This window comes from Haemaphysalis longicornis, unplaced genomic scaffold (assembly GCF_048455015.1).
Source record: "Haemaphysalis longicornis isolate Haplotype H1 unplaced genomic scaffold, Haemaphysalis longicornis Haplotype H1 scaffold_6, whole genome shotgun sequence".
Classification (NCBI taxonomy): Eukaryota; Metazoa; Arthropoda; class Arachnida; order Ixodida; family Ixodidae; genus Haemaphysalis; species Haemaphysalis longicornis.
The window spans coordinates 71,816,643-71,877,590 of record NW_027526407.1 but is presented as its reverse complement, the minus strand read 5'-3'; the positions used below and the strand labels follow the sequence as shown (position 1 = coordinate 71,877,590).

At 47.8% G+C, this 60,948-nt stretch overlaps 4 protein-coding genes and 1 non-coding gene across 5 annotated transcripts; 4 read left to right on the top strand and 1 right to left on the bottom strand.

Moving 5' to 3' along the window:
- Positions 1-2,889: 2,889 nt before the first annotated feature.
- LOC144143255 (ATP-dependent (S)-NAD(P)H-hydrate dehydratase-like) lies at positions 2,890-4,140 on the bottom strand. Its single transcript, XM_077675036.1, has one exon. It carries the CDS (start codon positions 3,941-3,943, stop codon positions 3,005-3,007), a length of 939 nt encoding a protein of 312 aa, XP_077531162.1. The 5' UTR covers positions 3,944-4,140; the 3' UTR covers positions 2,890-3,004.
- A 297-nt stretch (positions 4,141-4,437) lies between these two features.
- Positions 4,438-17,137, top strand: LOC144143254 (rho GTPase-activating protein 20-like). The gene is made up of 4 exons (XM_077675035.1): positions 4,438-4,759; positions 10,317-10,528; positions 10,645-10,804; positions 15,317-17,137. Exons 2-4 carry the CDS (start codon positions 10,334-10,336, stop codon positions 16,066-16,068), a joined length of 1,107 nt encoding a protein of 368 aa, XP_077531161.1. The 5' UTR covers positions 4,438-4,759; positions 10,317-10,333; the 3' UTR covers positions 16,069-17,137.
- Positions 17,138-28,641: 11,504 nt separating this feature from the next.
- Trnaf-gaa (transfer RNA phenylalanine (anticodon GAA)) lies at positions 28,642-28,714 on the top strand. Its single transcript has one exon. It is a non-coding gene; the product is annotated as a tRNA-Phe (tRNA).
- Positions 28,715-34,530: 5,816 nt separating this feature from the next.
- On the top strand, positions 34,531-41,095 carry LOC144143076 (uncharacterized). Its single transcript, XM_077674892.1, has 3 exons — positions 34,531-34,815; positions 40,078-40,210; positions 40,766-41,095. The coding sequence occupies exons 1-3, from the start codon at positions 34,531-34,533 to the stop codon at positions 41,059-41,061; spliced, it is 714 nt and encodes a 237-aa protein (XP_077531018.1). The 3' UTR covers positions 41,062-41,095.
- Positions 41,096-49,891: 8,796 nt separating this feature from the next.
- LOC144143239 (uncharacterized) lies at positions 49,892-56,057 on the top strand. Its single transcript, XM_077675023.1, has 2 exons — positions 49,892-50,443; positions 54,850-56,057. Exons 1-2 carry the CDS (start codon positions 50,159-50,161, stop codon positions 55,786-55,788), a joined length of 1,224 nt encoding a protein of 407 aa, XP_077531149.1. The 5' UTR covers positions 49,892-50,158; the 3' UTR covers positions 55,789-56,057.
- Positions 56,058-60,948: the final 4,891 nt, after the last annotated feature.

Sequence of the window (60,948 nt, the reverse complement as noted above, 5' to 3'; positions counted from 1 at the left end):
AAAGTCTAACGTCCGACTGGAGAGAAAGAGAAGGGAGAGGGAGTGGAATATAACTTGTCTTTACTGAGGATAAGATATGGAGTAAGGGGAAGTAAAGAGGGTTCGTCTCATATACACATACAAAGATAGCTACTGTGCCGCAATTTGCATCTTGGCAGCGCCCCTAATATCATGTAATCAGGCTGCAACTTATGCCCACTCCCAGGGAGAAAGCTGGGGAAAAAAGGGGGAATGGAGGGAGTAGGAGGTGGAGAACGACATAGTGCTGGACAAGACAGAACGAAGATGGGGGGGGAGGGCAAGTAAGGGCTAGGCGACTACCGCAGACGCTGAGCAGCCTTCCAGCCTCCCCAATGTCGTGATTTTTTGGGGGGAATGTCCTGGTGACGTCTACTAGAAGCCGTCGCCACAGCACAACAGCGTGGGGAAGCCATCAGGAACCATATGTTTCTCCGTTAGGGTCAGAAAGGGCTGCAGGCGCTTGGTACGGTGGTTGAGGTGTGGTGCACCTAGTAGTATCTGGTGGCCGGACCACCCAGCAGGCCTCACCAGAACATTCCCCCCCTTCCCCCGAAAATCACGTCATCGGGAAATCTCAAAGGCCGTGCTCAGCGCCTGCGGTAGCCACTTCACCGTCACTCGGCCCGCCCCGTCACACCCCCTACTCGGACCTTCATTCTGTCGTGTTCACCGCCATGTCCTTCTCCACCTCCTACTCCCACCACCATTCTTTTTTTTTCTCTCGCTTTCCCCCTCCCCACTCTCCTTCCTCTTGTGTTGTAATTGCATGGGTCCCTGGTTGGATACACAAGCCTCTTTGACGTGGGCAGCTCTGCCTTTCGTGGCCATGTATGCCTGGCTGTACCCGCCCGGAGTACGAATAAAAGTATTATTATGACACGGGGATTGCATTGGGATGACGGGACCAAGCCTATCGCTCTAAACTGCTTGTGCTAGGCTGCTTGTCAAACGAAACTCAGTGAGGTGAAGAGTGCGAGTATCCGTAGAGTGAGGGTTGATACGTTATCTAATCCTTCGTCGGGGATGAAAAATTGCAATAACGGATTAATTCTGGACAGTACCAAATGTTAGCATAAAACGAGATAAATTTCACAAATGTCACCGTATGTACTCTGGGAAAGATTTAGTAATGCCAACTCTCCTGGGTTACTATAGTTGCATTAAACTGCACGTAATGGAGCACCCAAGATTAACAAGATAAAAAAATAATGGAAGCACTAAAATATGCAGTACCAAAGAATTGGGCACCTTAGTTCAAGAAAAACAGTGCAAAAATGAATTTTTAAGTGTTTAAATTCATCTTACATGTGTAAAGCCCTAAAAATTAGACCAAGAACGAAGGAGGACGACTGGGACAAGTGCTTGTCCCTGTCGCGGTCCTTCGTCTAAAGTTGACTTTGCACTTTACATATCCACAATAAAATACAAACTTGCCCCAAAGAAACTTTTATGAAAAATTGATAGGTGACCATTCCAGCAAGCAAGTGGTGCAAATCTGGTAGCAACAAATTGGTGTAAACAACCTAAATCCTCTTTACCCTGCCCTCCCCACTTCTATTTTCTAACAGCGAAGATTTTATTGAATCTTCCTCTGAACTTAGCGTTCAGTGCCACTTGCTCACTTAGTATGTTGTGTCGTGACATGATCACCCAGAACATCAGGAAAGTGAGGATAGAGAAGGGAGCATTGCATGTTGCTCTAACTGCGCTTTAAAGTTATGAAATACAGCATCTGAAAGAAGACACACAGAACACCATGGCAATTCAAATGCAGGAATTGCGCTTGTGTTGTACTTTTGAGCATTTTGCATCTTCTCTTTCGCTACCTGAATTGTACTGTGCCCTCACTGTACCTCTGTAGCTTGTATTCACTGGTGAGGCACACATGCAAGCAACCATGTGAGTTCGCCACCACTGGTTATGTCAGGCTCTGTGGGATGGCGGCACTTGTCCGTGCTTAGCACGATTTGTGTTGGGCGTCCCAAACTCTCCTCCAATGAACGCAAGTAATGCCTCGAGTCCAATGCGAGTGCGATTAATAACATCTCTGTTGACACCACCATTGAGAATCGGGTTGAAACGGAGCAGACGATGCACTTTTTTTTTTTTTTGCTTCGGCGTGCGGGCACAGTGGCCCTAGCAGTGCCATGTCCGTGGCCGTTTCCAATGTTGCCAAGCAAAGAAATTGACAGCTGAACTTTTCAATGTATACCACCTATACCTTTTAAGTGTAGTTGACCGAACACCAAAATAAACCTGCTTACACACGCAGAAGAGCAACGGGTGCCTACGTATCTACATAACCTGCTCAGTATTCATGAAACCTTCTCTGTCTTGCCTACTAGAGGCTTTCAACCACCTATAAGACCTGCGTCCAGAAAACAAAACTTAACAATATGTCAGAAAATATTTCATAGTGTTTGTGCTTCATGGGATTAAAGCGCATTCCAATTGCTGAGGTAGGGAAAACCAAGACAACAGCTGCACTAATGCATGAATAGGAGTAAACGAAAAGAGCAAAATAGCTGTGCCTATATCCGTATCAACATTTGAGCCTATGCCAGTACATTTCCCGCATTGGCGGGCTTACCCTTACCTCACACACAACCACCCAGAAACCACCTGCACCTTGATTTAATAGCACTTGTGTGTCATGGAACCAAAGTGCCAATGAGAAATAAACAACTTGGACGAGTTGTGCAATCATTTTGGTGGTTTTATGTGCTGAAGATACACCTGGAATTTAGCTAAGGGCTTTGAATTATACCTTGTGGAGATCTTTAAGTTGTGCTGAAGTACTGGCACCTAAGTTTTATACAATTCCCCCAATAGTACTCGTGAACAATCAAGACCATCCACCAAACCGACAGTTTCGTCGCACATATATATTTATTTGGAAATAAACTGTACTCTGAAACGACCTTAAAATTTCCTTAAGACCCACCCACCAGCAACAACCCCAGACGACCACTTCTCAAGTCTCTCAGTCGACAGGGAACAACGACGAGAATGCCGTGCGCACCTCCGCCAGCAAGTCTGTCGTGAGCGTGCCACGGGCCATCTTCCGGAATGCCAGCCGGCTGCAACGGCGCGTCAACATGGCGGCCCCCAGAGCGGCCAGGGGAACCGGCGGGATCTGAGAGGCGACGTCTCCAGAAGGCCTGTCGGCAGAGCAACTCCAATGCAGCAAGGTGGCCGCCGCGCCACTCAGTACATCCCCCTGTCCGCCGCATCTCCTCGGGCTACCCTGCTCGCGACACAGCTGGACCGTGCTACCGTCAGAAATAACGTCTTCAGGTCCCTTGGCCAGAACAGTGACGTTGCCGAGGGCGCGGGCCAGCTGACCCACCGTATCAGCCCGGTCCGTCGACGTCCACTTGGAGCCCAGCACGGCGACGCTCAGCCTCTGCAACTCGGCAGCGTTCGGTGTAAGAAGAGCCCTAGTGTAGCCCCGGACCAACTCCGGGTTTTGAGCGACGAAGTAAAGAGCGTCTGCGTCGAAGACTAGCGGTAGCGAGAGCATCCGTGCTTTAGCTACCACGGGCTCCAGGACTGCGCGAGCGCTGTCAGCGCGGCCCAGTCCTGGACCGACGACGAGCGCGTGTAGTCGCGGTAACAGCTCGCAGACGCGCTTCACGGCGGCGTCGGGTCCACCGGTGTCGGGGAACGGCATCACCATGAGCTCGGGGCTGTACGACTTGATGGCGGGTGCGGCGCAAGCCGGGCACAGGACGTAGGCGAGGTCGGCGCCCGTGCGGAGAGCGGCCATGCCGGCGAAGAAGGGCGCACCGGTGAAGTCGGCTGAACCGCCCAGGATTCCGATGCGGCCGGACTGACCCTTGTGGTGCTTGCCGTCGAGCGGTGGGATGACGGCGCACACCATTCGTTGCTCGGGGCTCACGCTTTCGGGAACTGCTTCCATGGCGGTTATAGATCCGGTCAACACCTCTCACGGCATTTGTGGAGCAGCGGCGTCGGGCAAATCACGTGCTTGATCAGGGCGATCGGAGCACAGCACGACGGGTGCTAGCACGGTGTTCTATTTCCAGCGGAAACGCGCCGGTCACGGCTCGAACTCGGGTTTCCCGACGCGGGTTTTCTTTGCACACCGCGGCAACCGCCAGGCGATAATGTGGCGCTCCAGTCGCTAACCCTAGAACCAGTAACCATAAAATTTTGTTTGTGCACACACGCATACACAAATTTACGTACTATCTTTGTTGCCGGTACAGCTTTAAAAATGCACACAGTTACGCAACTCTTTCTCCTAATTAAATTGGGAGCAAAGCCGGTGGAACATGAAGGATGGTAAAAGCTTCCTTGGGTGGGCTCAAGTTCGGCAACGCCTGCCAGAAAACAGTTCCTTTTGGATATTTTTTTTCCCAAGCGTAGTGAATGGATCCAGAACAAAACTCACTACCTTCTGTACAATCAATTTTCAACCGCAGTGTTCCGCAAAATCCCGCCCCCGTCTTCTGCTCATCTTCCACGCTGGGCGGATCAACTGGCAACACAAAGTGTCACGTGACACGCCAATGGCTGCTCGCTTTGCTCGCTTCATATCGTTGTCAGCGTCAAAGTCGCGATAACGGTTTTCGCATTGTGAAATTCTCACGTCCGGCGCGGTGGCCGGACGGCTGCTGTAGCACGCGACGACTGCATGAGCGCAAAACTGTATTCGCCGATGCGCGCATTAGCCAAAATGCACAGGGACTGTCAACCCGGTTGAGGAAGGCAGGTGAGTTCGCCGTTAAAAAAACCACGCATGCAAGCTTTGTGCTCCCACAACAATCGCTGCTGAATTTATAAACATTGCTTCGGGGTGCTCATGATTAGACGAACGGAACAACTTCACTGGCTCCCGTATTGTTCCACAAACACTCGACGCACTGTCTTTTGCGTACGGATACAGCTGCGTCGGCCTATTTCCGTCACTCCAGTTTGGCAAGCTTGGTGCGTTTTAGAGTCACCTCGTATCTGTACGTTTCCGGGTTAGATAGCTTTGAAATGCGATATCAAAGGCGACTTCAGCGAGCACCGCTATCGGTCGGACTGCGCTGAAGTTGGGGGAACAACACAAGCCATGTGCGGGTGCTTCCGCCGATGTGCTGACCTGCTTGGGATAAGCCCTCACGTATGTGCGGTTCGCGTTTAGTGATTTAATTAAAATTTAATTTGTGTTTCTGCCTTTATGGGGTACTTGTTAAGCTGTATAGTGGTTGAGGCTGGCGGTGTGGCGTTTTAAAGGAGCCCTTGTCAACGCTAGGTGTTCGTGACAGCCGTTCGTCACGGTCCAGTAAGTGTCAACTACGGAGGTTGTCTGATGTACAGAAATGCAGCTCACGCCAGCATAGCGATCGGTTTGAACTGTGGGGTGGCTGGAGCTAATAGTTAACAGCAGTGTAAGCGATCCAACGCCCCTTGTGTCACTTCTGACTGCGTTGACCCATTTCGGTCCGACAATTGCGTTTGTGTAGCGCGTTGCGCTAGCTACCGAAGGCCGTCTTGCGACAAAGCGTTTGAATTGGTACTGCGGTAGACAATGTATGCGACGCAAACCCAATCTAAACCGATCAAACACCCAATCATTTGTTTGCGGAACAAAGAATGTTAGTTGTACGCATTGCAGCTGCAAAAGATTGGCACATCCTTGAAAAAAAGGCAGGTGTGGGAAGAAATGAGTAAAAAACGACTGTATTGTAAAAAGCTGCCACTCAAACGCACCTTTTGATTAATTGTAACGAGCCTTTTTGTTCGTGAGCTTGGCATTTCCTGTATTAAGCTAGTGCTGAAGTTCAGAAATATTTTTTGTGCGCGGAATTTTTTGTTTAGGGAACAAAGCCTGGAAACGCTTGTCTCTGTTGACCTATTTTTACGTCTGCATGTTCCATATTGTTTTGTGCACTTTGTTAAATTGTTGAATGAAATCAGTGGTTTTAAGGAAGCCTGTCTCGTCAGGATGGCTCATACTAGAAGCATAAAAGAAGGGAATAAAGGCACTAACTAAAATGTTTTACTGAAATGAAGACGTTTAACCCTTTGCGACATGGTGTGTACCATTGTGCATGTGACTTTTGAGAGCATTTTTGTGAGTTACAATTGTCGTCGTCCCCACTTGAACCACTCGGACAGCATTCGCATTTCCCGCTTTAAGGTGGGAAATACAAATGCTGGCCGAGCGGTTCGAGTGGGGTTCAAGAAGACCTACTTGACACGCTGAATTCTCGGTGCGTCGAGTAGGTGCTCTTGGTGTTACCTTTTTTTGTCTAGTTAAAACGTTTCTTAAAGCAAGACTGAAAGGGCTACAGATCACAATAATGTGTGTATGTTTTCTATTGTATCACTGGTTAAGAAACGGTGGTCACGTTTACGATAGCGTGTTTACGATTAGGACACGACATAATTTATTGACTGCTTATGAGATCGAGTTGTTCATGGTTTTTGAGTGAAATTTTGGTTATCAAAAGCATACACAGACAGTTACAGCTTTTTCTTATGGCTGCATATCCTAATGCGTGTCGCAAAGGGCTAAGCTCTGGCATTGGAGACGTTCTGTGTGGGAGCCAAAACGTTTTTGTTTTGCCAAATATTTTTGCCTGCAGTTTATTTCTTTTTATTACTGAATTCTTAAAGTATAATATGAAGAACTTCAGTAAAACACATTGTTTGGCAAGTTGGAACATTGCATTTAAAAACATTAAGGGTGGAAAAAGAAAAAACAGTGATTAAGAGAAAGAGCACTCATCATGTCGCCCTCTTTTTTTGTTGATGAAGATTTTTCTGGTCTTATTTAAAAATTAAACACCGAGTAACCTTTCGGTGTGGATGGGAAAACTACAGACAATTGAAATAAAAAGATGGTATCTAGCATTAATGCTTGAAACTGTGAAGTTCGAAGCAAACTATATATAGAACTTTCAGAACGTGGTATGCAAAGCTGCTACTCTTTTGAAAACATCTTGCTTGTTTAGAATCAACATTTTTCAGCAGGTGTTCATTCTTACGTGTAGTCCTTCAGCAGTGTGGTTAGACAAATGCCTAACTTGCAGAGTTGTGGAAGGTTGCTTGCACTAATTTGCATTGATATTGGCATAAAAGAGTGCTCCAGAATGTTTGCTGTTGAACCGATAATGTTGGCCAGTCTTGAATTCCCGGAACTTACCGGAGATGAGGTAATGGCTTATGTTAAGTCACTTAGAGTACTCGAAAGCATAACCCTGCCACTTAAGGTACTGACTAGGCTGGAAAAAAAATAGTTTATTCAATGGGTGCAGTCTGTACTTAACATAAGCAAAACTACCTGATGTGTTTACTTTGCCCGAAAGTCAACAATGTGAATGTGTGCAAAGTGTTTGTGTCTCGGGAAAAGCATGCTTTTTTGGTTTTGCTTTGACAATACATGCAAGTCCTGCAACGGGGCTACATCTCCACACGTGAGCGAAAATTGAATAGCACTTGTATTTTAATTGAACGAAAACATAATGCTATCCACTTCTCGACTGCCTACAGAAGCACTCAGAAAAGCTTCAATGCAAATGAGGCAGCATAATATCTAAATAGTGCGCAAGGGTAATCGAATCATTGCTTGCTTTTCAGAACTTTGTGCGAACATAGGCAGGACACTTAATGCGTTATAATAAGAATGGCGAAAAAGGGCTTTTGTACTAAAGGGCAGTGAAGGGAAGTTTTCATTTTAACGCAAATATTAGGCATTGGGTGATAAAACGTTCTTTTCATGATGATTTTGGTGGTGGTGGTTCGTGCCTACATTATAAGCGTGCTTTGTCAAAATGATGATGGTGCACGTCACTGGGCACATCGTCCCGTTATGAGGATGGTGATGATGATGGTTTAGTTGCTGCTGCTTTGTAACAGGGGGACACTCCTGAGTGTATATAATCGCCTGGGCATTCTAGCCCCAAGAGTTTTGTTTGTTGTCACCTTTCCTCGCTCTAATGAGGCGTCATTCCCATTCTTCCAGTTGACGCTTTGTAATGTCCACTGCTGATGATGATGTGCGTGATCGAAGTATAGCTGATGACTCCTTCCTGCTCATGCAGTTCATACTAATATATACTATACTTAGGTACAAGTTAACAACGGCAATAGCTCATGTAGTGTATCACTCCACCGAAGTGACAGACCCGGATGTCAATGCGCGTGCACTTTAAAGGGGCCATGCAGACAAAATACAAGTTTGTTTACACAAGATTTCGTGTTTTTAGTTGCCCCAGTGTTTGTCTGGCCGCAAATGATGCCGTATTCACAGAGAAATTAATCAGTGTAGGTTAGAATTCTGATTCTCTTGCCAAATCGTGTGTTTTCGGGACGTCAGCAATGAAGTCATAAGTGCGAGTATTCAAACAAAATTCCAGTGTGTCATTCGGCTCTGCAACCTTGCTTGCCATCAGACCTCCCAGATAGCGTCACCATACGCATCCACGGACTGTTTTCTGCTGTTGCTTTGTTTTTGACCATATTTGCATCTGGCTTGTCGTTGTTACCGTAGAAAGTAATCGTGTCGTGAAACATGGGGTATCCTCGACAAACAGGGTCACATAAGACAGCGTCGCTTACACCAATCGGCCAGTGTCGTGTAAGACAACTCCAAAGCGGTGGACTGCTGTGCAGCTAAAACAAGCATAGTGCGCCCAGTACCAACAGCAGTGCGCATAGGTACTTCTATGTTTACGTGTATTTTCGTAACTTTCATTGTTTATCGCACCATTCTTACTGCTGTAAAATAAATATGCATTACATTTAAGCGCAAATAGCTCATTCGGCAAGCTTATAAGCCGTGCCTAATTTGCATTTGGTTTTGCTGGCTTCAGCCAATCGCACAGCTGGGCACATATGGCATCATAGGTTCTGTTGTGGGAAATGGGCTATTGGGTCGCATGGCCATTCCCTGTTTTCCTCCTTATATAGCTTATTTGAGCGAAGTGTGTGTTAAAAAGTGGTGACAGTATGGTTCTAACGAGGGAATCTTTTGAATGAACCAGTCTTGTGTTTTGTCTGCATGGCCCTTTTAAAATGAGATTGCGCCTAATGAAGGATATCGTCTTATTTTCACACCTAGTTTTTTGTTTGTTGCTGCAGTAGTTTACAAGCAAATTATGTGCGAGAAATCGCAGAAACGACTTGTGTCATGTCCAAAAGACCCGCAGTAGTGCTATCTTTACGACGCTCGGAGGAACACCAAACCTGCTACAGTGATAAAGCCCAGGGGCACCTCCTGTTATCGTTGTTGAGTTGTCCCAGAGTATGGAGGGGAATCTGTATTATTGCAAATGCGAGCTGTCCTGGGTGCCGTCGTAGCAGCTTGCAACATTCCTTTCTTACTTGGCTTGGCTAGTCACACGGCTTCTTCCTACTCATGAAGCCAAAAACCAACAAAACAGGGTAACTTTTGTTTCTTGTAAGTCTTGCGTGACATTTATAAAAAATTCACGGGAAATAAATCTTTGGGAGCTCAGCTTTTTGTTGATAAAACAACTTTAAGTAATCTTTTGCAACAATATTGTGCTTTTTTACTGTCGCAGACAACTTTTCAGCCTGCTTAATTAAAGGCCAACAGCACTCAAATTTCAGCTTGACCAAATTTATTTTTAATGCGAAGTAAGTACCCCCAAATCAGCTGGGACACGAGTGGTAGCCCCGTGAAACGCCTCGTTAATCAGTCAGAAGCGTTTAAAAAAGCTCCACCGCAGACCACGCTGCACCTCCCGGCGGATTGCGCAAACATCCATGACGCGCCTGTGACGTTTCAGCTGACAGGGGCTTCTTCCTCTGGCCAGCCATGCAGCTGGAGAACCGGTCGAGCTCTGCTTCGCACGCTTCACCCGTTTGCTGCCCCGTGCATGCGTAGAGCTTGCGCGCAGACTTTTCTCCCGAGCTGGTGACCGTCCGGCCGCTCGCTGGACGGCTGCAACGTCACTGCAATGGCCGCGCTCTCCTCGGTTTCGGTTTCAAAATCGCTGGTTTTTGCTAAAGGCCGCTTGCGGCGTCCACGTGCGTATTTCAGCTGTGGTATTTTGCATGTTGCTTTCTTTTTAAGCAGGCTATATGAAAATAGGGTCTTCAAGAGGTCGAAATTTTGAGTGCAGTTGGCTTTTAAGATCTAGTGCAACGATAGTGGAACGGTATCAATGGCATTCTCGCTGAGGCGTGGCTCGCTTACGCACTAGCGCCAGATTTCCCCATGGTGCACATCAGTATGAAGCGCAATGGTTCTGCTCGCATGGAGTGGTTTCTTGTCGAAATGTAATAAAGCATGTGCCCGACCACGAGCGCAGGCTAGGTAGCCACCAGGATGTCGACGTGGGCACGGCGGGTGCACCGGGGGGCCACCAGCCTTGGTCAGGCGGTGTCCTCGTGCGGGGGCGGCCAGGCGGGGCCCTCCTCCCGGCTGGAGCGGGTCAAGTTCGGGGTGCCCCTGGAGCAGCTCTGCAAGGACAGTGGCGACTTGCCCGCACCCCTGCTCGTGCTCATGCTGCGCCTCAACAAGGTACCTCTGGTCTTGCCATCATGCACGCTTCCTTTGCATGAAAGCACCCCTGCATTGGTCGTTTGAAACGTGGAGCGTACGTACGGCTACACTGACTCTGCTCCGGTGTCGCCCAGGAGGCGCCCCGCAAAAAGGACGTGTTCCGGGCGCCAGGGCACCAGGGGAATGCACGCAAGCTGGCGCACTTCCTGCACCAGGGCAGGCTGGTGAACCTGGACAACTTCTCCGTGCACACCATGGCCTCCGTCCTCAAGCGCTTCCTCCGGAAGCTGCCCGGTGCGCTGTGCTTTCTCTCTGTCCACTCTCTGGCATCTGTATCGGAGAGTTTAGTTTAGAAATTTCAAATTCTAGAATTTTGGAGGCTTAATGGGGGTGCAGCTACGCCTGCGATGGGAGTAGGGTTGTTCGTTTTCGGGTTTTATATATTTTTGAAATCATTGGGTAAAAATTGAGTGCTATTTGTCGAACTGATAATTGGGCAGGAATTGCTTTTTCTGTGAAACCATTGTGAAAGTTGGGTATTTTTGGGTTAAATCCACAGATGTACCAAGTAATACACAGTTTATTTAAGAGGGTATCACAAGCTGTTTAACTCTGGTGAGTAAAATTGGTGTTTATTTCCACCTGGTAATCGGGGGGGACATCAGGGTTTTCTGGAAAATGCTGTCCGAAATTTTGCATTTGTTAGTGGATGAATCAGTAATGATGAGAGTAAAGAGCATTGATAACGTCTAAGAAATGAAACATTTTGTTCACGAAAAGCTGGTCTTCGATTTTTTGCTCATCTTTGTTTGCATACATTATGATCTCCTTGCACAGCATGTTGGTCTTCATTGGAAACCTGTCTGATCATTTGAAACCTGTCTGATTAGCTAGGCACAACAATGTCAGCACAGCATTTGCCAGCCTGAGGTAGCAAGTGGTAGAGTCATGCCAATACTCAATGAGCTCGGAAGCTGTGTTTGTGGGGTTTTCTTACAGCAAGTACTGGTTGAGAATGGTGGACCATCAGTGCACGACTCTGCTGATTGCTACTTTGAAAAGGTCCATTCGGGGAGAAATCGGGCTTAACCCGATTCTCCTGAAACATGTTCGGGGTGTAATAATCAGGTAAATCAGGTTTTACCTGAAACCAAACAACCCTGTATATGTGGTGTGTTATAGTGGAGACTCCTTCGGATTAAATGCGACCTCCTGGGACTTGGGACTCTCACCTGTTGACGTTCCTAAGGGACTTACTACTTCATAACCCATGGGCTTAATAACCATCGTGCACCAATACAAAATGTTTTGCAAACAAACGGTCACAACGGTTTAGTTTGCTTATTTTATAAATACGTGACTCCTGTACTGAAATGAATTCATAAAACTCTTACTTGCTAGACCGCTAGCGCCATCTAGGGAAAACTAGATAAACCAAAACGTGTTTCTTGTTTATTTTTTACTTCAACAACAAAGCGATATAGTTCTGAAAGAACCAAACTAGGCCATTGGGAACACGTCTCTGTATTTGTAATCCTTTTCGTATTGGTACACAGTGTTCTTTAAACCCGTGGTTCATGAAGTCGTAAGTCCCCTAGGAATGTGATAAGTTGAGTCCTCCCCGTAATGTGTGCCGAAATCCATCTGAAAAGTGGCTACCACAGCTGGGATTGATTCCACGTCCTTGGGTTCAACACCTCAGCAGCGCAGAACCTTAGCCACTGAGCCACCACTACGGGTTTTTTTAATTTACCTGGCGTCCGGGGGACGTTCAGCCACAGCGCAAGCAATCGAGACAGAGATGAGAGATAAAAAGGTGAACAAAGCGTTGACCTGTCGCTGATTTTATTTTGCTCTTATTTATCATTTTATCAGCGCGTCCACTCTGTGAAGAATGAGCAGTGCAAGTGTGGTGTGTTCTACCTCTGTCGACGCATGTATTGTATTTTCCGGTCTATAAGTAGCACTTTTGTATAAGTCGCACCCCCCTCAAAACGGCAGTTTTTCCAGAAAAAAAAAACGCATATAAGTCGCACCGGTGTATAAGCGTGTGCAAAACACATTTGTTAATCAGGTAAACCCGTAGAGGATTAGTTTGTTAGAAAGTTCAGCGAAAGTACATGGTTGCGGCGGCCACCGCCTCTGAACGCATCCCCCGGTAAGCAGTGCTAGACACATGCATCTACCGTCCAAAGTCTAGACAGAACTGAATTCTCAAAAATGTTTTGTTGATGCACAGATGGCACGTACTTACAGACGGTGTTTAGGCAAAACCATCGAAGCCTTCTTCCTACTAGCTAACAATTAATTCATTCATTTAGACCATAGAGCTGTCTCTTAACATGCGCTGACATTACGCAGCACACAAGCACCTTTTCGGGTGCGGACCACGCGCGGCCACCACGTACCAAATTTATGCCATACATAAGTCGCACTGGTGGATAAGACGCACCTACGAAAATTTCAGAAAAAAAAAACGCGACCTATACACTGGAAAATACAGTATGCTTGAAGCACGTTTGTTATTTGCGATTAAGCATACTTCCTACTACAGTATCGAAATGAAACTTAGGAGGTTTTATTCCAGGGAACAGATATGGGGCCATCCGTTTCGCTCTTATGTATTGGCAGCAGACAGGAATTCCACAGTAAGAACAATTTTATCGTGAGCTGTGTATATATGATGAAAGTAGATGAAACTCGCCGTGCTGTTAGAGTCGTCTTAGCGGCCAATTTCAGCAATTTTTATATCTGCACTAGACTGTGAGCTACAGAGCATTCGTGAGAAACTGGCGACAAAACTTTTTTCTTGTCGACGCGATGCATAGACGGACGGACATTGACCACCGCCGCAGGGTAAATATACACAGCTTCTCTGTAAAAATCTGCAAACAAAACATGAAAAAGAAGCGATGCAAGTATCGGCTATCTGCACGTGCCTTAGTCGGGCAGTTTAGTTTTTTCTTGGTGAGTGTAATCAAAGCCACACTGACACATTGCTCTCCCATGGCGCTCAATCACGATTGCCTCGGTAATTCTTCGAGTAAGTGTGGTCCACCAAGTTGCTCATGTTTTCTTGTGTCTGCTGACTAGTACGTGGCAGCAGTGTGTGCTGGCTGATCGCTAGAGTCTTCGCTCAGCTGTGCTTGGAGTATGCGCTGGATGTTTGGTGCCTGGCTGCCAACTCTGCTGCCTTGTGTTGGCATCTGGAAACCGATTACAAGAGGCTTAGTTCAACCTTCTGCAATCCAGAGATGCATTGCCGTTGAAAATGCACTAAAGGCATACCGTATAAATCAGACTTTTGAAAGCTGGAAACGTGTTGTTTAATCAGGATGCATTTAGCATGTATGTTCAAAGCCAAGCCCAGTCAACTAGCACAGGGTCTGTAAATCCCACACACTCCTGGAACTATTCCTTCTCTTGCTTTTCGGAGCTGGATAGAGATCTACAACAGTCCCTTGCGGCTTTCAGCTAGCTCCTGAACACTGATATTTTGGTTGCAACTTGCATAATCGCGAAGTACTATGAACGGGTCAGTTTCGCACAGCACTATACGAAAACAGCGACCCTTGACCTGTGCTTTGTTGTTTTTGATTAACTTTATCTGAGAAGCGGTGATAAAATGCGCAGCAGATTGGATCTCGCCACCAACCCACCAACTTGCCGCGGTGGCTCAGTGGCTAAGGCATTGTGCTGCTGAGCACGAGGTCGCGGGTTCGATTCCCGGCGGCGCCGGCCGCTTTTCTGATGGAGGGGAAAAGCGAAAACGCCCATGTGTTCGAGATTTCGGTGCACGTTAAAGATTCCCAGGTGGTCAGAATTAATCCAGAGTCCTACGCTACGGCGCGCTTCATCACCGGTGTTGCGTCACCGCATTAAACCTTATAATCAATGATCTCACTACCAACGTCATGGTCGTAACCGCGTTAATGATGTGGTTAGGCGTAGTGGCCGTCTGGTTGTTTTTCATTGCTGCCGTCTTTTGACACAATTTTCGTTGCTTTTGATTAAATTTGCATATGCTTTGGTACCTCCGCATCTTGTTGACGTGCTTTCCAGCAAGATTCATTGTGCAGATAATCAAAGAAACAACGAAGAAACTTGGTTTGCAATGCAGTACAACGCGAAAGCCACGAGCAGGCTCTGCTATAGGCAGTGGTGCACTCATTACAGCACCGCGTGATGGGGCTTGTGATTCAGACAGTATGTGGGGGTTCAAAAGCATGCTTTTCTGTATTTTTTCTCTGGCGAGTGAGCCTATTGTAGTGTGCATGTAGGAGGGCGTGGCCAAATCTACCCATTTGAGGAGTTACTGCAGATGACGGACAGTGCTGCTGCCTTGATATGCACAAATTAAAATGACACTGACTTCCGCTGATTTTCGCGATTTTCTTACATTGCCGCTAGTAAGTTCGATGCATTTTTAGGTAACACCTGGTTACAATTTTCACTCGAGTTTCCCACTGAAAAACCTGATGTCCAAAGATGACAGTTCAACGAAAAGCACAAAAGTGAATATTTTCGAAAAAATGTTAAACTCTACCCCTGTCTCCCTAGTGTGTTAGCCCTTCATTCCCCTTTAAAGTTTGACGTCACCAGAATTATATGGATGTTCCCAACGATGTGTGAATTTGCCGATGACATGTCGAGGTTGACATGAATGTGTCCGAAGTGGTGGACAAAGAACTGCACGTGTTAAGCCTAGTCTCCTGGCACGTCATTGGCAAATACACACCAACGGGCTCCGATTCATGACACTTGGAGCAAGAAAGAAAAAAATGCGGAGTTGGCGGTTATGCGCAGGCGGAGTGTTCGGCCCGGAGCTGGAGGGCGAGCTCCTCACAGTCCTGGACCAGCCGGGCGGCCTGGAAGAGCGGCGCGAGCGGGTCCAGCAGCTCCTGGAGCGGCTTCCGCTGGCCGCGCAGCGGCTGCTTGTGCTGCTGTTCGGCACGTTCCGACTCGTCGCCTCAGACCTTGGCCGCACGGGCATGACGGCTGAGGCGCTCGGCGTCAGTGTGGCGCCGTCCTTCTTCCGCTCATGCACGGGCAAGGTTGCACGCATGGAGGACGTGGCGCGGTTTCGCGCCGCGAGCCGCGCCACCCGCTTTCTCATCGACAACTTCGGCGTGAGCAACTTGTTCGGAAGGCACAACTACGAGTACTATGCGCGCCTCACGGGACGCGTGCTCCGGGTCGAGGAGGACTGGATCTTCGCCTTCCGCTACCCGCCGGACTCGCTCGTCCCGCGAAAGACCTCGCTCGAGGCGGAGCGCTCGTGGCTCCAGGCTGAAGCCCAGCGCTGGGGCCTCCACCAGTCGGCGCCGGCGCTGGCGGAGTTACGTGCCGACGACGACGGCGACAGCTCTGCGGCGGCCTGCCCGCTGGAGCGCCAGCAAGCGCAGAGGCTGCGGACGCGCTCGGAGTGGTTCCTTGGCGACAAGGAAAACGGTCCGCCGCCCCACCACCACCCCGCGGCGGTCGTCTCGGAGCAGGACTGCACCGAACTGGACGTCCGCACGTTCCATGTGACCCTGACGTACCAGCCGCGCATCTGACGACGCGAGTCGGCGCGGCGGCGCCGCGCGGAAGACCCGGAGGACTCTGACCGCGCGGCCGGCGGTCACCTTGCTCAAGCGAGCACGTCTTTCTAGCACACTTTTTTTTTTTTCGATGACTGTTAAAGCTGGTCGAGCGTTGCTAGTGGTGTTAATTACTCAAAAACATTGTTGGGTCGACGTCGACGTTTTTGGCAAGCGGACTTTGCCACCAGGGTGCGTTGGCGTCGGCCAGAGACTTCTTTGTTCGTTGTCGTTTTCAGGTTGTTCCGGAGAGCCTCGTTTTCGCTCTCTCTCTTTTCTCGTCGTGTTGTGAGCCACAATGGCGAGTGTCACATGTTGTTGGCCGGAAGGCCGTCGAGGTACCAACGCGCTTTTCTCCTCCAATTTTATATATTCCTCCCGTGCTGAAGAAGTCACAGCCCCATTCATGCCGTTCTACCTTGTACCAAAGTCGGCGTTCGATGTGTTGTGTTCCTAAGTACCTCCTCTGCAGAGGGAAAGCAAGACTCTGCCGCATTCGCGGAACATTGTTGTACATTAATTTATTTCTTTCCCCCCAATGTTGTTCATTTTTTCCACCGTCGATGTTCATCTATCGTGCGGAGCCTCTGGCACCCTCACCGTAGTAGAGAGTCTGTTTTACGAGTCCCGTTTCTTACTTCTTTTTTTTTTTGCCCTTTGTACTTGTGAGCACTTAGTTTGCACTGCGAGCATGAGACTCGGCCCTTCTTTATTTTTTTTTGGAGGCATTTCCAGAAGGGATGCAAGGCCTTCCCTTTTTTTTGCATCCCAAATAAATTTTTTTATACAAAAGTGTTGTTGGTTGGAATTTATTGCCCACTACCGTAATTGCACGATTATAACACACACCCTTTTTTTGCCAAAATGAGCCGTCATATTTGTGTGCGTGTTACAATCTGGCTCAAAGACGAAATCGTATTCAAAGTGGCCAGCAGCATTGGCATGGACACGAACTCCTCCCAAAATCCAATTGTAAATGTACGCGCGGTAGAATCAGCATGAAGTAATTTCTTTCAAATTTTCCTACGTTAACCCACCCGCGGGTTATAATCGAGGGTGCGTTAGAATCGTGCAAATACGGTATGTGTCCTATGTGTGGGAGTTGATGCAGCGCTGGTGATATTTTTTAAATGTCTCACTGCTCCGCAAATAAATTATCGTAATTTACCTTCTGTACAGTATGTGCAGCCTATAGTTAGGCACTCGATGTTTGCAGCGAAAGGCAGAGCTATCAAAATAATTCTTACTAAGGTGTAGTTTGGTTAAAGTTCACAGTTCACTAGGGACGCGACTTAAAACAAGAGTTCAGGACAAAATGTATAGCGCAGTGCTGACTGCAGTTACTTTTAGTAGAACCTTGCGGTGTTACTGTGAAGCACTTACACGCAGTTATTGAGCACATATGCATATACAAGAGGTGCCTTGTGTCTATTCAAAGTGGTGTCATGAAAGGTTATGTGCAAAGCAGACTTGCTACTTTGAATGAAGCACCTCTTGAGTTGTAGTTGCCAGTTTTAAAGTTTTGGCGGCTCACAGGTTTAGGTCTTGGAGGTGTGTAGAAACGCACGTGAGTTGATACCAAGACAGCCCAGTGTTATTCTATCACATATTTTGCCATGAAACCTCTGAATGAGGTATTGCTGCAACTGCATCTTTTGATGGCAGCCTTCCAGCATGTTCCAGCACACACTATAAAGAAAGCAGAGTTTATAGTGCGGGCAGAAAAGACTGGATAAATTGGGAGTTAACTCGAGTTTGTTGTGCATTTACCTTGCAGTTGTGAGGTCCTAGTGATGGGCCATTTATTCCAGGAATGACACACAGTCCCAGAGAAGCAAGAACTTTATTGATTTATCTCCAGAAAAGGAGCAACACCAAGTTGATGGTTTGAGGTTTGTTTCTTGGTGAAGGAACCCTACGTTTTTTGTACTCTGAAGTGATGGCGAACGGTGGCGGGATAAGATGGCAAAAACTGTACTTGCAATGATGTACAAAGGGTTATTAACAAAGTCAGCGACAGAACATTGCTGTCTAGTGATCAACCTCTACACAGTTACGCTCTAGATTACAATGTTGCACATGCATTGCACGGAGGCTTGCTGATTGGTTGGAATAACTGCAGCCCAATGCCGCCGATTGGGATAAACCAATGGCGGGGTAAAACACTGTCCCAACCCTCGCAATAAGTTTATTTCCTCTCCCTGATGCAGTGGTCTAAACACGGATAAGGAAGAATGCCACGGGGGCATATTTTCCCTACCCACGGGGGGGTCCAGGCATCATCGTGGCCACAAGTGTCGTTTCCCCTTCTCACGACAGAATCTGGCTTTGAATCGTCCGCTAGACAGTGGGTATACAATGAAACGCTTGTGGGGGATTGAAGCATAACTTGCTGCAATTATTGTGGCACGAGCTCGCAGCCGAACGTCTATGGGAAGGCAACTTATCAACAGCAACCCTTTGTTGCCCCCCCCCCCCCAGATGTGCACTCCTGATACGCAGTAGAGAGGAACCTTTTTATTTATTTTGGTTTAATGCTCCGAAGCTACACTTTGGCTATGCGGTGTGCTATAGTGGGGCTCTCCGCAATAATCCCGACCACCTGGGGGTATTGAACGTGCGCCGAAATATCTACACGGGTGTTTTCGCTTTTTGCCTCCATCTGAAGAGCAATCTTGGTTTGTAATTTAAAGGGGCATTGAGGAAAATTTGTCGCAATTCAGACTTTCTGACCACTTTGCGTACTGCAACTCTACCTAGTGGAAGTCTAAAGCCATAATCTATTTGCGAAGCTCCAAAGATGGAAAAAACATGAGAAGCCCTTTATGGCTACGTTGCAAAATACTCCAGTAGCGTCAAGCTAGTCTCTTATAGAGTTTCCTGCTTTCACAGCCTCCAAAATTTTCATCTGAAGTTATTTTACTGTTCAAATGAACACCGTTGAGGCACAGTCAAGGTAATGCCTGCGATCTATTATTGTGGGTGCGTCATCACAGCTGATGTTGCCAAGTGGATGAAAAGGTTGGAATAGGAGAGATGGTGCTTTGGAAAGCACTTTCTGCACAAAAAGCACGGGCTTGAAGTGGCTGAAATAAGTCCGGACAGAAACTACACGTTCTTGACTTTAACTTGACAAAGTAAGTAGACAAGGTTTGCAGCTCACTTCAACATCCCATTAAATAATGCAGATGTATGGTGGTGCTGAAAGCGAACGCGAAGATCACAGAGCACTGACCATTGGTTAAACATTTGGAGTTTTCTAGTTTCCAAATAGTAGTTTCTATTCAGCCAAAACTACGGGCCAAGCAAGTTTTTATAATTATTCAAATACACAACAATTTTTTTAAAAACGACAGCAACAACAGAATTTTATGTCAGCGGCGATGCTTCAACACTTCCAAATGCAATGCATAAAACTTAACACTTATTTGCTGCAAAGGAAAGTTGAAACTCAAACACAATTAATGTGAAACTATAGTACAAAATACGGCATTACTGTTTGTTGAAGATGAAATTGTTTCGTAACCCACTTACGAGATCGAACAGATGGTTATTACACTAGATAAGCGTATGAAGCCCATTTGACATTGTTACACACAAAAACACTAAAAATCTTAATTTTTGCTTGATTCGCATCATCTTTTCGCGCTCGTTTTTCATGTTTTGCTGATACAGTACACAGCTGCCACCTGTAGTAACAGACTGAAATGACACTGTGTACTCGAAAACAGAGGAATGAAAGAATAAAAACACCACAAATTCAAAATACACTTTAGGTGACTTTCACATGACAGTGTGCAAAATGAAACTGAAAGAATCTTACATTGATTGTGAGGTTTTAACACTCCAACACTACGCAGGGGATGAGGCGCGCTGTAGTGTAGGGTTCGGAATTAATTTTGACCACCTGGGGATCTTTAAAGGAGCCATGAAGACAAAATACAAGTTGGGTTTATTAGAGAGACTGCTTAGTCCCGACAACAATGATACCAATATCATCACAATCTTCGAACAAATAATGGAGATATTGAAGAACACGTGTGAAGCAGTTGCGACCCCCTAGCCAATTTCCCGCAACTTTTCTATGACGTCACGGAACCTTGTTTGTGCGATTGGCGGCCGCCTAACTGACCAGTCGCGAAGACACATGACTGGACCACTGTAATGGGGCATCTAGTTCCATTTCACCGCATCACTTGACTGCTAACGTGCTGTTAACTCACTGAAAATTATGTTTTTAGTGCTGACCCGTACGACGTCACTCTTCTCTATAAGACGTCACTGTGGCGCAAAATTTAAAAGTTTTTCGATACTTCTTGCATTTTTTTCATTAAAAAAAACATCTTTTGTGGCTCTAATGGAGCTGAGAGATACTGAATCCCAGTTCTTTCAAATTAAACGAAGTTGTATTTTCTCTTCATGGCTCCTTTAACAGGCACGAGATCTTGTTCACACGGGCGTTTTCGCTTTTCGCCTCAATTAGAAAAGCGGCCACTGCGGCCGGGAATCTAACCCGCATCGTTTGGGACAGAATCCTACAAGCCACACACATACAGCAGGAACAAACATGACCATTTATAGTCACCAGGGAATTTGATGTAGATACCATGACAGATCGGTCTGTACAACACCTTCGAAATAGCACAATACTAGCTTTGTGCGCTTAACTTATTAGTAAACAAAGAACTGTGCAATGGAACATAGCATACCTCTAAGCTGGACAAGGTGAATTAGCCATACAGACTACCTTGATCTTAGGTATTAGCGTCCCTTTCAGCTTCGGGGCATGAAATTGGCACAGTGTTTCACATAAAGTGAACTACGTAATTCAATGCTGTAGCGTAGAAATAGAAGAAAGCTGTCTTCCTACTATTTTTAACCATAGGTCGGCTGGCTCACTCATGAGTACACTCACACACACCCCCACTCACCACTGATGAGTAAGTGGTGAGTGAGACTCGCCATCGTTTTGGACTGGCGAGTGTGAGCGCGAGTGAGCGCGTGAGGAAAAATATCTTTTTCTGTGTGAGTGTGAGTGAGCGGCGCCCAGTTTTGCCGAGGTATGTTACTAACAGTATGGTAAAACCTTGTCAACGCATACTTATTAGGGAGTCATAACGCAAGAAACTACAGTGTTGGCTACGTGAATGCAGGAGTTCAGTTGAAGCTTTGTCATTAGACTGGACTGCTTTTATTTTCAACTCAGATCAAAGTCACTTTTGCGATTTGTAATGGTTTGACACTTCCCTACTTGATTTTTCCGCAAGTAATATTCACTGGGACTGTCCATGCCTTAGCCATAAACGAGTCACAAAACCTCATCGTTCATACTCTTTGTTTCAGCCAGTGAAAGATTTGTGATTTGCTGCTCCCCTAAAGACTCTCGAGCCAAGTGCTTGAGCACATTCAAAGCACCTCAACTGCGGCCAACTAGACAACTCAGGCTGAATTCTTGGATGCATGCAGTGGAATCTCGTTGATACAATTCAGCATAATACGTTTTTTGGCCTAATACGTTCTTCTTGCTATTGCCGGTCAACGTTCCTTAGAAACAATGGACTCCTGTGCGTTTAATACGATCACATTTTTGCCGAAAATTGAATATTACGATCACGAAAGTGGATCCTGACTGACATTTCTAGGTTATTCTACGTTTATTCTTCAATATACCAGCCTTGTCACAATGTTGACAAAACGCAAGGCACTCCGTTTAAAAGAAATTGGAAGCAAATTCGAAGAGAACCCGAAGAGAAAGAGCGTGGACTTGGCACGCGAGCTCGGTTTGCCAGTGCCTATGCTAAACACTATTGTCAGTTAGCAAGAGTAACTCTAAAAGGAGCTGTAGGTTTTCGGCCCTGGTGCAAAAACATACCTGCCAGGTTCGCCGTGATGGCATTAGGGAGATCTGTCAGGGGAAGGGGGGGGGGATTAGAAGTAACACAATGGAATATTTTACATGCATTTCTACCTTAGTTACAACAGAGCAGGTACTGAACTGTGTCATCAAACTACTAACAACCTACACCACTAATCTTCAACATAGCTGCCGCTGCTCTTTTCGGGAATTCCTATAAATTACTGTCGAGGCTAACAATGTCCGCCTCTGCGACACTTGGCCAAAAGAACGTGACCAAGGCATTATCAGACATGGATTGTCGGAATAGGGCGAGACTTTTTTCCGCTCTGCTGAACTGCCTCTCGCATTCAGCGCTGCTGCGGTACTGACCAGTTCAACTTCTGCGTACGGGCGATTACGCTTTTTAATCTCTCCACTGATAACGATGTCAAGTAGTGTAGGATTACATTGAATTGTCAGGTAGCTCCGGCGCAATGAGGCCATACTTGGAAAAAGATTTAGCAAAACACGGGTAGTTTTCGGAAGGTTTTTGTTTTGCTCGTACAATCATACAAAATCATCAAAATTCAGGAGTCTCCCGGAAAATTCGGGAAACCTGGCAGGTATGCAAAACAGACGCGAGATGCGAAGCATCAGCAAATGGAAGACGCCCTGCTTACGTGGTTCAGGAAATTTGAGCGACAGCAGTGAACGTCGACGGGTCAGTCCTACGCGACAAGGGTAATACCGTGTACTTCTTGGACACTGAAGAAGACCTCTGAGCGTCCGGCGGCTGGATTTACCCGATTTAAGGAATGACATAGATCGTCATACAAAACAGTGTCCGGCGTAGCGAGAAATACTGGCAGCTTCTTTTTTACATTCAGAAAAATTTACTCCTGGACATTGAAAAAAAGAAAAGAAAAGAAAAAAAAAGTACAGCACAAATTGCCCCGGTACTTGAATGTTGCTCAATTCAAGTGAGTTGTGGACGGAGTATGCTTATTTTGTTCCACATTTTAACCTCTCTGGATAATACAATTTTCGCATATGTTTTAATTTCCGCTTCACGTCGAAAACGTATCAACGAGATTTCACTGTAGTGGGTTGCCACTTATATCAATGCACATAGTAAGGAAAAAGGTTCGTAAAGTGATATCGCGACGCAAACGATTACGCATTGAGTTCAAGATGACGTACACCCAAGAGCAGAAGTTTACGGACCATGAAAGCAGCAATTTTGAGTTATTTCTCTGCCGCACGGCGGCCCGAAGTACTACGTGCAGTAGTTTTCATTAGTTGAGCACTTATACGACATCTCGCATGCATTCGACAGTTTGTCGGGCTGCTATAGGAAGAGAAATAGCCTAAAACTGACATTTTCCTGGTCCGTAAACTTTTGATCGTGGCTGTACAAACAGAAACGGTTCTATGTTTGTGTTGAGTGCGACTTCTTCTTTCTTCTAACATTAGCCTGCAGCCCCACACGGCGCGTACGTATTCGCACCAGCACTTGCACAAACTTGCTCGCAGAAACGGGACACGCGTTCTCAGTTTCAGGCACTTTGTCTCTTTGTGACGGGTCAGTGACGTTGCCATGGCAACCAACTGCAGGTGCTCTTTGTGCCGGGTCGGCGACGTTTCCAGGGCAACCAACTGCAGGTGTTGACGGAATGGGGCTGTCGGTGCATGTGACAGGGAGCGAAGCCTTGCGTTCGTATGAACTCCGAAGAAGGCTGGTACCGGGAGGTAGCGACGCCATGCACGGGTGCTCGAGGAGGCTGGTACCTGCGGGCACATCGGATTTGGTCCTTGGGGTTGACTTGGGTGCTTTCGCTGTCACTTCATAGCCCAGCAATTCTGCAAGGATCTGAAAAAAAAAAGAAAGAAAAGATGTTTGTGATCTTTATTGTAGAGAGGCATGGTTGGGAAGAATTGAAATTTGACGTCAAAACCATAGTGTAAGAGAATTACCGTAAAATACCGAGCAAGCAACGCCCAAAACTTGTAGATAATTGGCCTAGAGATAGGGAGGGGGCCGTTATTCGGATCGCGCCCCAAACTGAAGATGGCGGCGAAAAATGGCGGCAACCGTGAGAAAAGCACTGTAGCCTGCATTACTAAAGATGTTAATTTACAACACTTCATCTAGTCAATGCGCAAAACGTACATTCTGACATTCACATTGGCTTCAATTTGAACACTGTGGCATCCAAAAGCCCGAAAAAAAAAAAAAAAAAACGGTTTTGGATTGGCCAAAAGTGGGAGGGGACGCTTGCCGAGTCGTGTATGTACAGAAATGCGAAAGTCTTGGAAAATGCTGGGGGGCGCTTGATCAGCAGTTTACGGTAGGTCTAACGTCTAAAAAACCGGTACCCGCGGCTTGAAGCAAGAGTTTTCAGTTGTTTGGCATGTCCGGCTAAACGTTAAGCTAACCTAAAGTTAGGCCTAACAACACACCCAGTCAGGTGGATTGGACAGTGACGACAGCCACCCACAATTGCAACATGCCCACTGTGGAGGATTGGCCAATGATGATTACAGCTTCCGTGAGAAGACCACGGCCATAAAGGCATAAGGCATTTGTCATAAAGGCAATTGTGAACGAATTTGTGAAGGTGTGGGGTGGCCGATGGCTCAACCTTTAACTCAAGGTGTCTCAAGAATACTCAAAGCTTTTCCCGACATGCCCTGACCACAACTGATCCTAGGGTCCTTCCGCTTTGTTCAGTGGGTAGAAGTTCTGTCACAAACCACGCTGTCAATGATCCCAGCTTGCTTTAAGCATACAATGCACTGAAGCAGACGTTGAAAAGAGCAACATCGCTTGCATTGCTTCGTTAAACGCAATAACTGGTTGTGAGCAGTCCTCACCAAGAAAAAGTGCGAAAGTGAACACAAGGATGTAATAAGTAAGTTCACAGATTTGAAGAGCTACCCGACGAGGCTAGGCAGGAATCCCGCCACCTCACCGGATCGCGTTGTCTTTTGACCTTATGCAAAGAGTGGGTCGGTCAGTGGCCCCCCAAAGATCGAAGGCACAGTGTCCTTCGCGAGTCCGGTTCTTTTTTTGCCGGACATAAGGACATGGCCGTCTATTTCCGCAGACCACGTCTTTAAAATGCAGTACGGCAGAAAGTGCCTTTCACACACACACAATCTGTACGTTGAAGCACGTGGTCTGCATGTGGTAAGGCTCGCCTCCATTCTTCAAGCCTCGTTTCGTCGGGCGGTGAAGTGAAAAGCGAGTACTTCTGGTGGCACGACTTGTACCCACTGTTGCAAAACGGCACAAAACACTTCCCCATTACTCATCCTTGCAACAGAGTCATTAGAGAGTTTTAGCAGTCCGTATGTTCCTTCGTGTATGTAGTTACTGTGTTGGCCGGGACTCATCTGGGCACTTGTGCATTCGTCGCGGTAGGGGGATTAGTTCCGCGGGACGGCCCTCGCCATGCCCGTGCATTCGCCACGGTGAGGTGCGCCTCCTCGCCCTTACGCGCGCGCATGCGCAGTCGGGTCCCCGTAATCACGGTAACTACGTACACGACGGAACAGACGGACTGGTAAAACTGTATTCGCTCAGCAACAGCAACAACGCATCGAATGACAATAGAGGTCGGTGGGAAATACAGAAATCCCATTGTGGGGCGCCAATTTCGCGCGCCATCTGTTGGCGGCGTCGCAAAGCACTTACCTCACTTTTCTGTTTTTCGGCTGGCGACGGTGAACGCTTTCTGTTGTGGGCGAAGATGGAAGGGACTGCGCCGGGCTTCAGCCGCACGAATTTGATAGACAGCCCCAGTCTACGCATTACGGATATGTTCTGATAGTAGTCGCTATCTCGGAAATGGTTAGAGCAAAGCACGGCTGATTTCGAGGGTCGGAAATGTTTTCGTCTCACGGCGGCGGTCCATTGAGCTGCCAGCCTTTTCTGCCGCGGGAAGTGGTGAAATATAACATTGTCGCGGCCGCCGGAGCTGTTGCACCCGAACGCTGAACAGTACGCTGGCATGCAGTAATTGTAAGCGCTACTATTTCGCTTCAGCACAGGAAAGAAACACAACACTTCCAACTTGAGCAAATTGAACATGGAGGAAAGAAAAGGTTAGGAGAGGCCGTGACGTCACATTTGTGAAGCCGAGTCACGCCATGACTTGAGCCCACGGAGCCCAGCACTCTATCCCATCATCCTTTGCTGTCTCCGGTTTGATTTGACTAACATGGCGTCGCCCTGCCCTCCCGCTTCGAAGCGAAAACAGCTTCGTCGCTAATTCCTCGGTGCGATGTGATGTTCTAAGCTGTTGATTTCGCCTTCAATTTGCCCATTCTAAACCTCACCCAAAGTTTCAATCGAAAAACGGCCTTCGTTTTTGAGATAGAAGGACGATTTTTCAGCTCTTAAGCCTGGCAAAGTAGCGTTTGTCGTCGTCATAGCAACAGGCTCGCGGGATGGCGCAACGACGGCAGAGTTTTCAAACTGGCCTAATCTAAAAACGTTTGTCGTAGTGACTGCGCTGGTTTGCAAGCGTAGCCAGGCAGCGAAATGCCAAGCGCCTTAAAAATTTGTCCGTTCTATTTGCCCAAATTTGGCCGCCGCAGTTATAAACAAGTAAGCAACATTGTCCATGGGCTCAGGAAAAATGACGTAACTTCCTCCACACTTTTCGCAATGCATTGGGATGCCAGGGGCCTCTCCTGAGTCATGGAGGAAAGAAAAGCTTAGGAGAGGCCCTGACGTCACACCCAGCGCAGCCGGAAACGCCATTTCTGTAAGTCGAATGGCGGACCATTGGCCCTCCATGCCATTGGCGGACTCTTTTTGCCTCTCTCTCTCGGTGCACCTTCTCCGCCTCCTCCGTCCTGTATCGCCTCTCTTGTCGTCTGCATCTGCCAGCGCCGAGCCGGCGGAAATCAGCTGATAGGCAGGTAGAAGGCCGTTTTGCAGCGCGTGACCGTGAACCTAAACGCGCGGTTACACTGTTACACGTCTTCAGTGTGGCCGCAGCAGGTTTGCGAAGCGGCTCGCTCTAACAATGCCGCAATGCTCGGCGCCAGGCTGCAAGTCGCGATCGGTACCCAAGGAATTGGGCGTCACTTTCCACCGGTTAGTGCATCATTCCGCTGACAAGTATTGCTGTACATTGGTGTGAATTCATCCTTTGTTTGCAATCGCCGCCGTTTATAGGTTACCAAGCGATGGAGAACGCCGCAAACAGTGGGCGAACGCCGTGCGGCTACCGGACTGGAAAGTGCCCAAGTTTGCGTTGCAGTTTCACTGGCAATCCCAGAGATGACTAGTCAATTAAACGGCCGTTCTATATATATATAGGTAAGCAGTACTTCATGCAGATTTCACGCTAAAAAATTGTGGAATGTTTTTACCGTTGTTCGCGTGCCTTCGATAGAATTTTTTGCGAAGGAGGGGGAGGAGGAGCAGGAGGAGGAGGCAAAACGTTTTATTGAGTAAAAAAAAAAAAATGAGAGGGTGGGTGGCGTCAATAAACTTTTTTTCGCCAAGTTTCAACTTGTCTCAGTGTCAATAAATTCAAGGTGATATCAGTTGGAAACGTTCATACACTAACCTCGCAGTATGAAGCGTTGAAAAGCGAAATCCAGAGCGAGACCACAAAAAGATCCAGATTCCAGATCCAGCACTCTTCCAGTCAACAGACGGACACCTACTAAGGTAATAGGACGATGGAATTATATCAACTGGGAATCTACCTTGTAACAGTTGCAAAAGCACTGCCGCGCATTGCCGACCTAGCAAACTATATATATTGCAGCGGCGATAACCAAAAAATTGAGTTGCGAATCGTTCGGTTACAAGTCGCCTACGTACTGCACACCGTGTATCACTTCCCGAAAATCTACCTGACGGGTGTCCGCGCGTACGACGGGACGGCGCGTTCACGATATCTGCACTTCAATAGGCGCGTCGTGATCGCGGCCGGAGCAAAAGCTTGACGCGGTACAAGGTGCACTTGCAAGTAGAAATTAAATGACATATTCACATCGGCGCAGCTGTCGCAACTCGCAGCATCCTTTTCGAGTTCCGCAAGACCACAGCGCAGCAAAGCGAAGCAGCAATCTTCGCAATCGGACGACAAGGCAGGCGCTGCCTTTCCTCCATGACTGGCGGACGGCGGGCGGGCTGTTGCTAGGACGCCGTTGCTAACGCGACTTCCAATGGCCGCCGAAAACACGTGACTTCCTCCACACTTTTGCCAATGCGCGGGGATAGCTGGGGGCCTCTCCTAAGCTTTTTTTTCCTCCATGTCCTGAGTATTCTTTCCTCCATGAAATTGAAGCTATTTTGGATTGAGTTGGATTCGGCTGGATTGCAACAGTGGCTCGGAAGTATTCAAGACACTTATTTATGCCGACTATTATGGTTATACGACTATATTTCTGTTAAAAATTCATACCTTTCGCATGAAGCCAATTGCCGTTGGGGCGCTTAAAAGAATAACGATGTTCGCTCGATGATCTAACTGGCCTACCTTCTCGTGAGATTGTTTGATGCGACCAGCCTTTCCTCCATGCGACCAGCTTACACCGCCAATTTCTTCTTGTGGTGGCAAAGCACAAAGTGAGACAAAGTTTAGAGGACACCATTGCCCGAACAGAAGAAAATTCAGCAAAACCATAAATAGTGGAAATGTAAAGCTTGCGAACTGCGTGATTCGATAAACCGTGCAGTAGCACCTGCCGAAATAGCTCAGTTGGGAGAGCGTTAGACTGAAGATCTAAAGGTCCCTGGTTCGATCCCGGGTTTCGGCACTGCTTTTTTTTTTCTTATTGCAAAAACCATTCGCGGAGATAAGTGCAGAAGGATCGAGGGCACACCAAGCAAAAGGGGAAAGCATTTCTTTATTCCAGAATGGTGTCTTGACTGGTCCCTCCTGCGCTTGTTTTCTCCACGAAGACCAACCCACCCAAAAAACCTCGCCTACAGGAATTCTGTGTGAAGTGCAGAGTCCTGCGATTTGCAAAGCGTTGCAACAATAAATGAGCTTCTGCAAACAACAACAACGAAAAAAGTTATTTGTTAAAAAACATCTCCCCTGATTACGGTCGAAGTTCGTGCTTAGTTCGCATTTGGTGGTCTTTTTTCGAGCAACCGTGTTGCCATAAATTTTTAGCTGTTAAAAACACCTGTTTTCGTCTGGCACAGTTTAAAACTTTTAGAGGGGTCCTTTCCTTGCATAGCAAAAAAAAATATTCCGCCTAGCTCTTCTCCCATATGCAAAAACTGAAAATAAAACCAGAGCGCAGCTGCCGGATGTGTCATTCTTGCTGAAAATGGGCCATAAATTGTTAGCATTGAGTAAAATTTCACGGCTACGTAGGATTCAATGGTTTCTAAATCAAGATTGTTTCAGGACACTCATTTATGGTTGCAGCACTCCGTATCGGGTAATTTGGGCTGTCCTGTACAGCTGAACTGTACGTTTGTCAAGCGACAATTAATCTAGAAACTGAAAGGTTTACCCGCTGACGAAAACAAGCAAACCCCCCCCCCCCCCCCCCCCCCCCACGAAAAATGGATCGAGGCGTGCTAGAGATCTGAGCTAAATATTGTGGTGTATGTCTACAAAAAGCTATTGGGATGTCCAATGTCCAGCGTGCAATGTCCGACTGCGCAAGATGGCAAACAAGCATGCCATGCAAGTTAGCATTGTGACGTGAAGCTTTTTTTTCATTCTGGGCCAGTTCCTTGGAGATTTAGCTATTGGTTGAAAAGTATTTGATGAGCATAAGGGAAGCTAGCTAATTTTTACTATGCTATCAGTGGCAATTTATAGCTGCGCGCCACAAGTTGCTGGCACTAATAAATTTATGGATCCCATAACCGGAGCTACGCAGACCAAAAAGTCTCGTGCACTTGGTCACATAAGAACTAACTTTTGGCTTTCTCACTTGCAAATGAACGGCACATTAGAAACTCTCTCCTAGAATAAACGAACTTCGCGACCATTGGTTCCCGCCTCGATTAGCCCTTGCCATGGAGGAAGAAAAAGTTAGGAGACGGCGCCACCGGAGAAACGTGCATAAAAAGTAAAATCTAAGTCGGCCCAGGCGTCACTGCACCACGTGACCCCACCGCGCTGCCGCCGCGAGCTCTTCAATTTCGTCTGCTCCAAACTACTCTGCTGCCCGTAGTCGCGAAACCTGGTATATGTTGGTTTTTTCCCACGGCTTTTGTCTTTAGCACATACGCGGCACTCCTGCCCGCTGGCGGGCATTAGATCACCGAGCAAACAAATGCAGGAAGGACGGGGAAAAGGTATCGCCAACCAAACACGAGAGATGCGCCGGAGTCGGAGACCGCCGCCGCCGCCGGCCCACCCGACCATGGAGGTCACGTGCTGGGCCGACTTCGGCGGCTTGAGAAAGAGAAACGGCGGAGGGAGCGGCTTCAACGGAGCTGGGCTTGCGAAGGCTAGCTGCGTGACGTCATGCCGCCTCCTAACTTTTTCTTCCTCCATGGCCCTCGCGTTCCTGTAACACCTGCGCGGCGAGTGCAACGGCAAGTTCAAAAGAAAAATAAAAACAAAAGGAAGAAAGAGCGCGCCGACGGGCCGTTGATTGCATATGCGTAGTTCAAGCCACTTCGAGAGCTGGAGAGAGAATACTTGGTCTAGTTTATTAACACGAAAGTGTTTTAATCTCGGATGCACGAAGATTTCGCTGACATCATATCCGTCACGAAAGTGACGCCAGTACAACGAAACAAGCGGCCTGTAAAGGGTGCACCCCTGCACACAGGATCTTCTTGCGGGGAAGCAACCTTTAGTACTAAAGAGTACTAAGGAGTAAGAGATTACGAGTTAATGCAGTTCCTTATAGCAAGCTATAAAGACAACAGAGTGCACCTTACATGGCAAGTACAGAAATGCGCCCAGCAGGTCAATACCCTTCGGGGACTGAAACAGGGATGCCCTTTGAGTCCAATACTGTTTATGCTTTACATGGCAGGGTTAGAAAAGAAACTCGAAGAAAGTCAAGCAGAATTCAGCCTAACCCACATGCTGCCAGGCGAAGTGGTACAACAGCGTATTCCGGGAATGTTACACGCATACGACATTGTTTGATATGCAACGGACCGATATGCAACGGACCAGACCGATATGCAACGGCTAATAAATATTAGCGGCCAGGAAGCCACCGACCTCGGGTTAAATTTTAGCGCAGGAAAATCGGTAATAATGGTTTTCGATGACGCTATCTACCTATCTAGTGTCTATCCAACAAGGCGAATTACCCAGAGTGAAGGACTATAACTGCTTGCGAGTGGGGATAAGCAAAGGGGATAACTACTTAAGAACTCACGAGGAACAACTTAAGGGTAAGGGAAAGCGAAACGCAGCTATAATGAAGCATACAGCTCTGTGGGGGCGTAACAAATATGAAGTACTGAGAGTAATGCGGAAAGGAATAATGGTTCCGAATCTCACATTCGAGAATGCTGTCCTCTGCTTAAAATCAGACGTTCTATCAGGCCTTGAAGGGAACCAGAGAACGGTAGGCCGTTTGGCCTTAGGCGCGCATGGAAAAACAACTAACGAAGCAGTAGAGGGAGATATGGGCGGGACGTCGTTTGAAGTTCGAGAAGCACAGAGTAAAATATGTTTTCAGATAAGGTTGAGAGCAATGAATCAACGAAGGTGGTCAGCTAAGGTTTTTAGGTACCTATACTTGAAAAGCGTGGACACGCAGTGGTTAAGGAAGGCTAGAAGGCTAATGATGAAATATGGAAAGAACAGTGGGGAATCCAAAACAGCCAAGGTAACCAAAAAAGAGGCAAGGCAGATTGAAACGAATAAATGGAAAGAAAAAATGGAAGCTAAAACGTCGTTAGAGATGTACAGGGCTGAGAAATTGAACATCAGAAAGGAAAATTTCTACGATAATTCCTAGGGCAGTGCTTTGCTTTTTGAGGCTAGAGCAGGTTGCTTGCGAACTAAGAGCTTTGTGGTGAAGTATTCACAAAATGATGGGATACGCGTGGTCTGCGGAAAAGAAACAGAAACTATGCGGCACATAGTGTTAGAATGTAAGGGTATACATGAGGGAAATATTGGACTTCCAGAATCTCTTTAAGGGTAGCACAGAGGAAGTTAACTTCAAGGCTGTCGAGGCGACGAAAAGAATATTAGAATGCTGCGGGACGAAAAGCAGAGAGGGGAATATTGCCTAGGACAGTTACCACCTGTAGCAGAAAAAAAAGTGTTTTGTGCCTAATGAGCTTTTTGTGCCTGCCCTAAGCAACGCTAGTATTAAACCAAGAATATAAAATATAGGTATATTAGTCCTTTTTGGTATGATGACATGTCATCACCCCGCTACAGTGGAAACCAATAGCAATCATAATCATCAGTACGTTACACTTTTCGTTTTCGGGTTTTATATTTTAACACGAAAATGTTTTATGCCGCGATACTACAAGATTTTACTGAAGCATTATCCGTCACGGAAATGACGCCAGTGCACCTTTGCCGAAGCGACCCGCCAGCAGGACGTCGCCCGCCAAGCACACCCACAAGATAGGCGCCGACCCGTGAGTCATGCTAAGCTGCAGATTTCGCTGCACATTTCACTTTCGTGTTTTACTGATTCCTATGACAGATAAATCAACCGCAGTTTTTTTCCTGTTCACAACGGTCTTGAGCAGTTCTCGCGCAGTCCAAACGTGCCCTCGCAACATAAATTCAAGTGCCAAAAGAAAGAAACCCCCGGGGCTTTTTTACGCACTGCTCTGCGGGCGAAGCGTTCAAGTACTTCTCTACTGCCAATCTGTATCTGCGTCTCTTCCTTCGCTTTCGGTTCTTCGACTTTTTGCGCGAAAGGACACTAGCCGCAGCTTCCCCAGAATCAGAGTTCTGCGCGTTCTGCTCACGTGCCGTCACGATCTTGTGTCACGCCGCACGCACTATTCCAGCTTTTGTTTCACACAGCAACTCCTGGTGTGCAGGGCTGAGACAGCAAGGTCGTCCCATGGTCCCCTGGACTGAGGAGCCACTCCCACATCACCAGGCTCACAATAAAGTTTTTCCTCCTCCTCCTCCTCCTCCTCCTCCTCCTCCTCCTCCTCCTCCTCCTCCCTGTCATCGATAAGCTAATTGCAGGGTGGTGGTAAATTAATCGTGTTCTGCTATGGGGGCCAAGGAGGCGTAAATCCCACAGAAACTCGAGTGGTTTTTAGTTACTCTTTAGATCGGCGGCGATTTTTTCTGCCGGACAGCAACAACAACGGCGTTTTTCTTGTTTTTTGCAATATTGGGCGCTTAAAGCGTTCGCCATAAAATCTACCATCCCTTCCCGAAGAAGTGAGAGAAGCGCGAAAGCGATGATTTTTCGCGCACTAAGTAAACGCATCTATGAACGATCTAAATGTATACCGCAACGTGATCTATGAGATAAAGGTATACTTCCGCACTACTTTTCTTTTTCGCTTTTCAATTGACCCGTCTAACGCAATAAAAGCCCGCTTTCACGCATGCACAGCCGTCTTAGCGGGAAATTGTCATGTAATTTGTTTCGGGATACTTTTGATCACACAAGAGTTGGGGCCGTTTTTCTTAACCCCTTCGTAGATGGTCATGCTTCACTGCAGACCAGGCAATGTGGGAAAGCCAACTTAGAAAGACCAAGCCAACACTGACACCTTGAAAGTCGGCTTCTCTTCTAAACACAAATGCATTGCCGGGAAGACAATTTTCCAGGAGGAATTTCAGCTGTCTTATATCAAACTATGAAGGCCCTAGGACGTTGTTTAATTTTTTATGAGAGCTTTTCGCTCGGCCAACCAGTCTCTAGGGAAATGTATTAGTTTTTTGACACGGCGTCATCGGTCCAACTAAGCAAGCGTTCACTTCAAAATACGGTGGAGGAGGAGGAAGAATAGATTTTATAGAAGCCAGAAGCTCTGGAGCAGTTCCGAGCAGCCCAAAATGACAAGAGGCCTATTGCAGGAAAGCAAAATAAACGCCCCACCACGTCCCTTCTGCACGTGTTTGAAAGTAGTATTAACGCCATGGTCGCGTTTACATGGCTGCGACAGAAGCGCAACGCAAAGAAATAGCGCAGCGTCGAAACGCTGTGATTTTGCTGCGACCACAAAACCCTGTGCTGCGACTTCCAAACGCAGCGAAAACTGGCAAAGTTGCGCTTACGTCGCATCCATTTAAAATTTCCCGTGTCATACGTTACACCCGGGGTTAAAAAAACAAGATAACAAAGAGGAATTCTTTTTGCAACGCTGAACTCTAAGGGTTAATTGGTGATTATGCTGTTTTGAGGAAAAATAAAAATACGAAATTGCGGCATGGCGGCTAGCGGCCAATGCATACAGAGCGCGCATTTCCGACGTTTCCCGCTATTTTGATCCTTTTGCGGTAGCCATCTCACCAGAGAGGGCCGTCCGCTACTTCGTGCGTAGCTTCTCGGCAGTTCGGTGAGTGTGCTGTCTTCAGGCTTCTCAAAGGAGTTATATATGAGAAGGTGTCGCGTTAAACAGCTCGTGTGAGTGTTTTAGACGGTTCGACTGTTCAAATTAACCAACCAAGTCCGCGCCCGTGCACGAGTGGAGAAGCATGCCTTCCGGCTACCAGCACTACATCCTCAGGGGTTTCTCGGAGGAGCTGGACTTGAGACCCCTTCACCTCGTCGATGCACTTCCGCCGGCCAGGATTTGCAGCGCTTGCGGACACGTTTCCAAGCGCACAGGCGCCCTGCTCTGCGGACACTTTCTGTGCGGCCTTTGCTACCAGCAGTGCGGACCGGACGGCGGGCGCACGTGTCCGTTCGACGGCGAAGCGTGTCCAGAGGAGAGCGTCCAGTGGAGGGTGTTCCCTGACGAGGAGCTGCTGGAAAAACAGGTAAGACGGAACAATTTTTGTCGTTTCGAGTAAGTTACGTCTGGCGTTTGATCGTCTTACTTTATGTAAGTTTCAACGCCTTGCGCGCCTTAAGCATTGCTGCTAGAAGAATTTCGTGCCTTTTTCGTCCCAAGGTAAGCAATATTAGGTCACGATTGGAAAGGACCCCGCAATACTTTTTTCAAAGTTATTGCCAAATCTTAAATGCTTTCAGAACGTAGTCAACGTACAGATTCAGTACACAGAACAGCAGTTCACGATTCAGTACATAGAACAGCAGTTCACGAAGTATCCTAAGCCAAGAATTATTGCACTATGCCCATAAGGTAACTTAGAAATTTGCTCAAAAGAAAATGCGCGCATGTGGCCTCGTAGGGAATTAACATAGTCTCTGGGTAAGGGGGGGGGGGGGGGGGGGATTTCACAACGCCTACGAGGCGCCTGCCAAGATTTTATCTATCCCGGTCTGGGCGCTCTTCGAGCTTTTGAATTACGTCATTCAATCGTACATGGGGGTTATATACAGAAAGAGGTCCCAAAGTCAGAGACTCCAGGGGGACCTCCCGTGCAGAATAACCTAGGATGTACTGAATAATTGCAGCAAATGATGACGGAGGAGGATAATATGTACACGAATGATGTAAAGCACAGTCAGTGGGTGTAGAAAGTACGGTTACGAGTAATTATACTGAATTAGGTTAGAAAAATGCTGAACAAAAGAGCTTCGGAAACAATGTTGGTTATGACTGAGGTAGGGAGAAGGTAGCGCTTTGCTTTTTATGATTTCGTGTAATACGTTGGAAGATTTAATTGCGGGTGGTATATAATTCCACAATGATATTGCCGAAAAGTGTACTGTCTGTTTGCCGTAGTTAGTTTTTACTTTCGGCAAAATGAAATCGTTCTTAGAAGCAAACGTCTGTGGCGTTAGTATTAACAACAGTAGTTCCCCCCCCCCCCCTTAAAAAAAAAGCACTGAAATTAATTGTTAAGCGAATTAAAAAAATACATAGGCTACAACCGAAAAGGATGGAAAGTGACAGTAGCTTATTTGTATGAAGCAACGAATGAGCATTCGCGGTATACAAACCAGATGATATTATTCGAATAGCTTAATTTTATATTTGTAATGGTTCAAGGTGAGTCATGTATGTGTGTTGCCCCAGTATGATATGGGCTGTTATATGTAAATGAGTGAATGAAAACTATAGTGATATAAGCGTTGAATGACTGAAGCAAGGTGATGCGTTAATTTTACCGTGTTCGCACCATAGAGTTTCATACTAATATATACTAGAGGGAAATCTGGCGCTGCATTCGCGGGCCGCCGTGGGCGGCGCCATTGCAGCTAGGGTGCCTGGATGTTCCTCCTCGCCCGCCCCTGGAGGAGGAACATCCAGGCACCCTAATTTCAGCTATAGTGCCTAGAATATACTATATATTCTAGGCACTATATTGCAGCTAGCGACGTTCCTCGCCTCCTTGGCTTGGTTAGCCACATGGCTTCTTTTTCGTCTTCAAGCCAAAAGGGGTAACATTATTTTTTTGTTCATCTTCCATGAAGCTTCTAAATAATCCCTGACAAATAAATCTTTCTGGAGCTTTAATGTTATAATAACAGAACATATTTGATTGATTTTCTGCAGTAATATTGTTGCATTTTTGCAGCCAAAGCCAACTTTTCAGCCTGTTCGTGAGCCACGCCAAGGACAAGTGGAACGTGCCTGCTCGGTATACATGACGGCACGCTCGCTGAAGCGCGGCTCCCCTAGACAGTGGCTCCAGATTTCCCTATAGTATATATTAGTATGAAACTCTATGGTTCGCACTGCTCGCACGCCATCTGTGGGGCAATGCACATTTTTTTGTTTTGTTTTGCTTTGAAGAGCACGAGCGCAAGCCTGAGCTGCATGTATTTTTGCTTTTATCTCGCCCCATGTCTCGCCCTTTACTATTTTTAACCCGTATTGTTTTAAAATTGCTGCCGTCAATCTAAAATGTATTCCTAATACACGCTGACGCGTAAATCGGCTCTCGCCGACTGCAGTATCTTTGTCAATGAGGTCTTTTCCAATCTAATCCAAACCAATCCATTCCAATCCACGCTGTTTGTGGGGAAGGAAAAGAAAGTGCACGGGGGATGTTTTCGAGTAGGCAGAGAGCTCACCTGCATACAACACGTGGGGAGGAAGGGAAGTAGAGGAGGAGGGGAAGGATAAAGTAGAGTGTTAGAGAGATAGAGAAATATATAGGGAGGGGAAGGAATAAGAGAGGGCTGTCAGTCCGGGTATATCAGTCAGTAAGTAGCGCAGCAGTCCGGGCTACAGCCGCTGCGTGAGGCCGGTCGTCTCCAGGTAATGGAGCAGATGGACGAAGACTTCCCTTTGATTGAAATGGTTTACTGGTCACTGACCAAAGTCAAAATATACAAATGACGTTTCGGGAGCACCACAGCGTATTTTTGACTTTGGTCAGTGGCCAGCAAACCATTTCAAGCATGTTTCCTGACCAGACGGTAAGCCGTCAAACCCTCGACGACTTACTTCCCTTTGGGTTGCGACAGGCCCCCTCGGGAACCGAAGGTAGGCCTTGACGCTGAAGCGCTCGGTGGAGCTCTGCTTCTCGGCGCCGCGCGGTGGGTTATCTCGGTTGTGCCTGATTTTTTTTCGTGCGCCGATTAATGTGGACATGCATCACCAGGCCGTAGGAGCAGCTTCAGTACTTTGAATTGATACTGTCCTGCCGTATACAGTCCGTGATCGAACACTCTTCACTTTGGCGCAGCGGTTGAATCGAGTGACACACAGACAGATCAAGTTTTTTGGTTTTGAGAAATATCTACTCTGTGGCACAAGAAGGCTGTGACAGATTGCAAACAAGTCAAATCAAATTTCGGATCTCGTCTCGGGCTTGCATTGCTGTACTGGCCGCAGTGATTCAGCAGGGCTGGGGTGAGTGTGACGTACGGGTACTGACAGAGAATTATGAACCCGAGATAACTTCGGAGATTTATGTGTGAACACCCATACATCATCTGCAAAATATCAGCGGCAAATACAGCCTAGAACATATTTAAAATCAATTTTAAAGAGCGCGAAAAGCTACCGAGCAGCCAGCGGAAGACCTCGCGCAATCGGCATTACCTGGATGTTGAGTAAATAAACAACATCGAAACACGTCACGAGTTTGTGCTGGCCGCTTCAGCACTGCCGGCGTTTCTGCCGGCTCGCCGCTCCGATCGGAGGTCGGTGCTTTTGCTCTCGAGCAACACACAATCCGGTCGTCGGTGGTGGAGGCGCCGGGATTTCGTTGGCTCATCGGGCAGCTGGCCACGACCTAAGTTCTACAGCGAGTCCAGGCACTCTCTTTTTATTGATTTTTATTACACTGGACGCGAAAACGTGCCGGGGACACGAAAAGCGCCCTGAGCGAGCCGCACGGTCGCTGCGCAGGCGGCAGCCACGGTCGCGAAGTGGCGCAAGCCGGCGCAGGTAGCTCGAATGATAGCTTGTTACCGCTGCACGAAATGGGACTCGAGTCCCAAACCACACAGTGCATACGAGAAATGAGTTAGTGATGCGATGGCGGACGGCATTTAAAATCGCCATCTGCACCGCTTACGAGAGCGGCAATCGAATATCCGCCGCAGTGCCTAGCCTAACGCATCTGTAGGCGGACCTGTAGGCAGACCGGCCGGCTGCTCCCAGCGCGTCTCCCCACCCACTGTCTCCAGCGTCGCGCGTCGTTCTCTTGCCGCGGCAGCAATTTGCGCTCGCAGCGCCTGCGTCACCTCCACGTTCGCTGTTTAATTAAGCGGCTGTCGAGGTCAGTACGTAGGGGCATTCGCAGAAACTGCCGGCGACGCGGAATCGAGAGTGCTACGGCAGCTCTGCTCTGTGATATCCGTCCGATGGTCACGTGGTCAGCTTTGTTTACACAAAATCCCCCGTTTCCCGGCACCCGCTGAAACCGAAACTGCGACTGGCCGCATTAAAAACGTCTCCAATTAAACAACCGTCGCTTTCCACACGTGATAGTGAGGTCATTAGCTACTTATCGCAACAAACAAACAAAAAGCAAGATGCAAAATGTTTGTGTCAGTGCTCTTAAAGGGGCCTCTAAGACAACGTACATACGTGTTTACTTGAACGATCGAGATTTATTAACTCACTGAACTCCGTTCCGGCAGCGAAGGTCGCCGTTTGCACACAAAAAATGCATTCGAATATTGACAAGGTTGGAAATTTCGCGCTAATTAATTAAAAAAAATTAAAAAGAGGTATAAAATATTTTAAATTAAAAAACCAGGCTAGCATTCAAGCGCTATAATTACTTGCTATCAAATCAAACCAGCGTTAGCACTACAATCACACAATGTTCCTTGGCGGTAGATTGCGGTCGTCGGCGGCCGATAGCACAAATTCCCGTGAAACCAAGTGCAGCCGAAGAAAGTGGCTGGGGAGTTGTAATCTAGTCTAATCGTATGAAGTTCGCGTTAAGGTTAGCGTAATCGTTGCCATGACGCCGCTATTTTGCGAACAAGCTTACATTCGTGTTCATGGTGCCTTTAAGCTTGTAAGCATGACGTAGGCAGCACGTAAGCATGTGCTAGATCTTTCGCTTTAGGACATCGGACATTGTAGCTTATACTCGTTTTGTAGCGTGAGCTACACTGACCGAGGTTGAGCAGTTTCGCGTGGCTCCTGGAGAGCCGTGCTGCGCATGTGCGAGGAGCAGTGATGTCACACGGCGCACAGAACAGAAGGCCCGGCGTCTGCAGTGCCTTTCCTTTTCCTCCCCTCAAACCCCCCCCCCCCCCTTCCCCGGCGTTTTTCGCTTTAGGACATTGGACATGGTACCTTATAGTCTTTTTTATTTGTCTGCTCAGTGCAGGGCCGAGCCGTTTTTGGGCAGACCAAAACTGCCCCCGCCATAGAAATTCTATGGAAAAAAAAACAAAAAAACAGAGCTGCTTGGAGCTGCTGAAAACTTCTCTGAGCCGGCAAATAAGAAAGACCTGTAGTCTGTTACGTTGAGGTGGTAATCATTGGCTTGCATCAGCCATGTTTAGATCCAGGGCCATTGGCCAATTCAATCCCTCGAACCTCTCCTTATACGTGAGTGTGGCATCTAAATTATTCCACCTTAAATTTTTAGTGTGCCGCACACATCTATAGTTCCTAATTTAAACTTTCCAGTGCGGGTTTTCAGAAACTATTCATCTGTACCTCCACCCGCTGCCTTGCTTTTTTTTTGTTTCAGGTGAACTGCTGGAACAAAGCTAACGGCTGCAGTGTCACCACCACCGCTTCTGAGCTTCCCAGACACTTCTACCGGGAATGTGAACATCACTCGACGTTTTGTCCCAAGTGTTCTACCAAAGTTCTCTGCAAAAGTCTGTGCTCGCATATAAGATCGTGCGCGGGCAGTCAGCGACCCACCTCGTCAGAAACGGCCTCTTGGCCGAGCGGTGACCAAAAATTTACAGGGCCAACATTGGCGGTGTTGTCCACTGCAACGTTGCAGATGCAGCAGCAGCTGGGTGAACTGAAGGCGGGGCTTAAGCGAATCTCCTTGGATGAACTTTCTCGTGACGTGAACAACTTGGGGGAAATGTTGAAGCAGGACTTGCAGAAAATGGCAAGCGATAGTCGGGATAATTTCTCCCGCCACGCAGCTGACATTGACTTAGTGAAGGACAAAGTTGCGGAAACGGGCAGACAAGTGGTCAAAAAGATCGAGGTGGTTCTGCGCCACACTATGAAACAACTTTCTCACGAGTGGACACTGAAAGGGTATGCTTCTCTGAAAAATGAAGCCACGAAGAAGGGCTCATCTGTTAGCAACAGCAATCCTGTTTATCTCTGCGGCTACTTGCTGTTACTTGGTGTTGATATCAAAAAAGCTGAGTGCAGTGCCTCGCTGTCACTTGGTATTGGCATAAGAAAAGCTGACTACAGCGCCTCGCTCGCACTGCATATGCATATTCGTTTGGGTAAAGGCGAGGTCGATGAGTACCTCCAGTGGCCATTCCAGAAAAAGGTGGTGCTTTCTGTGGTGCACCCGAAGACAGGGGAAAAGCATGAGCAGCACATTTTTCCGAGTTTTTTGGAATGTTACTCAATGCCCACGACAGCGTGGAATCAAATTTGTTATTCAAACAGGGACATTCTATTGAGCAATCTGGAGTGTTGGGGCTACGTCAAGGATGACCAACTGCAGCTACGTGTTGCACTTGTTGGGTGACATGCGTTTGTGCATAACATCAGCACGCAGTCATTGCCCACCAATGCTCATCTCTCGCTATTATTAATGTGTAGAGTTACAAAAGCGTAATCTTCTCTGAGGCTGACCAAGGAAAGGCAGCCATAATTGTGATGAAGCATCAGGAAAAGCAACCTGTGCAACTCTGTGTCGACATCACGAGCGCGCGGTTTGCAATTGGACCTGTTGTCTCAAAAAGTGCCTTCCTGTTTTCTGAATACAATAAATGCTTCAATCAAAAATAAGCGAATTGTGTCTTCGTTAACCTCTGCCCACGTAAATTTTAACTCGGCTCCAGCTGAAGCGTTGAATAAGAGTGCACTCTACCACGGACACTTTCTAGCATTGAACACATTCAAATATAGCCTAATCATTTGAAGTACCGACATGTCATAGGTTGAGGAAAAGGTTGGGATGGGATTATTTTGAAATAACTAGAAAACCACGAACAGTTTCAAACAGTCGTGCCACAAACAGCGACACTTCTACCAATGTGTATAAGTATTGTCTAAGACCTATTATTTGAAAGTACGAAGATTAATGGGGAAACAAGCACCAACGTGCGCAAAATATGTCCCTGTAGTAATTCGTCATCATTTATTTTTGCATTACTTGAATGCCCACTCTTGTAACTGCATTCCGGCAACAATATTGCTTCCGGTGGTAGACTCAATAGGTGACATGCGCTAAAAGAAAACTGGCAACTTTCTTGTGTTCCATCTTCCTACATCGTAATGGTATAGATGAAGGCTCTGTCACAACGTGAAACAAAAAAAACAAAAATTGGGGAAGGTTTCCTCATGCGAAGCATCGTACAGTGCACGAACTCTAACGATAACGTCTGAAGCCTGTTATGTTGTACAGTACACGAACTTTAACGATAACGTCTGCAGCCTGTTATGTTCCGGTCCAAATGAATAGCACGGGGCTCCCTGGTTATACATGAAGATATTTAACATGAGATGGAGTGCCTGGAACGTCATACCTTCCACGAGACGCCTGTCAGCCCCCGGCAGACCCGGGCTGCATGCCCCTCAAGTAGCACAGCTTCATGGAGGAAAAACATGTGATGAAGGTAACGCCGCTGAGCAGTGCCCCATCGTAGCACGGGAAAAGAACTAAGGTGTTTTTAATGTAACGGTGCTAAGACATTGCTTATTCCACCTTCAGGATGAGACGTAGCACGTATCTCAAAGCCTAAGGGTCTTGAAATTCGAAATCTAGTCAATATTCCTCGTAAAATCCAACACAAGCGATGTCGCTGGCATTTCAGGAGGGGCTTTGTAGCTCAGAAGTGAAATAACTGAATTTTTATGAATGCTGCAGCGGGCCAAGCCTTCAGAGGGGGCAACCGGAAGCCATTTTGGGTCACCATTGATGCGTCGGCGCGCGTCATTTGTGAGCAGTGAAAATGTTTACATGCTCTCCTTCTGACCGATTTTTGTTAGGCTCCCCACCAGTATGTCACGCCGAAGTACATTACGAAAAGGACACGGGTTCAAGTACTGTAGAATGCACTTTTAAGGAACGCCTGGGTGACACTTTAGGGATCCCATTGTGGCATCAGTTGGCGTCTGCGCTTCGCACGACGAAGAGTCGCTTCATCCTTGATGGCGCCACTGCGGAACTACGCACCCGTGCCGTGTTAACCGCAATCTGGAACACGGTAACTATCAGCTTTAATCCGCATCAAAAAGCTGTTGGTACGATTTTAAGTACGGTACCCTTCACCAGTGGTTTTGATGCCTGAAGTGAAGGATTTGCGGGAGATATGTGGGGCACAATCCCGTGTAAGACTCTTTGTTAGCCACAACAGGTATAATCATAATCACCAGCCTATCTACGCCCACTGCAGGACAAAGGCCTCTCCCATTAATCTCGAATTATCCCGGTCCTGTGCTACCTGCGACAAATTTATCCCCGCAAACTTCTTGACCTCATCCGCCAATCTAACTCTGCCGCCCCCTGCCACTCTTGCCTTCTCTAGGGATCCACTCGGTTACCCTTAATGACCAGCGGTTATCTTGCCTTCGCATTACATGCCCTGCCCACGTCTATTTCTTCTTTCTAATTTCTACTATGTCCTTAACGCGTTCACTGATCCACTCCGCTTTCTTCTTGTCACTTAAGGAGCAGAAGAAGAGGCAGCTAGCAGTCATGCTTCCATGGGTTCTACAGTTTTAAGTGCGAATGATCTTTATAAGCGACCCTGAATTCCGGCGACCGCCGTCCGTCCACATAGCAACAGCTGGGGGTGCGCGCGCTCCTCGTCTTCCTTGGCAACGGGGGGAGATGGGCGCGCGCTGCCTGGCCGCTGACATGAAACATACCCACGTGGGGGATTGGCCAGGAATCGGGCGTGAGAAGGGCTAATGCACCCGCTTAAAGGAGTACTGACACGAAATTTCAAAGCTGAGATCCGCTCTAGCAATCAAGTACAACGACAACACAAATAGGTGTCTGTGAACAAATGCATCTTTCTTTCTTTGTAGTTGTGTGTGTGTGTGTGTGATCTCTCTTTCGCGAACATTACCGAACCGCGCAAATTCAACTCGTGCATTCGCACTTTCAAATTCTTCCCTTCGGGGAAATGCGGGGAATTTTTTTTGTAGCCTGAGCTACACTGGCCGTGGTTGAGCAGTTTCGCGTGGCTCCTGGACAGCCGTGCTGCGCATGCGCGAGGAGAAGTGACGTCTCACGGCGCACAGCTGGGGCGCTGGAGCTGCCGCCGCCGCGACTGGGTTAGATTGGATTAAATTAGATTGGAATGGATTGGAAATCGTCTTACAAGCAATAAGCATGATAACCAGCTAATCCTAGACAACCAGGAAACCTAAGAAGAAACAGCTGAACCTTAGCTCACGCTACGTATATCCTGACATAGCCGAGCTAACCCACTGCTAATTTTTTTACTCACCTATTGTAATTTCATCGTCCATCTGAACCAGTGTTAGTTATCACTGCGTATCAAGTTGTATCAAGGGCATATCAAGGGCTGTTCTTGATGGTCGCGTCATGGACATGTCAGGCCTAACCCTCCACCCCAGAGAGCTGGGCGCGGCGCCTGTGCCTGTTATTTAAGGGACATCGAGCGTCGGAGACGGCACTGTGCCTGTCTGAGTAGCTGACTCCAGTCTTCCTCTGGATACCGACATGGACCGAAAAGTAATGTGAGATGGCCACGCAGGGTCCAACGCAGGAAATAGCCATGGCTTCATCGAGGTCGTGTCTAAAGCGCAATGCCGACGCCAACGTGGCTTAGCTACAAAAGGAAGTGCGCAGCCAGCCCTACCTCAAGCAAACGCCACTACAGCCTCTACGTCAAGACGTATTTAAGCCATCCATTCGCCCTCACCCGCTACCCCGTGACGACTGCAAGCTTGTCTTACGACCTCAAGGGGGCGTTCGTCTCGGGGATGTTCAATACGCAGAAATTTCCCTCGCCTTACTCAATGCCATCTGGAATACTTGGGGACAGGGAACCTGAAGCCACGTATCGACGCAACCCAGAATACGGCTACAGTAAGCACACCTTCTGAGGAGGCTGCTCGTGCTCTTAGCCCAGTTAAAAAATCACGATCGGAGCTGCCATCCACCAAGTTTCGCTCTACGGGTCAGCACCAGACGACTCAATCAAGGGCATTGTCCGTGGAGTACCCCTTCGTTTCACAGAGCTGGAAATCCTGAACAACCTTGACCAAACCCATGAGGAGATCTACGCAGTGCGCAAATTGGGCCGAACTACGACGGTCATCCTTAGTTTCGCGGGACCAAAGTTACCTTATCATGTGCGACTCTATGGGGCCGAATACCCTTGTTCCATATACAAAAAGAGAATTCCCGTGTGTTCTACATGTCGTGCGATTGGTCACCGTTCCACAGCCTTCCCTCAACCGACAGCTAAAGTTTGCCATCAGTGCGGTCTTCGGGACCCTGTTCCAGATCACCCGTGCTCTTCCACCTGTGGCCTCTTTGGTGGCCCTTATCTCTCTGACTCCCCCGGCTGTACCAAGCGCCACGCGGAACCGTATATTCTGCGTCAACGACGGCTTCGACAAGCCAGAGCGGAAAGCCGGGAGCCAGCGCGAGACCCCTCTTTGACACGAAGGCGACGCCGGGAGCTGCCATGCCGAGTTCGAGACTGCGTAGCAAATCCAGCAACAGAGATTCTCGGCCCGAGAAGGCTGGGAAACCTGGCTCAAACGTGGCCACAAAACAAGTAAGCTCGGTACAACGGGTGTCTCCAACAGCACTGACCTCAACCCGTCCTTCCAACTTAAACCCTAAGTCTGCCACACCATGTCAGGGTTGCGCAGAAGTCCCACACAGCTTTTTGAACCACAAAAATCAGTTATGTCAGCTCTTCAATCGCATCTTGACTCATTAGAACTCACTAATCAGGATACAGTGACCGAAAAACGCAAGAGTCCCAACCCACAGCCCCCACCCTTGACTTTCCCCCTCCTTCGCCACAATAAGCTCAGACCGCAGAGGCCGAACCCTAATCCGACAAGTCTTCGTGGTTCCAGTCCATGTTAACCAAGCTTGATGCCCAACTTGGCACCTTAAATCAAAAAGTTCAAAACCTCGGGGAACACGAAAACATCCTTAAGAAAGAAATTAACTCTCTACGAACCGAGCACCTAAACTTCCGGCAAGGGGTAATGTCGCCCCCTGCCCTGTCTGGCCATTTGGAGACCCGACGTGATGCCTTGTACGACCCGACCTGATGACGACCTTGTACGACCCGACCTGAAGATAGACCTGAAAGCACGGGCTCTCGCTCCCACCGCCGACCGGCCCCTTATGCCAGATCCGTCGAACCCAAACCCTCCTAATCACCCCTTGATGACCACGACACAGCTTAACAAGCACGCCACTGCACTCCTGCAGTGAAAGTGTCGAGGCTTCAAGAAGAAATCAGGCTCTTTACAACAATATTTAAGCACTATCGATCCCCCACCTGATATCATCGCTGTCCGCGAAACGAATGGCCTCACCAGGCTTCCTGGCTATATCTCCTATGAAGACCCGTCTAGACGATCCACAGCCACACTCATCCGAAATCTAAAAGCCAATGTACAGCATCACAAAAAGCGTGCGAACACGCACTATTACAACTTTTATCATCATCGACCAAACTTAAATCCAATCTCTTCATCCTCGACATCTACTGCCGGCCATCCACGAAGAAACCTGACGTTCAGTCTACGATACAGGATATCAGCGCCCAAGCTTGCTCCCGTCCGGAACTTATTCTAGGAGACTTCAATGCCCAACACCAACTTTGGCACTACAAGTACAGCACGAAAAAAGGTCGGCAAGTTGCTTCGACCATTGAGCAGCTTAATCTCACCATCCTGAACTAACCCAACACACCGACCGGAACTGGCACCAGTACTTGCAGGGACACCACCTCAGACTTGGCTTTGTTGGCATGCCAGCTCGATGTCACGTGGTCATCCATCCACATTAACTTAGGCTCAGACGACGACATCATTCATCTCCTGTTGCGCAACCGGGACTACAAGGCACGACTAAGAAAAACTCGGATTACGACTTGGGATAATTTCCGGAAGGCGCTGTGCAGCCACTCGCCAAACCCTGATCAGTCCTACACAGCACAATTAGACGACCTTCTATAGACAGTTCATGCTCATACGCGAGCTGTTACCACGACTTACCAGACCCCTTGTGTGGATGCGAGGTTGCTGCGCCTTTAGGAAGCACGCCATAGCCTTACGCGTAGATGGAAACACCAGCAACACAATCGGAAGCTCCGTAGGATGATACTCCTTCTCACTCAACTGGCGGCGTTGTACGCACAGTCGTTAAGCAAGGAAAATTGGCTGCAGCTTTGCGACAGCCTCCAGGGCACTCTGACCTCCCGCAAAACTTGGAACCTACTTAGGTACCTTATTGACCCCCTAAAAAGCAAGGGGAATCAAATCGAAACATGGTCCTCACTCTTCACTCTTACCCCGGCACTCCAGAACAGCTTAATATTTCCAAACAGAGATCCTATCCCCCCACCACCGCACTCTGGCACTCCTAACGCGGACTTCGACCGAGATATCCAACTCTTAAACTGGAACGAGCCCTGGATGAATGCAACAAAAGGAGTGCCCCGGGTTCTGACCAAGTAACCTATAAGCTCCTTGCCAATTTTGGTGACGATGAACTTGCCATCCTGCTTGAACACCTTAATGAATTTTGGACAACTGGCCGCCTACCTATTCAATGAAAAACCGCCGAAGTCCGCTTCATTCCTAAAGCAGGCGAATCCCCACAGATCGACAATCTCCGACCTTTTTCCCTTACTTCTCGCGTAGGGAAGCTACTGGAACGCATTGTACTCAAAAGGCTGCAGCCGTATACCTTGAAGACACCAACCAAATGGCCAAAACAATGTTCGGGTTTTGACAACATTTAAGCACCCATGATATTATGTTGCGACTCAAAGAAGAGGTAATTGCACCTGCCACTCGCCACTCCCCTCGAGCCATTTTGGCCCTCGACCTAAAAGGGGCGTTCGACAACGTTGCGCACGCAGCGACTCTCTCCCGCCTTAATAATACTGGCTGTGGCAACCGAATTTATCCTACATTTCGGACTTCCTCACAGGCCGCCAGGCTGTGCTCAAAATTGGAGATATAAAATCTAAACCAAATCTCTTTTGGCAGTCGGGGTACACCGCAAGACTCTGTATTGTCTCCACTCCTCTTCAATATCGCTTTTATGGGTCTACCAAAACAGCTAGAACAGATGCCGAATCTTCACCACGCACTGCATGCAGATGACATCACCCTCTGGACTGGCAGTCTCGGTGGGCTGCAGGACACACTGCAGCGTGCAGCCGAAGAAATCAATAATTACGCTCAGGCTTGTGGCTTACATTGTTCACAGCAAAAATCAGAACTTGTCATCATCCGGAACCCCCCCCCCCCCCCCCCACGACACCACGTCGAGCCCATCGAAATATCTCTTGACGGTTAGGCCTTACCATACAAGACAATACCCGAAACGACTTTGCCTTGTCAAAACAACGTAATATGTCTGTTCAAGTCGTGCATATGATTAGGCGGGTCACTACCGGCATCGAGGAATGAAAGAAAAGGACACAATGAGACTAATTGAAGCTTTTGTCATATCTCGCCTCACCTATGTCGCCCCATGGATGGCCCTAACCAAATCTGAAATTGACGTACTAAACAGGATTATTCGGAAGGCATTTAAACAAGCCCTCGGGCTCCCCATGAGTACATCGACAAGCAAGCTTCTTCAAATGGGTCTTCACAACAGCATTGAGGAACTCATTAAAAGTCATCTTGCAAGCCAGCGCCTATGTTTGAACATACAAAAGCCATTTAATTTCATGCGGGTCCATCCGTACGACCCTCGAGACGCCGAAGAACTCCCATTGCCTTAGCCCTCATCCAATGCTCCAGCAGAGACATCATCACTGACTCTCAAGCATCCCGCCGCAGCCGTTCCCGCCCAAACAGTTCCTGGCTATGTGCAGCGGTCAAGCCGGTCCCTGGGCCGCAGCCTTACTATCCAGCATAGCGACCGCAGCGCCCTGAGCCCTCTTTCAACCTGACCGGTGTGTTTCTACTGTGGAATTCGCAGGCACATTTCGCGGTTCTGTAGGAGGCGTTTAATTGATGAGCGACGTGGCTACGACACCTACGAACGTGACCGACCTAACCTTCGTTACGGCTACCGCCAGAGGGGTTACCCATCTCCGCCACGGCGGTCCTCTCCTCCTGCCACTTCCGAGTCCCCAACCAATTCTCGTGCGTCGCGACGTCGTTGCCCATCACCATTTCGTCGATCTGTATCTCCGCTTCGCCCTGTCGTGCATGACTTCGCCCACCTCTCGGACAACTAAGTCATGCAGTTTTTGGAGGGGAAACTGCGTCGATCGGGACATAAACAACTCCTCCATAACACCCGTCGAACATGTTGTTAGATCAGTTGAAGGTAACGATATCGAAGCTTTGGTGGACACTGGAGCAAGTATTTCTATTATTCGAGCTGATCTTTGTAAGAGACTATATACAAAAGGTAAAAACCCCACACAGTGGCCATATATTACGTGGTGCGAACGACACGTCCGCGTGGCTGGGTTGCCTGTTCTGCACAGATGCCGTCAAGTTCACGTGTAACGCGGCACGGGCCAATCTACCTTTTGTTGCATCGGTGCCAACGAGCTAATGTTGCGTGGTGGTTACGCACTAATCGCCTATTCCTGATGCTAGGGCGTAATTAGTAAAGAAACCAAACCGGACAGAAAGAACAACAATGGCGTTTTTTCTTCGCAAAATCGGGCGCTACGGCCATAAATTACGCAGCCGCTCTGCATCAGTTCTGAGCAACGGAAAATGACAAGAGCCTAATGCAGAAAAGCAAAATAAACGCCCTGCCACGTCCCTTCTGCACATGATGGAAAGTCGTGGCCGCGTTTACAAGGTATTGGCTGCGACGGAACAGTATCGCACAAGCTAGCGCAGCGACGTGATAACGCGTGCAATCGTGGTGACGCCACCAGTATTTCTTTCTCTATGGTGACGCTGTGATTTCGCTGCTACTTCCCAGCGCAGCGTGCCGTCTACATGACGTCGACGCGGCAGCGTAGCACTTCAATCGCATCCATTAAAAAATTCTCGTGTCACACATTGCACCCGTAACTAAAACAACAAACAAAAATAAATTTCTTACAATGGTGAACGGTGGGGGTTTGTCGGCTGTTTTGCTGTTTTGGGGATACAGAAAAATACGAAACGGCGGCAGTGCCGCTAGCGGCCAGCGCGTGCAAGAGCACGCATTTCCCGTCCCTTCCACGATGTTGCCAGTTGCTCTTGCCTCTTCGTGACTCCGGTCACTGCTGCTCTTACTACCAGAGGCGCTTCGTGCGTCGCTTCCTGGCAGAAGCAGTTAACGATATTGAGGGAACGTACTGTCTTCACAAGGGAGCCATACAAGAGCTGTCGCGTCAAACAGCGCCTGTGAATGTTTTAGACGACAGGACTGTTCAGATTAACCAACGAAGTCCTCGCCCGTGCACGAGTGCGGAATCATGCCTTCCGGCTACCAGCACAGCATCCTGAGGGGTTTCTCCGAGGAGCTGGACTTGAGACCCCTACACTTCGTCGTTCCACCTCCCCCGGCCAGGGTTTGCAGCGCTTGCGGACATGTGTCCAAGTGCACAGGCGCCCTACTCTGCGGACACTTTCTGTGCGGCCTTTGTTACCAGCAGTGCGGACCGGGCGTAGTGCGCACGTGTCCGTTCGACGGCGAGGCGTGTCCAGAGGAAACCGTCCAGTGGAGGGACTTCCCCACCGAACAGCTGCTAAAGAAACAAGTAAGCCGGAACAATTTTCGTCGTTTTGTCGTAGTTACGTGTGACGTTTGATCGGCTTGCTTTATGTAATTTTGAAAACCTGGCGCGTACTAAGCATTGCCGCTGGAATTGCGTGCCTTTTTTGTCCGACAGGATGCACAATTACCTCATAATTAAGAGACCCTGCTACACTTTTTTCATCGTTATTTGAAAATAGTTTCGTAACGTAGTCAACAAACATATCTGTTGCTTAGAATGGAAGGTCACGAAGTTTTTCAGCCAAGAATTACCGTTCTATGCCGAGCATGTAACTTTTGAAACTCACTCGAAATTTTTTTCTCGTTTTCGATCTTGGCGCTCGAATAACGCCGTTATACAGTCAAACCCGTTTATAGCGAACTTCAATATGCACCGCGATTAGTTCGATATATCCAATAGTTCTATATAGCCGAACCCGCCTATAACGAGCTTATTGTTACGAGTTCGCAATCCGCTGGAGCCCCCCGCCGCCTCCCCAACTCCGCCATCCACGTAGGCAGAAACGAACACAGTACAGTAGCCATTACCATACCAAAATAATCCATTTATTGCAAGTATCAAAGCTACTTTCCGCATTAACTGCCCACGTTGCAAAAAAAAAAAAGCCGGTGATTTTTGTTTTCACTTTCGTTTTGGCGGCTTCAATTAGCGTAGCATTCTCTACACGAAACATTGTATGCACCAGTTCGAGTCCGCGTCCTCAAAAATCTAAGAAGCATTGCCGGAGCACATCGACTGCCGAAAGAGCTTCATTATAAGCGTCGGACGGATTTCACTCGCGACATCATCGGGGACGTTGGCGAGCTCTTCCCACCGTTGAGCGATGCTGCTGTCTTGGTCCGGACTCGCTGACTGGGCGGGTTCCGTCGCGAGTCCCGCGCATCGGAAACAGTTACGGAAAGTATTAGGCGTCACGTCGCTCCATGCGAGGCGCAATGTCTCAGTCGCCGTTCTTGCTCCGTGGTCGCGGCCAATCCACATCTCAATCGCCGCTCCGAGATCATGCATTTCGGCGGCCATTCTAGGCGCCCAGAGTTCGGTATATCGGACGTGAACTTCGTTATAAGAAATATGTTTCCCATGTATTTCCGTAACTGAATTATTTTTGTTCGATATATAGCATAATTCGCTCTATCCGGGTTCGTTATAGCCGGGTTTGACTGTAGAGCTGTGTGGCGGCAATTGGTCGCCTTGCTTGCTCCTGCAGCAATAAAGGCATTCGATAGCCACTTCAAAGTAATCGCCCCAAAAGCAAATCGGAAACAATTGGAGGGTCTGCTGCAACGAGCAAATCAGGCACTGCCGCTCCGCTTCCAGACGAGAAGGGAAAAGTGAAAGGCATTTACCCAAAGTGTTGACGAGCCCCTTGAAGTGTCCTAATGAAAAAAAGGCTGCGGCTTAGCTCGGCTAACCTTGCACATGCATATCAAAATCTTGGCTTAGTCATCGGTGAGTCTTGGTTTCGCTCGGTTAACCTTTGACGTAGCTGTGTGGCCGACCACGTCTGAAAGACGTTCGCTCCCGTGCAACGCTCACAGGAGGAGTACCGGCGAACGCGGCGTTCATTCACGGCGAACGCGGCGTTCATTCACGGCGAACGCGAAACTAGTCACGTATAGCGCGAGGCGACCCAGTGGCGCATGCATGGTTGGCTGCCGATCAGCTGATAGGTCGTACCCTCTGCAGCGGCCGCCGCTCGTGCTGAGCAGAACGACCGAAAACGGGGCCTTGTCCGCAACGCCTAAAAAATTCCCCGCATTTCCCCGAGGGGAAGAATGTGAAAGTGCGAATGCACGAGTTGAATTTGCGCGGTTCGGTAATGTTCGCGAAAGAGAGATCACACACACACACACACAACTACGAAGAAAGAAAGATGCATTTATTCACAGACACCTATTTGTGTTGTCGTTGTACTTGATTGCTAGAGCGGATCTCAGCTTTGAAATTTCGTGTCAGTACTCCTTTAAGCGGGTGCATTAGCCCTTCTCACGCCCGATTCCTGGCCAATCCCCCACGTGGGTATGTGCCATGTCAGCGGCCAGGCAGCGCGCGCCCGTCTCCCCCCGTTGCCAAGGAAGACGAGGAGATTCCTGGCCAATCCCCCACGTGGGTATGCTATGCGGACATCGCCGGTGGACGCAGGTTCAGGGTCGCTTAAGAAGTGCATTCGCACTTAAAACGGGCCCGGCGAATCACGCCATGAGCTTCGAGGGGTGTGTTTCCGGTGAACAGGTCAAATTGGGCATCCCCCGCGAAAGCGCTGGACGAAAGTAGTAAGGCTTTGCTTTAAAAAAATTGGCTGCACATAAAGTAATAAAGAGCCTAGTCCTAATGTTTTGCCCATTTGCTGGGTGACACTTGTTGGCGACGGCGCCATTTTCTGTCATCGGGGAGGCGCTTTCGTGCTGTTGTAAGTTGCGGTTGCTGCTGTCTTCTACGTCTACCGAGCATAGGACTATACACGGCGCGTGGAAAGCACTTCACTGCGCATGCGCGGCGACTGCTCAAATCGCGTATCTTCTTGTTTTGCATCGGCCATGGTATTGTCCTCCCTTCCACAATATCATTGTCGCTGCTCCGAATTCCGGCAAGCCCTCGTATCTGGCTGCCTAAGTTGTAGTTTCCTGGTAGCGTCGATGTTTTACTTGCACTGTCGTTTGATGAACACGGCTGATAGGGGAAGGCTGGCAGCGACGGCGAAATTGAAAAGTGAGCCGAATAACACTATCGCCTTAAGAAACAGCGATCAATGTGTCAACGCCGTGTTAGCATTCAAGCGTTGCTGTCATTCCAAACCAGGCGTAGCAGTACAATCGTGCATTTGTTCCTTTGTGGCAGATTTTGTCGCAGGCGGCCATTTGTGCAAACTGATTATTGTGACGTCATAGAAACTGTTTATAGAAACTGTGACGTCATAGAATAAAGTGTTTCTGGAGTCGCTAGTTATGTTTTCTGTATTTATCTAGTCTCATTGCATGGAGCTTGCGTGGAAGTTCGCATAACTGTAGCAATGACACCGGCAGTTTTCAAAGTAAGCAAACTTACATTCGTGTTTATGGTGCCTTCAGTATTGTAAGCAGGACGTAAGCTGCAAGTCAACATTGGCCAGATATTTTGCTCTATGAAATAGGGCGTGACGGTTTAGTCCTTTATTTCAGAGTGATATTATTAATTAGCATTTTTGGGTTTACAGCCACTAGCGAGCAATTCAAATCAAATCAATTCAATGTTATTTTCAACATTACAATGTTGAGGGTCACCCTGGCATTAAGGCTGCGATACGTAGCTTGACGGGGCCATGGGTCCCAATATAAATTTCGATGGCACACGTAGATACAGTGACAATTAAAAATAAAAAAAATACAATCACGTAATACAATAACTTTTTTTACTAAGACATCTGTATAACAGCAGCATTGGATTTACAACAAAAGCGGAGTAGACAATGGCAGACAAAACTTTTCCCGCACTTCACGCGTCTTACTAAAACCATTCAACACAACATACCGACAAAATATGTAAATAAAAACACTGTACGCAACATTTACCTATTGACGTAAGCATCACAAAGGGTATGTCACGTAAACCTCCGTCCTGAAAATTCGACGCTGTTTCGGTTTAATATGGACGGAATGTTATGTGCCAATGTTTGGAAAAAGTAATTAGTTCGGGGAAATGGAACTAACCACATGTCAGGTGTGCGAGTTAAGTAATTCTGGATCCGGTTTGTTAGGCAGGATAATCGTTTTTTTGAAACCATTTGAAAAAATTTGAAGCACCGATATATGCCTAAAATTGGCGGCACCATTCCTGTCTCCTCCTTTGAATATTACCGACACTTTGGCTCATTTCATGTTAGCTGGGACGCATCCGGTTTGCAGGGCAAGGTTATAAATATAAACTAGGTAATTGCAGATGACGTCGAGGACACATGTGACGGGGCGCATTTATGTATTTGTCAATATCGACCCTTTCAGTATTTTTGAGGCATTCAAAAATGTGTTGGACTTCAGAAGTCTGTTGGCTGCAAGAACGCCGTGTCAGAACTGAACACGCTATGATGAAACAATGGTAGGTAAGGTGCATGGAATGGCGTTGATGTAATGAGCATTGAAGTGTTAGGTGAGAGGAGTATCATTCAGGGCCTGCCCGTTAACAATCACGCGAAATTTATCATTTGAGGTTGCGGGAATTCAGTGCACCATTGATAATTGAATCTTTTGAGTCTCGCATCAGAAGTCGAACAAGGAAGTGGCATCCGCGTTGTCCCGCCGTGAATTTGCACTGCACCATGCACATAAATATCGCTTTTAAACTGCATCGTGCGAAGTCTTCAAGACTGGAGCTTTACGTTTTGTTTCCACTCTCACCCTCATTTTTTCTTGCAGGTGAACTGCTGGAACAAAGCAAATGGTTGTAGTGCTACCATCCCCGCTTCGGACCTGTCCAAACACTTCCACCGAGAATGTGAACATCACTTGACGTCTTGTCCTAAGTGTTCTACAAAAGTTCTCTGCAAAAGTCTGTGCTCCCATATAAGATCGTGTGCGGGCAGTCAGCGACCCACCTCGTCAGAAACGGCCTTCGGGCCGATCGGTGACCAGCAATGTACAGGGCCAACATTGGAGCTGTTGTCCACTACAACGTTGCATATGCAGCAGCAGCTGGATGAGCTGAAGGCGGGGCTAAAGCGAATCTCCTTGCAGGAACTTCCCTGCGACGTGGACAACTTGGGGGAAACGTTGAAGCAGGACTTGGAGAAAATCGCAAGCGAAAGTCGGGATTATTTCTCCCGCCACGAAGTTGACATTGGTTTAGTGAAGGACAAAGTTGCTGAAACGGGCAAAGAATTGGTCAAGAATGTTGAGGCGGTTCTACGCCACACTATGAAACAAACATCCCACCAGTGGATACTGAAAGGGTATGCTTCTTTGAAGGACGATGCCACGAAGAAGGGCGTGTCTGAAAGTAAAAGCAATCCAGTTTATCTCTGCGGCTACTTCCTATTGGTTGGAGTTTACATCCAGAAAAGTGGCTACAACAACTCGCTGTCACTGCAATTGTACATGTGTCTCGGTAAGGGCGAGGTCGATGAGTACCTCCAGTGGCCATTCCAGAGAAAGATGGTGCTCTCTGTGGTGCACCCGGAGACACTTCAGAAGCGAGAGGTGACGTGTGAACCGAGTGGTGCGAAATATTACTCAAGGCCAATGACAGCTTGGAATCAGGGTTGCTATTTTAATAATAGCATTCAGTTAAGCATCATGGAATATGAAGGCTACGTCCAGGATGACCAGCTGCAGCTATGTGTTGCGCTCCTAGCGTGACATGTGTTTGTGCATAACATAAGCGCACAGTCAATGTCCACCAATGGTCATTTTTTATAGTTAGGGGGGAATTCCTAAAGCGTTATCTCATTGCTTGAGGCTGACCCAGGGAGGGCAGCGAGAACCGTTGTGAAGAAACAGGAAAAGAAACTTTTGCAACTGTGTTGACATGACAAGCGCAATGTTTGATATTGGACCCGTTAACTCAACGTGGCGATGTGGAGGATGTTCACTGAATTTGTTTTATGAACGCAATAAATGTTTCAATCAAACAAGCGAGTTGTGTCTTCATTAACCTCGGCCCACATAAAGTTTAACTTGACTGCAGTGGAAGTATTTCAAAAAGTGCACTGTTCCACGAAAAAAGGTACTAGTATTGAACGCATACAAATGTAGCTTAATGCGATTTACGCGAATTTTGGGCATGTCATAGGTTGAGGGAAAGATTTGGACCTGATCATTTTTAAACAAGTCTAGAAAACCACGAACAGTTTCAAACAGCCGTGTCACAAACAGCGACACTTCTACCAATGTGCATAAGTATTGTTTAAGACCTATTATTTGAAAGTAAGAAGATTACTGCTGAAGCAAGCACCACCGTGCGCAAATATATAGTAATTCATTATTTTTGGACTGCGTGAGTGCCCACTCTTGGAACTGCATTCGGACAACAATATTGCTTCCGGTGTTGGGCTGGAAATAGGCGACGCTCGCTGAAAGAAACTCTGGCAACTTTCTTGTGTTCCTTCTTCATACACCGTAATGGTATAGATGAAGGTTCTGCCAATGTGAAACGAAGAAAACAAAAATTGGCGAAGGTTTCCTCATGCAGAGCATCGTAAACGAAATCGAACGACAAAATTTTGAAGTCTGTCATTTTGCGGTCCAAATGAATATCGTGGGACGTCCTAATAAATTGGGCTAAGAAAATGCCGGGAAGCTTGCTTAATGGATGCGAGTGAATTGCAGTTTGGGTTAGTTGGCTATACATCATTTGAACAAACAGCGTAAGGACGCGGACGACAGAACAAAAAAAAAGACAGTACAAGTACAAAAGACAGTACAAAAAGACAGTAAAAGACAGTAGTTTCATTGGGTTGTACATTAAGAGTTGTACATAAGATGGTGTGCCTGGAACGTCATACCCTCCGCCAGACGCCTGTCAGCGCCCGGCAGTCCCGGACTGCATGCCCATCAAGTAGCACAGCTTGATGGAGGAAAACCATGTGATGAAGGTAACGCCACTGGGCAGTGTCCCATCGTAGCACAAGAAAAGAACTAAGGTGTTTTTAATGTAACGGTCCTAAGACATTGCTTATTCCACCTTCAGGATGAGACGCAGCACGTATCTCAAAGCCTAAGGGTCTTGAAATTCGAAATCTAGTCAATATTCCTCGTAAAATCCAAAACAAGCGATGTCGCTTGCATTTCAGGAGGGCCTCTGTAACTCAAAAGTGAAATAACTGAATTTTCATGAATGCTGCAGAGAGTCAAGCCTTCAGAGGTGGCAACCGGAAGCCATTTTGGTTCACCACTGATGCGTCTGCGCGCGTCATTTGTGAGCAGTGAAGATGTTTTACATGATCTCGTTGCGGCTGATTTTCGTTAGGTTCCCCAGCCCTATGTCACGACGAAGTACCTTACGAAAAGAAAACGTGTTCATCAAGCACTGTGAAATGCACTTTCAAGGAACGTCTGGGTGACACTTTAGGAATCCCACTGTGGCACCACTCGGCGTCTGTACTTTTCACGAGGAAGACTCCCTTCATCATTGATGGCGCAACTGCGGAACTATGATCTGGTGCCGTGTTAAATCGCGATTTGGAACACTCTAGCTATCAGTTTTAATGCCCATCTATGTGTTTCTACGCTTTCAAGGACGGCACCCTTCGCCACCGGTTTTGCTGTTTTAAGACGTTGTGGGAGATATGTGGAACACAATCCCGTGTAAGACTCTTGGTTAGACCTTCCACAACAGGTATATATGTACACATATATGATTCTGAAAGGAAAGCAATCAAGCAAGGGCAAAAAAGTGGTATTCATGTTTCAAGAAAAATGAGATCCCTTTACGCACAGCGCAGTGGACTGGGAAGGGTCGTTACCTTAGCCGTGAGGTATTTCAAAGTGGATCCTTCCTTTTGCTAATCCTTTAACATGGCAAGCATGGCGTTGGCTAGGACAATCTGGCCTTTCAACTGATTTGGTGGTAAAGGTTATAAGGCTAAACAATGGTCACTTACCCTTGTCCATCTTTCAAAAGAAGGTGGCACTGGGAAGTCTCACGCCAATTAGGTAATCGCCGGTGTGTTTTTTCTTTCCTTCTGTGTCGTACCTCTGTCCTGTTTTGTCCATTGTTTCCCTTTTACTTATGCCCTGTAGTAAAATGACGCAATAATATATAAGGTAATCACCGGTCTCTCTAGGGCACGCACCATTCCACGGTTTGGCCAGTTGCGTTTCAGTCGCCGTGGTTGCGTTGCGAAGGTTGTATGTGCTGAAACACGGAGACCAGGGAGGTTTGGAGGAAAGGGTCGATGTGAATTGCCCCATTTATATAGGGTAATTTACCGATGTAAATCACCCCAGCAGACTCGCTATTCGTTGCTACTGTCTGCAAGTAAAACACTTTGTTCCGAGCCAACCTTTATTCTACCGTGCTTCCTCGTTTTTGTTAGTATTATGAGCAAGATATTGAAGATAAAGGAGATTTTTTTGCAGGTGCATATATGCATTCTTTTCTGCTGTAGGTTTTTTGAAACAGCAGATCTGTTTAAGCTTTTAGTTCCGCCGTATGGCATTGCCAGAAAAAATAAACATAAAACTGTTGTAGCCTGAAGTTGCAAACTTGGAAGGTTGTTACCGTGACGTCAGTACATCACGTGGTATTTCCTTTTCCTGAGCCACCGCTATAAAAAGGCGAGGCTCACAAAATAAAGCGTTCACTATCACGACGATCGGCGTGCTGTGTTGTTATCGTCCGGCCACAATCAGTCCCCGCCGGCCCAGGCGGGATAGCAAAAAAATTGGTTGTACCCTCTTTCATAGGAATCGTCCAAACACGAAAGTGAAAGGGGCCTTGACAGGAGCAGTTGAATGCTAAAGGAATTTTCTTCTTGTGCGAAGGGTTCGCGAGCCTGACCCCGCCAGACGAAGTGACACCTACACGCAAGAAACAAAAAAACAGGGCAGGGTGCCTCCATTCACGCGCGTCCCCCTTACACGAAGGCGCCGGCATCGATGAGCCAACTTTCGGCGCTCATTATCGTCATGATGCGCTACTTCGCTTCGCCTCTTCGAGACGCGACTGAATGATGAATGAGTCACAGCGAAGTACATAAGGCGCGTTCGTAGCATATGCTCGCGTCTCGGGGCGGAGTGGGAAGAGCGCCCCGTACTTCCCGTTGCGGCCAGAGAGAGAGAGAGAGAGAGAGAGAGAGAGAGAGAGAGAGAGAGAGAGAGAGAGAGAGAGAGAGAGAGAGAGAGAGAAACTTTATTTCTTGCCAGGCTCAGTCCTAGCGAGTGTCCCTCAGGTTAGGGAGGCGCGCCAGGTAATCCTGAGCCCTAGTGGCGGTCGGGAGCTGTATTTCGGGCGAGGAGCTCCCGATCACCTCCAGCCAGGTAGTGGGAGGGTTGGGTAAACGGAGCGGGGGTAGAGAGGGGCATTCCCAAATGGCGTGTGGCGTGGTATCTCGAGCGCCACATGCCGGGCAGTTTGGGCGGGGATATAATGTGGGATAGATGTGGTGGAGGACGTGTCTGGTGGGGAGGGAATGGGTCTGTAATTGTCGCCATAATCTGTGAGTCGTGGGATCGAAACCGGGTGCCGCCTCGTCAATGGCACTTTTTCTGGTGGCGCCACTTCCGTGACGGATATTACGTCACCAAAATCTTTGTGTAGCAGCGGGATGAAACGCGTGCTAACCCGGTCCACTTTAGGAGACATGTGAAAGGCTGCGGACAAAACGATCCGGGCCTGACAGTCGTTGAGAACTTTCAGCGGCAAGTTGAAATCTCCATGTAAGGTGACAACAGCCAGTTCACCGACGAAGGGAGAGCGGCCGCCTGCTCTGCGGTTTCTTCAGGCTTGAACCACCTGCGCCAACTGCGTCCATTTTTTTCTGTAAAGCGCGTGCCCGAAAACCATGGACAACCTATAGGTGGGATAAGAAGTAAGCCCGGTGAACCTACCGGCAGGAAACATTTTCAGCCAGTTCTTGTTCGACCTGATGAAAGGAACAAGCGAGGTAGGGAAGCAGTATTCATAACTAGAGACCGGAACTTTAGGCAAAATGCCTATTTTTTTCTTCGGTCCGTATCAAGCCTATTAAGTATGTAAGCCCGAACTAAGGGAAGGGGAGCCTTTTAAACAATAGTTTATCGTGCCTATAGCGCCTATTCTGACTATATCGGCTTTTTAGTGCCTATTTTTACTATATGGGCTTTTTGGCGCCTATAAATACCTTTTTTGTGTTATACATGCCTTTTTTTATGTTTGAGTCGGTGTCCTGCAGGGGCTGTTCTCACTTCAGAAGACCGCAACGGGGAGTTTGACGCCGTTTGCACGAAAAACCAGCCCGTCGTGCCAATCACGCCGAGAAGCGAAAACCGTGCCCAAACCGCAACCACCTTGAACTTGCCACCTCAGCCGAGCCGCTAGAAAAACCTGCATGCAGCTACACCGCTGCCAAGCTCACCGACGTCACCCCTTTCCGCACGAAATCTTTTGTTCTATGTGCTTCTGACGCACTTTGCCTGCAGACCAACAGCGAAAACTTTTTCCGGTTGCCCCATCTATTTATAGCGCCATTAAAACAAGAAGCGAAAAAAAAACGAACGCGACACAGCCGCTCACACACCGGTCAAGGTGAAAGACGCCTCCTAGGGGTATACCTACGCGCAAGTCTCAGACACCAAAGTTTTAAAGTGACGCCACGAGCACGTGCACTGTCAGCCGCCGACAACAGGTACACCACCGGCTGGCAAGATGCAGTGCGTGTCGCACGAAGAATGAACGAGATACGGAGCTTTGGAATGGGGATCTCAGCCTTTTACAAGTAATCTAGTAGTGACACCCGTCATCTGCCGTGCCGGGTAATCCTTAAGCGCATTTTGAAACCTAGCGTAAAAGAGTTAGTTCCGAAGAATCTTGCGTGCTCT

Excerpts from the sequence above, each read along its gene's own strand:
- LOC144143255 (XM_077675036.1), bottom strand. The coding sequence starts at position 3,943 with ATGGAAGCAGTTCCCGAAAGCGTGAGCCCCGAGCAACGAATGGTGTGC.
- LOC144143254 (XM_077675035.1), top strand. The coding sequence starts at position 10,334 with ATGTCGACGTGGGCACGGCGGGTGCACCGGGGGGCCACCAGCCTTGGT. Across the intron at positions 10,529-10,644 it reads TCATGCTGCGCCTCAACAAG|GAGGCGCCCCGCAAAAAGGA; the intron begins GTACCTCTGGTC and ends GGTGTCGCCCAG. Across the intron at positions 10,805-15,316 it reads CTTCCTCCGGAAGCTGCCCG|GCGGAGTGTTCGGCCCGGAG; the intron begins GTGCGCTGTGCT and ends GGTTATGCGCAG.
- LOC144143076 (XM_077674892.1), top strand. The coding sequence starts at position 34,531 with ATGCCTTCCGGCTACCAGCACTACATCCTCAGGGGTTTCTCGGAGGAG. Across the intron at positions 34,816-40,077 it reads AGGAGCTGCTGGAAAAACAG|GTGAACTGCTGGAACAAAGC; the intron begins GTAAGACGGAAC and ends TTTTTGTTTCAG. Across the intron at positions 40,211-40,765 it reads TACCAAAGTTCTCTGCAAAA|CTGACTACAGCGCCTCGCTC; the intron begins GTCTGTGCTCGC and ends GCATAAGAAAAG.
- LOC144143239 (XM_077675023.1), top strand. The coding sequence starts at position 50,159 with ATGCCTTCCGGCTACCAGCACAGCATCCTGAGGGGTTTCTCCGAGGAG. Across the intron at positions 50,444-54,849 it reads AACAGCTGCTAAAGAAACAA|GTGAACTGCTGGAACAAAGC; the intron begins GTAAGCCGGAAC and ends TTTTTCTTGCAG.